General features: G+C 44.2%; 6 protein-coding genes across 20 annotated transcripts in view; 3 read left to right on the top strand and 3 right to left on the bottom strand.

Annotated features, from left to right (window-relative positions):
* Positions 1-6536, top strand: part of tfdp2 (transcription factor Dp-2) — a 30491-nt gene extending 23955 nt beyond the window's left edge. For all 10 annotated transcript variants that reach the window (XM_064302952.1, XM_064302956.1, XM_064302950.1 and 7 more), the window contains 5 exons: positions 18-86; positions 1949-2100; positions 2320-2486; positions 2821-2848; positions 4925-6536. In XM_064302952.1, coding sequence (XP_064159022.1) covers positions 18-86; positions 1949-2100; positions 2320-2486; positions 2821-2848; positions 4925-5105 — 597 coding nt within the window. In that variant the 3' untranslated portion in view covers positions 5106-6536. The remainder of the gene's footprint in view (positions 1-17; positions 87-1948; positions 2101-2319; positions 2487-2820; positions 2849-4924) is intronic.
* Positions 6537-10720: 4184 nt separating this feature from the next.
* Positions 10721-30421, top strand: atp1b3b (ATPase Na+/K+ transporting subunit beta 3b). 3 transcript variants are annotated; one of them, XM_064302969.1, is made up of 8 exons: positions 10721-10871; positions 10999-11109; positions 22709-22837; positions 24325-24423; positions 24732-24919; positions 26317-26367; positions 28824-28910; positions 29522-30421. In XM_064302969.1, the coding sequence occupies exons 2-8, from the start codon at positions 11001-11003 to the stop codon at positions 29687-29689; spliced, it is 831 nt and encodes a 276-aa protein (XP_064159039.1). In that variant the 5' UTR covers positions 10721-10871; positions 10999-11000; the 3' UTR covers positions 29690-30421. The 3 variants fall into 3 exon arrangements, with proteins under 3 accessions (XP_064159039.1, XP_064159038.1, XP_064159037.1); XM_064302968.1 differs by having other exon boundaries at positions 10756-11109; XM_064302967.1 differs by lacking the exons at positions 10721-10871; positions 10999-11109 and adding an exon at positions 11979-12123.
* Positions 30422-32673: 2252 nt separating this feature from the next.
* On the bottom strand, positions 32674-34553 carry rnf7 (ring finger protein 7). Of its 2 annotated transcripts, none has more exons than XM_064302972.1 (3): positions 34192-34553; positions 33487-33534; positions 32674-33132 (listed from the first exon to the last, which is right to left on the bottom strand). In XM_064302972.1, the coding sequence occupies exons 1-3, from the start codon at positions 34375-34377 to the stop codon at positions 33076-33078; spliced, it is 291 nt and encodes a 96-aa protein (XP_064159042.1). In that variant the 5' UTR covers positions 34378-34553; the 3' UTR covers positions 32674-33075. The 2 variants fall into 2 exon arrangements, with proteins under 2 accessions (XP_064159042.1, XP_064159041.1); XM_064302971.1 differs by having other exon boundaries at positions 34185-34460.
* A 1155-nt stretch (positions 34554-35708) lies between these two features.
* Positions 35709-49591, bottom strand: LOC135236522 (uncharacterized). 2 transcript variants are annotated; one of them, XM_064302964.1, is made up of 11 exons: positions 49534-49591; positions 47348-47572; positions 46549-46701; positions 43767-43915; positions 42784-42924; positions 41884-42035; positions 40467-40535; positions 39668-39806; positions 37499-37605; positions 37061-37176; positions 35709-35843 (listed from the first exon to the last, which is right to left on the bottom strand). In XM_064302964.1, exons 2-11 carry the CDS (start codon positions 47543-47545, stop codon positions 35832-35834), a joined length of 1236 nt encoding a protein of 411 aa, XP_064159034.1. In that variant the 5' UTR covers positions 47546-47572; positions 49534-49591; the 3' UTR covers positions 35709-35831. The 2 variants fall into 2 exon arrangements, with proteins under 2 accessions (XP_064159034.1, XP_064159035.1); XM_064302965.1 differs by having other exon boundaries at positions 41884-42008.
* LOC135236523 (transmembrane protein 255B) lies at positions 46588-63511 on the top strand. Its single transcript, XM_064302966.1, has 10 exons — positions 46588-46690; positions 51047-51249; positions 51948-52090; positions 54172-54234; positions 57071-57160; positions 57964-58044; positions 58468-58553; positions 58917-59076; positions 60245-60367; positions 61510-63511. Exons 2-10 carry the CDS (start codon positions 51183-51185, stop codon positions 61654-61656), a joined length of 960 nt encoding a protein of 319 aa, XP_064159036.1. The 5' UTR covers positions 46588-46690; positions 51047-51182; the 3' UTR covers positions 61657-63511.
* On the bottom strand, positions 63503-67885 carry LOC135236521 (vitamin K-dependent protein S-like). Of its 2 annotated transcripts, none has more exons than XM_064302962.1 (8): positions 67645-67885; positions 67211-67326; positions 66673-66862; positions 65848-66006; positions 65192-65348; positions 64955-65109; positions 64436-64661; positions 63503-64077 (listed from the first exon to the last, which is right to left on the bottom strand). In XM_064302962.1, the coding sequence occupies exons 1-8, from the start codon at positions 67741-67743 to the stop codon at positions 63929-63931; spliced, it is 1251 nt and encodes a 416-aa protein (XP_064159032.1). In that variant the 5' UTR covers positions 67744-67885; the 3' UTR covers positions 63503-63928. The 2 variants fall into 2 exon arrangements, with proteins under 2 accessions (XP_064159032.1, XP_064159033.1); XM_064302963.1 differs by having other exon boundaries at positions 63503-64065; positions 67645-67880.
* Positions 67886-69646: the final 1761 nt, after the last annotated feature.

Here is a 69646-nt window from a genome sequence, read left to right as displayed (position 1 = left end):
TCTGAACCCTGGGGCAGCTGGAGAAACAGAAGCGCATGGAGAGGATCAGACAGAAGAGAGCCCAGCTACAGGAGCTCATACTACAGGTAGTGTGTGTGTGTGCATGTGCACCGTGTGTGTGTGTGTGCGTATGTGTGTGTGCATCTGCGTACATGCAGACACATTTGTTTGTCTGTGTGTTTGTCCGTGCCTGCTCTGAGCTGGGCTGTGGTCTGCAGTGGCAGGTTAGCTCAGTGCAGTGGATAGACCTGATTAGCACGTGACATGAGATGCTTCATCCCACCAACCCCTTTACCCCAGCAATCCGGCTAATGGATTAAATTAGCTCTCTAACGTACAGCCCCAGATAGTAAAACCTGAATTTATGCTCCACAGATTTACGCCAAATGCCTTTCATGCAAATGCAATTTAACTTTGTGTGTTTGCATTAATTCTGATTGGGGGGATAAAATGATAATTTACCAGTTCGCTGTTCTCTGTGCCTGGCCCTGCCACGGCCTGCTGGGAATTCCAAAGACCGTGAAATGGGGCTCTTCTGTAAGACAGTTGAGTATTGCAGTTTGCTCACCTAATAAATGAAAAGGCTGGCTCTCTGGGCTGCTGGGTGGCGCATCCTGTTAAGGGGCTGTTCCGGTGGGTGGGTGGACCCCAGCGCTTGGTGTGGAATCTGGAAAGTGGCGGTGGCAGCTGTGGCCGGCAGCCCCCACAGGGCGACGCGGTGCCCGCTGTAGCGTGTTCCAGGGAGGGAGGGTTTCAGTTGGCCGGGGTGCCGATAACGATGGTCGCATGGACCACCAGCGACCCCCTCTGGCCGATCAGGGGGTTCCCGGTCCGCCTGTTCATCTGCAAGCGAAAGCCTGCGCGACCCCCCGACCGCGAACGGGCAAAAAAAAGAAGTGGCGTGACATCACGAGCTTCGACGAGCAGAGCACGCGCTTGCTGTTGATGTCACAAATGCGGGATTGAGTATTCCAAATAGGGAGGAAAATGGGAAGACTAGAATTGAAACACCTCTACCTCCCCCCCCTCAAAGAAAACAGTTAAATTACAAGCAGCATTCCGCAGTTTGGCAGAAAGATGGACTCCATGGCTTAGCGCCCAGTCTGGAGGTGATTGCTTTTGTTTTTGCACTGTTGCAGTTTCAGTGATTTAGGCAGTGCTCAGAAGTCCGTTTCAGTAATGGGCCATGCTGGTCAGCACTGCCTGTATTTCACTGCTATAAGTGACATTCACCCTTCATCCATCCTCCTATCTTCTCCAGGCCAGAGTTATATAGGGCTGTTGATTTTGCTAAGTTCAGTTTTAATATTAAACTGTCATCCAGATAGCAGTAGCACAATTTCATGTTGCTTGATTACCTGGCGAGGGGGAAGAGTATAGATCATAAAACGATTGGTCCGAGTGAAGAGCTTCGTGGGACTTTACAGGTTACAGCACTTGGCTCTGATCTGGACTCTAAAGATGACATACTGCTTCTGATGGTGCCCTATTAGAACTGTGCCACTGAGAGCTGTGAAGTCTCCTAGCTGATGTATGAGTCTGATCTCCAAGAGAAGCAACGCTAAAGGTCTAGAAGACTTAGGGCACCCGGAGTAATTGGCCATCAGTGTCATTTACAGCCATTAACCGAGCAGCCTCAATTCTGTGATTGGCTCTCAAACCTGACCATTAACTGAGGAGTTTCAGTTCTGCTCTCAAACCTGACCATTAACTGAGGAGTTTCAGTTCTGCTCTCAAACCTGACCATTAACTGAGGAGTTTCAGTTCTGCTCTCAAACCTGACCATAAAACCCAGTCCAGCCAGTTGGGACTGAAGCTGATGGTGCTTGTTCAGATTTAAACCCAGTTAGCATATCGTAAGCATTTTTATGGTTTCATATGTGTGCATGTGTGTTTGTGCACAAACTGCATTCCTAATTTCTGTTCCTTTTCTTACGGCGCTGCTCAGCAAATCGCCTTCAAGAGCCTGGTCCAGCGGAATCAGGCCAGCGAGGCGTCCTCCCAGGCCCCGCCCCCTCCCGGCTCCGTAATCCAGCTGCCCTTCATCATTCTCAACACCAGCGTTCGCACCGTCATCGACTGCTCCATCTCCAACGACAAGTGGGTGCCCCCCCCCCGCCCGCACGTCAGCCACACCACTGCAGAGCAGCAGTGGTACACACTGTACATGATGGAACTCTGGGCTGGTTCTTGATGAATAGGCAGCTGTGCTCTAAGCGCGGGGTCTGTGATGTCTTTGGTGAACAGCAGTGTTGGTGTGGGTGCTCAGCTGCCCCCCTGCCCTTGCCCTGTGTTTGAGTGTCGCGTGATTCCTGGCAGGTGCGAGTACCTCTTCAACTTCGACAACACCTTTGAGATCCACGACGACATCGAGATCCTGAAGCGCATGGGCATGTCCCTGGGCCTGGAGAACGGGAAGTGCTCCCCAGAGAACCTCCGTGTGGCCAAGTCCCTCGTCCCCAAGTCCCTGGAGAGCTATGTCACAGGTGAGACCTCCTCCAGCACACACCACACACCACACACACACACACACACACACACAAACACACACACACACACACACACTCTGGGCATTATGCAGCCAGACTGTTCAGCTCACCTATTAGGGAATAGCTGGTAGTTGCTTTGGTTTTGAGGGCATTACGTCATTGGCATGAATGTGGTTGTAGTTTTCAGTACTCCCCAGCATATGAAGCAGAGAAATCCCTTTGAAAACTCTGTGTTAATAGTTGTGAAAAGCAAAGGGTTGTCTAGGTAATATGGAAAACCCAGTTGAGACACTGGGTTTGAACTGCTGTCCTCCTCTTCTTCTCCATTCAGGTATGGCCTCTGGCTCCACCCACACCAGGTACGTGCTTTCATCTCACTGTTACAGTAACACCAAGCGCTAACGTAACTGGTAGCTCCATAGCAACACTACAGTCATGACTTTGTACCATGACCACAGTAATAGAGTGACTAGTAGCTACTCACCTGATTCCCACAGTCACAGAGGAGCGATGAGATTTAGCATGGCTCGTGTGAGAGCAGGAGTGCACTTGCTTCAGCTGCAGTGCCCCCTGCAGGTGGGGGTGGTATAGCTGTGACATAGAAGGGTAGTAAGATTGCTGCTTTGATTGCTGGATGAAAAGGGAGTAGAAAATGCTTAAGCATTCTGTCAGAATTTTAGACACTGTGCAGCAGGACTATATATAGTTTCAAATATACTTTACGAAAAGTAATAACTTGAAATGAATAATTACCTCTCTCTGGAAGCAACTCATCAAAACAAATTGAAAGATTGCACAAATATTTAAATATTTATGAAGCAGTTGTAATACAGTGAACTCCTATAAACTGTGTTTTTGCATATAGCTGCTTAATTATATCCTCACTTGGAATCCTCAGCCATCCCCATCCGCCATGTTCTAAATGTGCCTATGGACCGTTTAAAAAACACAGTATATATTTGCATTTTAAATATGTTTTTGTGTTTTAACCCATCAATATGTAAATACTGAAATTGTTTTTAATGGATCAGTATTTACTACCCTGTAGGTGAGTACTTTATTTGAATACTTTTGAGGAGTTCCACCCAAAGCCTGGAGGATAAACCACATATTTGCCTTATGCACTGGCTCCCTGCTGTGGTTCTGTGAAAAGAGGGAGAGTTGCCACTGTGTCTGAGGTGCCTGACTGGTGCCCTTTGCTTTCGGTTTGATGGAGGTAGACTCCCTGTGTCTTTAGTGGGAAACCTCTCAGAGGGGGGGGGAGAGTGGTGAGATGTGTGTGTGGAGATGAGAGAGAGAGAGAAGAGAGAGAGAGAGAGAGAGAGAGAGAGAGAGAGAGAGAGAGAGAGAGAGAGAGAGAGAGAGAGAGAGAGAGAGAGAGAGAGAGAGAGAGAGAGAGAGAGAGAGAGGAAGCTGCATTACTTTAGTGTGTGTGGATTAGGTGGTGGAGCTGTGCTATGCCTGTGTAACCTTTTGGCTGAGCAATTATGTGAGTGTTTATAAGAGATTATCCTTATCAATACAGTGCTCCTATGTCTATATATATATATATATATATATATGTATATGTATATGTATATAACACACACACATACATATATCTATATATATAAAATATAGGTATGTGTTATAATTATGGAAGGCACTGCGTATATATATAGTGTGTGTGTGTTTGTGTGAGTTTGTATGTGTGTCTGTGTATGTATATATATATATACATTTCCAAAAGTATGTGGACACCTGAACATCACAGCCATATGTGCTTGTTGAACATCTCATTCCAAAACCACAGGCAGTAATATGGATTTAGACCCCCCTTTGCTGCTGTAACAGCCTCCACTCTTCTGGGAAGGCTTTCCACTAGATTTTGGAATGTGGGGATTCGCTTCCATTCAACCCCAACAGCATTAGTGAGGTCTGGCACTGATGTTTGGCGATAAGGCCTGGTTTGCAGTCAGCAATACAAATTCATCCCAAAGGTTTTTGATGGGATAGAGGTCAGGGCACTGTGCAGTCAAGTTCTTCCTCACCAAACTCAGCAAACCATTTCTTTATCGCTTTCTGCTGCCACAAAGTTGGATGCACACAATTCCCTTCACTGGAACTAAACCATGAAAAACAGCCCCAGACCATTATTCCTCCTCCACCAAACTTTACTGTTGGCGCTTTTCAGCCCAGTATAGTTGGCACTATGCATTCCGCTCAACGCAGTTTCATCTGTCAGACCGCCAGATAGTGAAGCATGATTCGTCGCTCCAGAGAACGCGTTTGCACTGCTCCAATGAGTCCATTTCAGGGTGGCTATGTATAAATATATACATACATAAATGTATACACACGTGCACACACACACTCCTATCAACGGGCAAAAGGGCATTAAAATCTGCGGGTCAGAATTGTCCTCGTTACTGGGGCTGTTTTTGGGGCTGTTGCAGTTCCCTGTCCGGCCTCTGTGGGGATCAGGACTGCTCGTCTCTAAGCGGGGCCCAGAGCCGCAGCCACAGCAGCACCGCCGCCTCCCACGCCTCCGAGTCGCGCGGACAGACGCCCAGCTCCTTCAACGAGGACGAGGAGGAGGAGGAGGACGAGGACGACGAGCCTTCCTCCCCCGAGTGACTGGCGGGTTAATCATCCAGCCAGCCGACTCCCGCCCCAGGGGCAGGACTCCTCTTCCCGTCCAATCAGAGAGAAGAACACGACCGCAGGAGGAAGAAGACGGGAAACAAGCTGCCTCAGTAGTTTATATTAAGAGTTTTTTAATGATAAATCTCTCTCTCAGTCTGTAGGCATAGGGAGCTGTGAGTTCAGTGCAGGGGTTTTCTGTGTGTGTGTGTGTGTGTGCTGGGGAGGTGCAGCTGGGTGTGAGTGATATACGCTTCTTAATGCTTGTTTTCACAGCAGGTGCCCATATTTATCCCACTGTCTCTGAACTCTTCATGTTTTTCTTTCTCTGTTTAACTGGATATTTTTAAAGACAATTATACATATCTCCATATTTATATTTCCCCAGCTAATGTCAAACCTGAAAACATGTTTAGTAATGTGTTGTTTATGCTGATTTTGTTTTTATTTTGTTCCCTTTTTGGGGACGAGGGAGGCATTCCCCCAGTTTAGTTAATCTAACCCTGAGGTGTAAGAGCTGAAGTTTAGGCCAGAGGCCACCAGCCCCAGTCCTGGAGAGCAGGAGAGCAGCAGGGTGGCCTGATTTGTTTTCACCTTCAAAGCAGCTACACGTTTAAGGCCAGTAAGCCATCTGAGGTGAGCTAAGTGTGTATTGAGCAGCTTTGATTGGTCACTGAAGAGCTGAGTAACAGTAGGACTCTGCAGACTCTGACTCTACAGGCCCGGAGCTGGGGACTCCAGCTTTAGGCTGATAGAAGGGAATTTGTTGTTTTTTTTTTTTTTACACAGTGGCAACCAATGCCATTCCTGGAGATCTACCGTCCTGTAAGTTTTCTCTCCAGCCCTACAAAGCACACCTCATTCAACAGCTAGAGATCTTGTTGAGCTGCTAATTAGTAGTGTCCGGTGTGCCAAATTAGATTTGAAATGAAAACCTACAGGATGGTAGATCTCCAGGAGCAGGGTTGGTTACCGCTGCTTTAACAGAACAAAAATCACCCATTTTGTACACATTTGCTTTCCATCTGCATTTCTTTTTGCTAATTCTCATCAAAATAACCCAGTGTTTTTCCTTGACAAATAACTGCCCATGACTGCATTTGAATGGGAACCTAAAGACGAGTCCCTCCACTGTCACCTGACTTTGGGCCCTCTGTAAAAGGAGTGTGCGTTCGGATAGACCCCGACCGCACTGCCTGGCCTGCCACACCCCCATGTGACCCTACAGACATCCACCTTTCTCTCGAGGCACAGAGGTTACAAACAGCGAATCCTTTCGAACTCTCACCTCAGCATCTGCAGACGTTTCTTCCACGGGAAAAAATATGCTTGTACTCCTTAAGGTCTCCCCAGAGTGTGTGTATATGCCATTTGCAAGTATAACGTTGTATGTATATATACGTATATAAACATAATTTTTGTTTATTTGTGTTTCTGTATTTTTTTATAATTGATTGTGTGCCTTGTTACATCCCGTACATGCATGTATAAATGAGCATGTACACCAGGCGTTCCTGTGCGTTGCCTGCAGTACCGTGCAGTGTGCAGAAAGGCTTGAGCATGGAACGTGTGTAGTGTATTTGTTTCCAACTCGGGTGGCGATTAGCGGAACATAAAGCGTACGCTATTTTTTTATTTTACGATTTGCTTGAGATTAAGAAATTTGGAACTACGGCCGTGCTGTGGTGGGTAGTCCCCCCCCCCCCCCAATTTCTTTAAAGAATTTTTTTTTAACGTATTGTTCATTTTGAGGAAGGTTAACACTTTTTACAGAATCACAAATGATACCATATTTCAAAACTTTAAACGTAATCATTTTCTAATAACTGAAAAAACGTTCAACGGAAGAATTTGGTAAATATGAACATACATATGACTACAGATCTGGCTTAGCAAAATTGAAAGTTCCTGTACTGTATATTACTGTCTCATATCAAAAGTATGCATTTTAATCAGTGATCAGTTGTCAGGCCACAAAGTTTCATCTACATGACAAAGAAATTCCCCGAACTGGCAGAGGGAACTCCCGTCCTGTGTGCTGGATCTGTGGCAGGCCTGGGCTCTGAAGCAATAGCAGGTGGCTGTCATGGCCTGAGGGGTGCCATGTGCCAGCGTGCATGCAGGGACAGTGCGAGCCCGTAGAGCCAGGCAGGGAAGAGGTGCTCAGTGGCGTTCAGAGAAGGTCAATATGATGATTCTGCAGCGCTGAAAAGGGAGTCATGTGCGTAACCTTGTATGCTCAAAATTATAATGTTGCCTCTGTGCCCTGCCCAGTCATTCTAGAATGACTGGGAGGGGGGGGGCAAAATCCAGGATCTAAATTAGTAATTTAATCCAGTGCATCAGTTCTGTAGCCAGTTACAAAGCCCAATACACTAGTCTATCTGTCCTGTCTCATACAGCTGGCTGACTAGCTAGCTACACTAGTCAAGTGGCATCACTGGTCATGGTGGTAGAATTCATTTTTTGATACCTGCATGCAATTTTTCCCATTCATAGGATCACAGTCATTTTCCTATATAGTGTCAGACTTTATATGGCTTTGGTGCTGATTTAACCCCCTGAGGTAGGATTAAAAACATGGGCTCTCCTTTAAAAATAATAATAAAGACATCTCATATGGGAACTGTTCTATGAGAACATAGTGAACTGTATTGGAATCACTTTAGCACCACTTAAATTATTATGGATGAAGGCCAAAGATTAAATTAATTACATTACTGGCATTTGGCAGACGCACTTATCCAGAGTGACGTACGCACGTTTTACATTAGCATCTACTGTACACAGCATCCGTTTAAATTCAGCTGGATATGTATTGACGCAATGCAGGTTACGTACTTTGCTCAAGGGTGCAACGGCAGTGTCCTTCCCTGGAATTGAACCTGAAATGTTACAAGACCAGTTCCTTACCCATTATACTTCACTGCCGCCCAAATTCGAAATGGTGTCCTCATGCTTCATGGCTACGTGTTCTAGAAGTGAAGGCGGCACTGATTTCTCTTGGCAGTTCAGAGGGAACGCTGATTAAAGGAAGCAGATACTGCAGACTTTATACTTCAGTTTATATTTGCAGCTGGAAGCTTGCATGTAACATTGGCTTCATAATTCTTTGACTGGTGCTGGGAAAAGCGTTAGCATTAAACCCTAACATCACCCCTGTGCCCTTGTTACAATGTGCTCTCAGATCTGGAATGTTTTAGTCTGCCCATGTATATCCTCTGATGGAGCTTTTTGCCCATTTGTTCCCAGTGCAGTTTCATAAATCAATATGTTGATGAAATAGTTGAGGTAAGAACCAGACCACTATGCACCACATCTTAGTGGACATAATATGGACCAGTCATAATGGTGTACGTCATGCACATGCTGTGAGTTCGCCTGCTTGCCACGATTATCAAAGTGGCATATATTTAGTTCAGATGAGGCGAAAATCGAATGTTTTGCCGTATTATCCTCATCAGTGAAATGGTACTGTATGCTAGTGGCAGTATTGTATACCTAACTATGAGATCACCACAGGTATACAACCTAATTGGAGAGAAAGTACCAAGAAAGCAGAAAATGATAATGATGTGAATATGAGAGTCTGGGATATTAGAGCACTAGTGTTTTAGACTGCAGTGTGTTTTTCTTACAGAGTTTGTTCTGTAGTTAAGCTGGTCACATGGTACATGTTCAGCTCATGCTCAACTCTTGATCGTGTTCAACTAAAAGGCATCGTGTTTTCGTATCGACGGAGTGTAGCACAGCGGGTAAAGAACTGGACTTGTAACCGAAAGGTCGCAGGTTTGATTCCCGGGTAGGACACTGCCGTTGTACCCTTGAGCAAGGTACTTAACCGAAATTGCTTCAGTATATATCCAGCTGTATAAATGGATACAATGTGAAATGCTATGTAAAAAAAGTTGTGTAAGTCGCTCTGGATAAGAGCGTCTGCTAAATGCCTGTAATGTAATGTAATGTAATGTATAAGCCTCTGTTTTCAGACAGAGAGCATAATTCAGGAAACAAAATCCTGCATGTTCATGAAACTTCTTGATCCTTCCCAGAGCAATATGACTTGTGCACATTTAAGGAAAAACAGCTTTTGAAAGTTCAAAGTAGGTTTAGTGCTCAACAAATCACTGACCTCCTAATCACTACTTCTGTAATGAACCGGCAAACTAAAAGGTGTCTTCATTGATAAGAAAAAAAGGTAGGTTTGATTCCCATGTGGGCCTCTGTTGTTGTCCTTTAACCTGAATATTTTCTGTAAATATCCAGCTGTATAAATGGATTGCACATAAGAGGAACGTACGCTGGGTAAGTCCCTGAGTAAGAGCGTCTGCTAAGTGCCTAAAAAAACGAATGGCTCGCAGCGGCCCTTGCGTTTGCGCAGGATGCAGCAGAGTGGAATGCCCTCTTTGCGTGCTGCCCTGCAAGTCTCAGAAGGCTGGTGTCATCATGCTTAGGCTGACGCAGCAGAGCAGCACAGGTCAAGCTGCACCAACGCATCGCTGCTGAAGCAAGTCTCGTCCTAGTCCTCGCACTAACGTAAATGAAATTAAACGGGCATGAGTATATCAAACATGTATGCCCGGGGTCTTCAGAGAGACTACCCAGAGTAGACACTGGAGCACTAATACAAGATAAAGCTCTTTTATTGAAATAAACGTGCTTTATTTTGTATGTGTGCTCCAATCACTGCGCCCTCACCCACAGGGTAAAAAAATCTGTGATACCCAACAATAGTGCTGTGTTGTACAAACTGTACAATACTGTTCTAAATTACCCTCACCCAAAACAGACAGGTATAATCCTCCATGTAATGTAACTAACAGTTGGCACTACATGGGAACAGGTGACCTGACACATTAAAAAGTTCAGATAAAATTTTTAAAAATCCTAATAGCATTAGGCTACCTTCTGTCAGTTCAAGTGTGAAGCTCGGCCATTACAGAAGACCAAGTTAAATACAATGGCTTGAAGGGTGTCGTGTATGATAACTTCTGTATTTTCCTCTGCCATTATTTCAAAAAGTAGAATTGCTTTTAAAATAGACACATATCCTTTCCCCTTTAATGTTTCTGCCCCTGAGAAAACAGTAATAGTGTCGTTGTAGATTTTACTTCTACAAACACTGTTGCTGGAAGCCTACCAGACTACAATTCTAAATACTTTTTTACTTTTTAGGGTCCCCACTTCTGTTTTCATTTCTTCAACGGATAGGCTACATTGTAGAAAGACAGATTAAACATCAAATGGAAGACAGCTGATCAGTTTGCCAGACCCAGAGACAAGATTATAGGCTATTTTCTATAGGCAAAAAATAAACTTGAGCAAATAAAAACAAATTGTATTCCCAAAAAATGAAAGCGTTTTACACCTCAGCCATGTTCAGTTAGAACGAAGAATACATTTAATAGAAATAGCTAAACATTTGAACTTAACATCGCATATACCACACACTCTGGGGAAAACGTAGACTAATTTAGCTGCAAGTTGTAGGTGACATACCGACAAACACGTCCAGAGCAAAATGACGGCAATCCATGTTGAAAAACGAAAGATGTAAGAATTTTTCAGATGCAGGCTGCGGATCTGTGCATCCCCACAAACCGTAAAAACAACAGGCTCGGAATTTTGGACGTAGAATATTGCGCCTGCGCCACTTTGCCTCACTAACTCCGAAAGCGATCGCTGTCGGAGTTGGTTCGTTGTTGCTGTGTCGCTGTGTGGAGAGGGGAAACTGGAGCGGAGCCGCATCGCTTCGGAAACGTCAGTGAATCTTATTATAAAACATTACAGCTACATAGGCGCCCCACCATTGCTATCACTTATACAGACCTTATTTCTTGACCCTTTATCGCAAGTGACCCCCTGTTTTTGCTAAACTCGGACCCAGCTATGTCGAACAAAGAGGAAAAACCAGAAGATCAAAACCAGTCCAGTTGGAAAGAATTTTTCTACAATCCAAGGACTGGAGAGTTCATTGGTCGTACCGCCAGCAGTTGGGGTAAGGGGCCAGTTCAGAGCAAAAAAGCCGGGACTGAGTGGTGCAAATGGGGTTGACGATTCCAGTAGATACCTGTGATTGCCTACATGAAATGGTTGATTTAGATATTTGAAAATGACGATGCGTCTTCGTTGTGTGTTCACTTTCATTCATCCGTGCAGGCATTTCTACACATTTTGTTATTAAAATGTCAATATAGAACATCCTTGAATTATATTGTGATTGCAGTTATTTAGATGCATGTTCGTTTTCTATGGTTCCCTGGATATGCTACATTCAGAAAGAACCATGCCTTATTTTCCGTAAGCTATTGCTTACTAACGACTAACGTAGCCTACATCGCAAAGCACAGATGGTTTCTGTTATAGATTATATAATAGGCTATGATATTTGTTTGTTTTTTATCATTGGGTACTGACCAGCTGAATGGGGGCAACCATTTCGGCTCCTTTTCTGTGGCTACTTGTGGGATACAATCTAAATCTGTGTTTTCTGTATTGCTCGCTTCCTTGTCAATTTGCTCATGTTCTGCAGTTATTTTTGAATGTTTTGATAGCCGGTATCCTACTGCACATTTTCAGTACACGGTTACAACCACGTATTTAGCTGTTTATCTAAAGAGATTTATCCGATTTCATTGGTTATTAGGAACAGAGCCGGGGATTAACGTTCTAAACCAATTTATGATCTAATTAATCTTTCAACGGAGAATAGCAGATCACAGAAATTCTGTCAATAGTAGTAGGCTACAGCTACTCTGTGCGACCGACTGAAATAGCAATTTCCTCAGTCAAATGCTAACGGCATATTGACGGATACATAGGCCTAGTAATAACTCCACTTTATTATTTTTCATTTGGCTATTTTGTGTATTTAAAATGACCTAAATGAACCTTTACTTGAGAAAATTTATCCCAAAAAATATCGCTTATCTTGAGAAGGGCTCTGTGCACGAGGCTGGGAGCCTGGGACTGAAGGAGGTGGCATGGTCTAAGTATAGCCCTACGTCGGCATGTAATTGTAGCATCGAATGTTGTTGGTTGATGTTGATGTATAATGTGAAAATATAAGATAATTTTTTCCTCAAAAATGATGCATATTAATTTGGGGATATCCCGGTACACAGTTTCCTTTCGCTCTCCGTGTGTGCGCGAGTGTGTGTTTGCAAGGGTTGGGGCGGGGGGCTCTTGGAAATAGTCTAATTAAAAGATGGTGCAGTAGTTAACGACATTGTTTATGTCGGTTAGGCAAACCGCTATGTAATCGGAATCGTGACTATTAGTTAGCTATGTTGCTCATTGCTATGGTGTAGCAAACACATGATTGGAAATGATTACACATTAGAAAAAGAGGGAACGCTGCTCTGGGTGTGCGTGCAACGTACGGGTGTCTGTGACGAGTAGTCGTTTTTCATTTTCTTGACGTCTATTCTCGATTCATTTGAAATTTAAATGAATCTATCGTATTCCAATGCTCCGAGGGAAAATTCTGCTTCCCATGTTACAGTAATTCCCAAATGCTTATACTCGACGCCGGCGGAAACCGACGGCACGGTGAATGATGCGGTAAAACAGCCAGCCACACAGGTTAAAGGAGAAAATGGCTTGAGCGCCTCAATTGCTTGAGATCTAAATCCATACTCTAAACCCGATTAACGAAACTGAGATAGGCTACCGCTCATGCTTTATAATCGATGTTTTTTAAATCCACATTTTGGCTTTGTCATAGGCTGTCGTAGATGTAAACTATACAGTAGGATGCTGTTAATATCTTTCCCTTATGTTAATTAAAAATCTAAATCACATTAGCGTAGCAGCCATTGGGAGGATATATACCGGTGCCTGCAATGCACTTACACATAGGTGATGCTGTGATTGACAGACAGTTTCATGCACGAGAGCTCTGCAGTCATCAGGATGGGCCTGGTTGGGCGCAGGCTGTTTGCAGCTGGCGTCATCTCAAGGTCAGGCCTGTTTCCTCACTTGAATGACTGGAAATCGTAATGTACAACTTAGCAGCCAGGAGAGAAGGCTTTTGGCAAATAATCACCCTATTTTTTCTAGTTTTTAATGGAAGGGGAAATTGCGCCCCTTTTGCAGTTAGAGGTAATTCCTACAGGCCTTCAATGCTTTGCTGATCTGACATAGAGCAGGGGGTGGTCTCCATATTGTGCATATTGATTTGTATTTGTGTTTGAGTGAAAAAATTCATTTAAAAAATAAATGCTGACTATTTGCCTCGCTTCCACTGTGCCTTCCTGTAAAATGTGAGGCCTGACTGTTTGTGCTTCGGTGCGTCATACAATGGGAATGATACCCATACTTTTCCTGTAAAACCACTGCCAGTGGTAGAAATATAAAATTAACCAGGAGTGGCTGGCAGCGTGGGCAGTGTGGTTAATGATCTGAGCCTCTAACCCAAATAACACATTCATTTTTTTTGTTGGGGGGGGTTGGGCAAATAAATAGTGCAAATAAATAATTCATACAGACGAGAGCTTTAGTGGTTTAATGGTGGTGGCAGCAGTGAGATGGATGGAGTGGTAGTGGAAAATCAGGGAGTTGCTGGGGTGACAGAGAGGATGGACGTGATAACTAGGACCTCAGGCACGGTGGGTGCTACGGAGGCGTCGGTGGACCCTCCAGCAAATGGGTGAGGGGCGGGGTGTGACACGTGTGAAGTGTCCTGTTAAAGTGTCTGGTGGAGTGGCTTAGATCTGACGGGTATGTCACAACAAGGCTGGCAATTTTACATTAGCAGCGCATCTGAAATGAATGTTAGCCAGAGGTCCACACACACTTTTAGCTCCGGTTGCAGGCTTTTCCACTAAGTGGAAGCAGAATGGAGAGACGGAGGGAGACGGGCAGGGGAGTCGATGAAAGAGAGAGAAGGAGAGAGGGAGTATTGGGGAAATAAGTGGATTGGGTCAGAGATAATGCACAGCTCCTGCTCTTCAGCCGGGCCGTGTGTCCCCCTGGATTAGAGAGGCTTAGTGGCATTAAAGCACACGGTGCAGGCGCTAAGAGAGTCACACAGTCTCCAGGCTAATCACAGCTTGTACAAACTCAAATAAATGCACAGCCATAGCCCCGAAAATTGGGTTCAGAGCGGAGCTGCTGGTGCTTATCTCAGAAGCAGTGGTTTCACAGGCGTTTATTTGCATTCCTTGAAGATTGTGGGGGCGGGGTTCGGGGTGACAGGCAGGGTTACCCCTGAGCTGGTGTTTACCCCCGGGGATTCTGGGATTGAAAAGAGCGCTCTTCTCCAATGAGAGCCGCCGTGTGGCATTGAAGCGGGTCTTCTACATCAGCACAATGACCCAGTTATGCCTCTTTATCGGAGAAAAACGCAGCTCCTTTTGTGCCATTGACGACAGTAAGTGGAGACGCAAAATGTCCTGCAGGCCTTGATGATATGCTGTGCGGAGGCAGAAAAGTAGATGTAATCATGAAGAATCAAGCGGAGCGGAGGTACTGTGTGCGTGTGTCTGTGTGCGTGTGTGTGTGTGTGTGTGTGTGTGTGTGTGTCTGTGTGCATGTGTATGTGTGTGTGTGTATGTGTGCGTGTGTATGTGTGTGCGTGCGTCTGCCTGTTTGTGTGCATGTCTGTGTGTGCATTTATGTGTGCATGTGTATGTGCGTGTGTGTGCGCCTATGTGTGCGTGTGTGTAAATATGGCTGAGTTCCACAAAGCAAAGTGAAAGTCTGAGTGGGCATCCTATATGTGCTGAGGTATCTCCTCACACTGAGGTAGGGAAGGCAGAGGAGTCCCAGTGCCCCCGCAGGTCTGCTCCTAGCCCCCAGCAGGGCCCTGTTAGCGGCGAAGAAGAGTAACTGAGCCCTTCCATTTTGTGGCCTGTGTTCTCATGGCACAGCAGACACAGTGTCTCAGGGAGGCCGTACATCACATTGTGAGTTTCCTACGCACACCCCCTTTCCCCCTCCCCAGCCTGACTCCCACACAGCGTTTATTTTTAACCCTGACTGCTGCTCAGCACCATGTCTGAGCCCAACCAGGCATTCATTTTTAAGGATTCGGTTACAATCAACGCACAAAAACCTTGTGTCTCGGGTCACGGGTCGCGACTGCACCGGTGAGGTTTTCTATCTACCGTTCTGTCGCACCCGATGAGGTGGATTGCGTTCTTTTGCTCTTTTTAGCATTTAAGGGCTTTATTGCGAGCAAATTGAAAGAGCCGTGGCCAAGGCTGCCCCGGGCTGCAGTGCAGGCGGAGGCGGAGGTGGAGGTGGAGGGGGCCAGGGACGTGGGGCTGAGCTGGGTGGAGGTGTGTTTGGAGTCACAGGGATGTGCAGTATTCCAGAGCGGTCTCTGCTGGAGCCCCAGCTGTACTGGAGCTGGAGGCGGTGAGCACCCCTGTGAGGTGTATGGAGCTGGAGGCGGTGAGCGCCCCTGTGAGGTGTATGGAGCTGGAGGCGGTGAGCGCCCCTGTGAGGTGTATGGAGCTGGAGGCGGTGAGCACCCCTGTGAGGTGTATGGAGAGGAGGCGGTGAGCGCCCCTGTGAGGTGTATGGAGCTGGAGGCGGTGAGCACCCCTGTGAGGTGTATGGAGCTGGAGGCGGTGAGCGCCCCTGTGAGGTGTATGGAGCTGGAGGCGGTGAGCGCCCCTGTGAGGTGTATGGAGAGGAGGCGGTGAGCGCCCCTGTGAGGTGTATGGAGCTGGAGGCGGTGAGCGCCCCTGTGAGGTGTATGGAGAGGAGGCGTGAGCGCCCCTGTGAGGTGTATGGAGCTGGAGGCGGTGAGCACCCCTGTGAGGTGTATGGAGCTGGAGGCGGTGAGCGCCCCTGTGAGGTGTATGGAGCTGGAGGCGGTGAGCGCCCCTGTGAGGTGTATGGAGCTGGAGGCGGTGAGCGCCCCTGTGAGGTGTAGGAGCTGGAGGCGGTGAGCGCCCTGTGAGGTGTTGGAGCTGGAGGCGGTGAGCACCCCTGTGAGGTGTATGGAGCTGGAGGCGGTGAGCGCCCCTGTGAGGTGTAAGGAGCTGGAGGCGGTGAGCGCCCCTGTGAGGTGTGTGGAGCTGGAGGCGGTGAGCACCCCTGTGAGGTGTATGGAGAGGAGGCGGTGAGCACCCCTGTGAGGTGTATGGAGCTGGAGGCGGTGAGCGCCCCTGTGAGGTGTATGGAGAGGAGGCGGTGAGCGCCCTGTGAGGTGTGTGGAGCTGGAGGCGGTGAGCGCCCCTGTGAGGTGTATGGAGCTGGAGGCGGTGAGCGCCCCTGTGAGGTGTATGGAGAGGAGGCGTGAGCCCCAGCGTCATGCGGATAGGGTCGGCTGTGTCTGCGGGTGGGCGGAGCCTGAGCCCGGGGCTCTACGGCCCTCCCCCATCCTCCACCCCACCCCCCATCGACCAGAGCCTTGGATCAATAAGCCCCCAGCCGCAGGCACAGACGTGACAGGCTCCGTCGGGGGTCCCCTTACGATGATGCGGCTGTTGGTGGTCAGCGACCACTAAACCGATTCCGTCTGACCTCGGTCTTAATGACCATGAAATGGTTTGCCTGTGGTCACGTAATGAAGTTAACTGCGATATGTCCCTGAAGCCGGTGTCTATTGGAACAGCTGGCTGTGAGTCTAAATTGATCACAAAAAATTCTGTGGTCTAGAGCTAGACATCATGTATTTGAAAGATCAGTTAAACTGAAAACTGAATTTCAAACTATTGGTAGGAGACATCAAATTAGCAATCCTTGTCCTCTTACATGAATAGATTGTAAATTAAATGCGGTTTAGCTGAATGTTTTGATTGTATTGGTTGGCTCAGCTTATCAAGCCTAATTGATTTTTATCGTCGTGCTCTCAGCAAAGGAATGAAGTGCATCGCAGCCAGACAGGCAATGCAGAAAAAAAAACATTTCTGTGGGCCAGATCATTTTTACAAATGGTGCATGAGCATTTTCTATATTTTTTGAAAACCTATGTATGGAAGAAGATATAGAGGTGTATAAGTTGTACAAGTAGATATGAAAATGTACATATTGTAGTTTTCACTTACCATTTTGTCACTAGCGGGAGGTGCTGACACTTTGCTGATACTCTGTGTCATTTTTGATGCATCTGAATACTTTGTTCCACCTCAATGATCAAAAGACTGAGGGTATGTCAATGGGGGGGCTGTATTTTGCCCCAAAGGCACCAGCTGGATAGCCTTGGCTTAAAGGATAAGCACTGGAAAGCAGCGAGTGCCTCACCTGGCAGTGTGTAGCGGGCATTTCCCATTAACATCCCGGGTTCCGGGGACCTCTGGTGACTGGTGCCCTCGCTTTCAGTGTAGCGATCAGCCCCGTGCTCTGCTATCTAATCATGGCCATATCAGTGCTGGCAGTGGCTGTCAGCTCCACAGGACAGGACATAATTTACTGTGGTGTCATCAGTGGAGGGAAGGACCGGGTGGAGGGTTATCCCCATCTCATCATGCAAGGGCAGCTCCTCTGATTGATCGGGTACCTGCGGTGCGCCTGTGCCGACTGCGCATTAAGGGTGCTCCTCAGCCACTGTTCCTGCTCAGATCATTTGGCGGACAAATGAGAGACTGGCTGAATGAAGTGGTTGGTTGGGAAAATGAGTGGCGAGTGGATGACAGCAGATGCAGGAGCTGGCTGGCTGGACATGCTTGCGTTACATACAGTGCACAGTGTGATTTATTATTCACAGAAAATGAATTGGCTCTCCTCCTCAGCCCAAAAAAAGCATGCTCATAATCAATAAAACACGGTGAAATACATTATGTGAAAATGATAGACAAATTAGGGTGGTTATTGTCAAATATGAAATACCCGTTATTTTTACTTAATTTTCAGCAAGTTCATTTTCAGGAAAGAGCATTCACGGTTTGTCCCTCAGCAGATTCCCTGATTTAGCACTGAACTCTCCAATAACAGAGAATGGCCTTGCTGCAGCTTAACTTAAACAATGCCGTTGGTTTCTTTGTGTTATGCCACACATGGAATACAAGCATTTGCAACTTCTAATTATAGTAAAAATCTCAGTTTTCTATACTTTTTTTGGGGGAAATAGGAAGCCATTTTTCAGGCAAGATCCTGCTTTTAAAACATAACTGGGAAGCAAGGCTTTTGTTTCTGTTTTTTTCATCTCTGTGCCATTCCTAGAGCAGTGGGAGATGACTTCCTCTCTGCTTGTGTGTGTGTGTCTCCTGCTGCTTCACAGAGCAATTACACTCTCCTGGCTCACTATGCTATAACACTCCCTGTTATAACACTCCTTATTGCATTACAACACTCCGTTATAACACTCCTTACTGCATTATAACACTCCCCCCCTATGCTATAATACTCCTACCTCCTACTGCATTATAACCTCATCTATAATACTCCCGTATAACACTCCTTACTGCATTATAACACTTCCCTTATGCTTAATTACTCCGATTATACCACTCTATGCATTATAAACATTGTTCTCCCCTATGCTATAATACTCCCGTGTATAAACACTCTTACTGCATTATAACACTCCCTATGCTATCATACTCCCCGTTATAACCTCCTTTGCTTATAACACTCCCTATGCTATAATACTCCCGTTATAACACTCCTTACTGCATTATAACACTCCCCCTATGCTATAATACTCCCGTTATAACACTCCTTACTGCATTATAACATCCTAACCCTTATGCTTATACATTATGCTCCCCGTTATAACACTCCTTACTGCATTATAACACTCCCCCCTATGCTATAATACTCCCCGTTATAACACTCCTTACTGCATTATAACACTCCCCTTGCCCTATGCTATAACTAGCTCCCCGTTATAACACTCCTTACTGCATTATAACACTCCCCCTATGCTATAATACTCCCCGTTATAACACTCCTTACTGCATTATAACACTCCCCCTATGCTATAATACTCCCCGTTATAACACTCCTTACTGCATTATAACACTCCCCCCCTATGCTATAATACTCCCCGTTATAACACTCCTTACTGCATTATAACACTCCCCCCCTATGCTATAATACTCCCCGTTATAACACTCCTTACTGCATTATAACACTCCCCCCCTATGCTATAATACTCCCGTTATAACACCCTTATAACACTCTTACTGCATTATAACACTCCCCCTATGCTATAATACTCCCGTTATAACACTCCCTACTGCATTATAACACTCCCTATGCTATAATACTCCCTTATAACACTTACTGCATTATAACACTCCCCTATGCTATAATACTCCCGTTATAACACTCTTACTGCATTATAACACTCCCTATGCTATAATACTCCCGTTATAACATCTTACTGCATTATAACACTCCCCCATGCTATAATACTCCGTTATAACACTCTTACTGCATTATAACACTCCCTATGCATAATACTCCGTTATAACACTCTACTGCATTATAACACTCCCTATGCTATAATACTCCCGTTATAACACTCCTTACTGCATTATAACACTCCCTATGCTATAATACTCCCGTTATAACCTCTACTGCATTATAACACTCCCCCTATGCTATAATACTCCCGTTATAACACTCCTTACTGCATTATAACACTCCCCTATGCTTACTTTTAGTATAACCTCCCCTGCTTAAACTCCCTTACCTGCATTATAACACTCCCCCTATGCTATAATACTCCCCGTTATAACACTCTTACTGCATTATAACACTCCCCCTATGCTATAATACTCCCGTTATAACACTCTTACTGCATTATAACACTCCCCCTATGCTATAATACTCCCCGTTATAACACTCCTTACTGCATTATAACACTCCCCCTATGCTATAATACTCCCCGTTATAACACTCTTACTGCATTATAACACTCCCCCTATGCTATAATACTCCCGTTATAACACTCCTTACTGCATTATAACACTCCCCCTATGCTATAATACTCCCGTTATAACACTCCTTACTGCATTATAACACTCCCCTATGCTATAATACTCCCGTTATAACACTCCTTACTGCATTATAACACTCCCCCTATGCTATAATACTCCCGTTATAACACTCCTTACTGCATTATAACACTCCCTATGCTATAATACTCCCGTTATAACACTCTTACTGCATTATAACACTCCCCCTATGCTATAATACTCCCGTTATAACACTCCTTACTGCATTATAACACTCCCCCTATGCTATAATACTCCCGTTATAACACTCCTTACTGCATTATAACACTCCCCCTATGCTATAATACTCCCGTTATAACACTCCTTACTGCATTATAACACTCCCCCTATGCTATAATACTCCCGTTATAACACTCCTTACTGCATTATAACACTCCCCCTATGCTATAATACTCCCCGTTATAACACTCCTTACTGCATTATAACACTCCCCTATGCTATAATACTCCCGTTATAACACTCCTTACTGCATTATAACACTCCCCCTATGCTATAATACTCCCGTTATAACACTCCTTACTGCATTATAACACTCCCCCTATGCTATAATACTCCCCGTTATAACACTCCTTACTGCATTATAACACTCCCCTATGCTATAATACTCCCGTTATAACACTCCTTACTGCATTATAACACTCCCCTATGCTATAATACTCCCGTTATAACACTCCTTACTGCATTATAACACTCCCCCTATGCTATAATACTCGTTATAACACTCCTTACTGCATTATAACACTCCTATGCTATAATACTCCCCGTTATAACACTCCTTACTGCATTATAACACTCCCCCCCTATGCTATAATACTCCCCTGCCTCGCTGTGTTAAAACATCCTGTCATACATACTCTGTCTATAACACCCTTCTGTTACACTCCCTATGCTTTATCCTTGCCTCCTATGTTGTAAACATTGTTCTTACTGTGCTTTAACACTCCCTGTGTTACAACACACCATCTTACTGTGCTATAACACTCCCCTACCTCACTCTGCTATAACTTTGTTAAAACACTCCCTGTGCTATAACACTCCCCTACCTCACTGTGCTACGACACTCCCTTTGCGTCACCGTGTTAAAAATATTCCCTGTGCTGTAACTCTCATCCTCCCCGGCTCAGTGTTCTCAAATGCTTCCTGTGTCCTCTATGTGTCGCCTCTCTGTGCTGCGTCCAACTGTCCTCCCCCTCATCCTAATTATAGAAGCAGTCTCCCTAAGAGACATCAAGAAAGGAAAAATGCATATATAATTAAACTCCTTTTAGCTGTGTCAATATTTCTATGTAAGAAGCTGACAACAGAAAGGAAAAATGCACCTATAATTAAACTCTTTTTGTATCAGTATGTCTGTTGGAGAAGCTGTTGGTGCATGAGGCTCGAAGCTTCCCTGTGTGCTTCCCTGTGCGCTTCCCTGTGCGCTTCCCTGTGCGCTTCCCTGTGTGACGGGGGTGTCAGACTCAGTCATACTGAGGGTCATGTACAGAGCTATGAATCACATAAAGGGCCAGGATTGGGGTACTATTTTGGAATCACTCCAGGATCGCACACAATCCGCCCCCTTTGTGCGATCCTGGAGTGAGGGGGGGGGCTGGGGGGGCAGTGGGGCTGGTTGTGAGTACGGTTGCGGTTACAATGGTGTTCTGTATCATGTGTGAATCAATACATCGGCGCTACTCAACTCCAGGTCCTGCTGGCCGCAATCTCTGCAGGGAGTGTATTTGCCCCAACCATGCTCTACAACAACTGGTTTCACCAATTTTACCTGCTCGGTTCAGGAAGTAAGGTCATTTGTGAAATTATTTGGTGTAACACATGGTTAGCTCAACTAGAAAATTAAAACAGTCATATCTCACTGCACTAAGCGTCCCCAGTATTTCACGGGCCAGATTTAATTGATTATCTGGATTGATATGCGGGTGGGATCAATGTTCGTGGATGTATGTATCTGGCCTGCAGGCCTTCAGCTTGGTGCATGTGCTGTATAACATATGTGTTGGTGATCTGGTTGCATTGCAATATCCATGAGAGGGGTTCCAGTGAGAGTCCAGTGAGAGTCTGATACAAGCTTTGCTTTCTGCCTTCTGCCTTCTGCTGGCTGGGAGTCACTAGAGAACTGCCACTGTGAACAGACTTCCTGCTCTGGAGGAAACTGCTCTAGAGCTCCAGATGGGCCATGTTTGGCTAAATGCGAGCTGAATGTGTGATTGATGTGTTGGGGGTTTTGTGAGGAAGAGAGAGTGTGTGATTGACACACGGGAGAGTCCTGTGGACCCACGTGTCCCTGGCTGTCCTTCTCAGGCAGAATCACTGGGGGTTCTACGTTACTGTCGATTCAGTCATCCACAAAAAAAGATGCAGGATTTTAAAAATGCCAGTTGGCAACAGAGGGTTCTGAAACCTTGCCTGCGGATCGCGTCCGTCACTGGGACCCCGTCCCCAGGGCTGCACCGGGGCTGTCCCCGGCCCTTTGTGTGCTCACGCTAGGGAAAATGAGGACCGGTAGAGCATGCCTTATCACAATGAATTAATGAGTGAGCTGAGCCAAATAGAGTATTGGGTCAAAGAGGTCATGTGATCTGCACTGCTGGGAAGAATGCTTTTGATGTTTTCAACACAGGCCGTTTGATTAACAGAGGATAATTACTCCCCCTTCTCTGTCCTTCTCTTTCTCCCCAGCCCTCATCATCCTCTTCTATTTGGTCTTCTATGGCTTCCTGGCGGGAATGTTCTCCCTCACGATGTGGGTCATGCTGCAGACCCTGGATGACTACACTCCGAAGTACCGGGACCGAGTCGCTAACCCAGGTGACCTACGCCGCTGCTTAATGTCACCACCGCACGAGCACACTGTAAAACCTCAGCATTAAACGCAGGACGCTGTTACATAATGGTGAGGGGGGGAGGGGGGGGTATTAAAAAAAGGACTTGAAGATTAAAATACTCCAGCATAGCAGCCTCATATTGCAGCCAGCAAGGAGTAGAGGTAAACATAAACCTTACAATAGTACGGTAGATAGTATAGGCGTTCTGCCCAAAAATGACCCGTAGTATGAAAAATGGCCATGGGTATTCCGCATGCCTCCTCCTGAGGGGTGAAGAGCGGACAGCAGTGTACAGCATTGGCAGCCTGTGGTGTAGTTGCCTACCACTGTAGGTTTGACCAAAAAAAAAAAACTTAATTCACTCCTTATACACCTTAGACGTTATGATTCAGCTTAATTGTCTTGTTTAACATGTTTATTAATGGTGTGAAGGATCTTCAGCAGCCTGCTCTCTGCTCTGTCAGTGTATGTACACAATCGTCTATTGGACTCATAGCAGGGGTCTCTGGCGTTGGACTAAGTTGTGCAAAAGCCCTGAGATTGAGCTGCAGACTACGAAACGTCTTCCAGTGTTACCAAACAGTTTTAGGATGCGGTGTGCCTTTTACATGAGTGGGAGCGTATAAATCAAACCACAGATCAGAACAGCGCGTCCTTTTTCCACAGACACACAAATCAGTGGTGCTGCTGTTGCCCTGCTGTGGGATACTGTTGTCAGATGCAGCCCCTTATCTGTCATCTGTCTCTACCCCTGCTCCCTTTTTCCTCTCCTCCTTTCTCTGCACTTCTTACCTTGTACATCTCGTCACGTAATCGAGGTCGGATTGTTGAGGTGGTGGGACGAGATGCTGAACTTGAATTCAGTCCAGATTTACAGCACTGGCACACATTCTGGAAACACCGTGCTTAAAGAAGAAGCTCAGCACTTTTAAAGCTTTTATCTGTGCCCTTTATTCTGTTGTTCTCTGGGCCATTTCTGTCAGTGGAAATGTATTCAACAGCTATCGTCTGGACCATGAATGGTAATGACATTGTGACCATTAGTAAAAAAAAGGACCAGTTTCTTTGAATGAATATTGTTATTTTGTGTAGAAACACAAAGAAATACATTCAAACTTCTTAGAAAGTTTCCAACAGTAATACATTAGACTGCTTAATTATGTAGGTATGAACCAATACATATAGGAAGGTGTTATGATCATTATTTGTTTAACGCAAATGCTGATAAAAGATTTGTTTTGGTGATATTACATTTATCGTGCCAAAAATAGAAATTGTTGAAAAATATTTGCATTATTCACCAAACTCTGTTTATAAATGCAGTGATTCAGTCATTTGTGTCAGTACTGTACAGGATTATCTAATTACATGTAGAAATATGCTCAAAGTTAAGGGAGCCTGTTAAGCTAATAACTTCAGAGGTGAATCCCTGAACTCTGGTAATGGTTGTCTATTCTCACTGCCTCTTAGGACTGGTAATTAGGCCTAAGTACATGGACATTGTCTTCAACCGGACAGATCCTTTAAATTATCGAAAGTACGTCCAGCACCTGGAGTCCTTCCTGCAACGTGAGTACCAAGCTGCCTCCCTGCACTGATGGAGTGGTGTACATTTCTGTTGACTGTACGTGCAGAGATTAGCAAGTGTGTGTGTGTGTGTGTGTGGGTGGGTGGGTCTATGAGTGTGCATATGTATGCGCATGTTTGTGTGTGTGCGTGTATGGGTGTGCGTGTGTGCGCGCGCATGTTTGTGTGTGTTTTTATATGTGTATATGTTTTTGTGTGTGTGTGTGTGTGCAAGTGTGTGTTTCTGTGCGTGTGCGCAAAAAGAGCAGGAGGCCTCATGCTGTCCTACCCCGGGTGGTTTCGTCCTGCAGAATACAATGACACAGAGCAGGAGAAGAACGAGCTGTGTGTGGCGGGGCAGTACTTTGAGCAGGACGAGGAGCCGGTGAAGAAGGCGTGTCAGTTCAAGCGCAATTTCCTCAGACAGTGCTCCGGCCTGTCAGACACCACGTTCGGCTACGCCGAGGGCAAGCCCTGCGTCCTGGTCAAGATGAACAGAGTAAGTGTTGTTTTTTGGGATTTGTAGTTCCTCCCTGTTACAAATGCCCATTTGTATTTGTAAGCCCGTTTCATTGCTCTGGTCCTCCATCAGGAGAGAGTAGACACGTATCTATTCCAAAGCGTGTTCTGCTGAGCCCTATCGTCATTGCGCTGGAGAAGATGGATGCAGACAGACTGTAAACGCCAGATTAACCTGAGGAGTCATTCCTGTGTGATTAGACGCAGACAGTTCCTCCAACTGGAACCCCCTTCTCTGGGCAGTGCTGGATAATTATGTACCACCCTGCAGGGTTGTTGGCCCCAGCCTCACAGGCATGGTTGCAATTAATCTGTTTTTATCCATCTTGCTTTCTTGGGTTTCCTAGCAACAGAAGTACCCTTCACCCCCCCTCCCCTAGGCTTCAAGGATTGTGTTTGGAATTAGGCAAGAAAATGACTAGAGCGGGAGTGTCAGACTCTAGTCCTGGAGGGTTGCAGTGCCTAGAGGGTCCACACGTCTTGTTTCCACGGCCTAAATTGGTTGCCGATTGAAAGAAAACCACAAAACCGTGGAGACACCTGGACTAGAGAGCCTGATCAGGTCTTGTTTTTCTGCTGGTCCAGTGCTAGCTAGGAATATACAAGGCCTCCATCTTGGCAGTTTGAGTAAAATTAGGAAAAGCAGTGCAACCTGGGAAAATGTGTTTTTTTTGTTGTTTTGTCTGTACTGTTTCTCCCACAGGAGTTTTCTGTTCCAGTGCCTTCGGTGTTTGTGTATTCGTCTTGAGAGTGCAGCTGAGCTTTATCTGGCCTTAACTGATACTGTGGCCGTATCATTTTATTAAGCACTGGCATGAAGATGTGTTCTGAGAAGAGACTTTTTCACACCCCTCCCCCCTCTTACTGAGACAGACAGGAGCAGGTGCAGAGCAGTCTTCCACACACACACACTCCCACACACACACACACACACACACACACACTCGCATAACCATGCACACACACACAGCACACTCACATAAGCATGCACACACATGCACAGCACACTCACACAAGCATGTACACATACACACATAATATACACATAGCAAGCAGACACAAACACACACACACACACACAATATACACACATAGCACAGATACACGCACGAGCACATGGTACACACAGAGCACACTTTCACAAGCATGTACACACGCACTCACAAACACAATACACACATAACACGCACACACACGCACACACACACACACACACACACACACACACATACACACTCACACACACACTGCAGCCAAACTGATTCCACATTCCTTCAGCACTTTCCATGGAGAACAGTCCTTTACCCTCTTCTTAAATGATATTCACCATGAAGGAAGTGAAGTGTTTTAATGTCCTTGTTTATGTTTTTTTCCTAGATTATTGGGTTGAAGCCAAAAGGCGGACCGTATATAAGCTGCAATCAAAAGGTGAATCATATCCGTTCAGCATCTGTCACACACTCACATACTAAATGCATGCACACACATAGAAACATGCAAATGTGTAAAATGTGCATAAACTTGTCTGTACGGACTGCCTGATTCTGTAGCGCTGTATTTTGCTTTGTATTAGATTTGTGCCATGTGTGGTCATGCATGCGTGTGTGTGTGTGTGTGTGTGTGTGTATGTGCGCTCGTGTGCGCGTGTGTGTCTGCTCATGCATGCACGAGCATCCTCTTGAGTTTCCAGTGAGACATGATGTGAGCCTGTGGCTGTTTGTGTGATACAAGGTGTGAGTCTGTGCATTCACCTTCTTCACCTGCTTTTTCCTGCCAGTTATAAACTGGGGAGTGATCAGTCCAGTCTGATTTTCATGTCTCTCCAGGGTCTTAGTGCTGGCCAGTGTTGAGCTCTTTTCTGCCCATCTGCACTATTGTCAGTCTCAGTGATGCAGGTTTCAGCTCTTTGGCCAGTACCCATACTGGATGCATTATAAGCAGCACTGTCAGTTCCCCAGCCATAGGGTACAGATGGCATGAATCGACGAGGCTTCAGAAGTGAATGCTTTCATACTGAATTAAAAGAAAATGGCGGACATGCAGCTCCCGGCAGTGTGTAGTGGTTGAGCTGAGCCAAGCATTTGGGCTTACCTGTCCTTTCTCTTTTTATCTTGTTTCACTCTGCAGCATTAGTATTTCCATCTTCGATGTTTCACTCAGATGCTCTCTGTGCTGAGTGCTCTTCACCCCATTCTCTGCTCAACTTTAACAGCGCTACATCTTATATTCATAACCTCCGCACGCAGCCTCGCTTCTTTGTACTGGTCGTATTTGTGTTAAATGGCTGTTTCCATTTCATCATGCTAGATGATGCTGCAGTCTCAGCTAACTGCCATTACAATGACAGTATTTTCTGCTAATTACTTTCTTCCCAGAGTCACACAGATCTGTTTGTTTGCTGATCACAACTTTTTTTTAAAGTCTGTGTGTGTGTGTGTGTGCATGCATGCATGCCTGCGGGTGCGTGTGTGTGTGTGTGTGTGTGTGTGTGTATGCGGGCCTGCGGGTGCGTGTGTGTGTGTGTGTGTATGCGGGCCTGTGGGTGTGTGTGTGTGTGTGTGTGTATGCGGGCCTGTGGGCGCGTGTGTGTGTGTGTGTGTGTGTGTGTGCTCTTTGTTCACATGGAATCTTTGTGACCAACATCGCTCTTCTCCCTTCTTAATTTAAGATAGCAGTTGTGGGGGTTGTTGAAGCAACTAATTAATGGGCTTTCCTTTTAAACCTTAGTTGATATTTTCATTTGAGTTTAAATAAAATGATAGATGATAAATTATAGTGTAGGTTATGAAAAATCATAATTTTTTTCTATGTTGCTTATATCCTGTGTGCAACATTAAACATTTATTTGAGTATTGCCATTTTTTCAATAGTTTTTAAGACAGGATTTTTTACTGTTGTGCATTGAAGAGGCCCAAAGGACTGTGTGGGCAGTGAAGGGAGGGCAAACAGGACTGAAAACATTCAGTCTGTGTTCCAGCAAACCGCAGCCTATCTGCTCCACTCACATGCAATGGCCCCAGGTTGTGTACCACCTACAGTAAGATTCAAGAGCTTGTACAGTATGTGTCTGTGAGTGTGAGTGCAGATAAACATTGGACATTCCCGTTAAAGGGGGGAAGTTTTCAGCTGTACTGACGTGTAATATAAGGTTAGATGTGTAAAGTAGACCAGGGTGTTTGCTGAGCTAATAAACCATGTAATCACAGCTGGTGGCATTCCGTTTTGCATATGACACCACTCTGGTGCTGCCGTCGACATATGAGCCGCCCAGTTTAGTGTTTGAACCTGTAACCTTCAGTTCAGTCCAGACCTGGTTTCCATCTGTTTTTTATACCAGGAACAGACCCTGGCTATAACTGTCTGCACAGAACAGTGACTCTATAACAACCCTTCACTTTCCCTCAGATCTGACACTAGTAGATCTGAAGCAGTTGGAGTCATGTGACCCAGCTTCTGATACCCATAATGCTGTTCTGTGAATAATTCACAGGCTCCAATCAGCATATGTAGCCCACGCTAATCACAACGGCTTGTGCGCATGAAGGCCAGGATCACCATGGCAACACTGGTCTCCCTTACAGGTTTTATTAAGACCAGATATCTGTGGTTGGTCGGGATAGATGGCAGAAACCATGTCCTTCAAAGTCTTTGCTGCTGTAGCTTATGTTGTGTTTGTTGTGCATTGCATACTCGGTATGTGCGAGCATGTGTGTGTGAGAGATAGATAGAGAGAGAGAGAGAGAGAGAGAGAGTGTGTAGCTGGTGATCCAGTGAAACAGTGTCATGCTGTTAACTTCCACAGGGCAGCATCTGGTGTGACTTCCCGATATCCTGGATGTGGTCTAGTGCTCCAACTCTGGCTCATTCTCTTCTCCCTCCCACAGACAGAAGGCACCTTGCAGATGCTGTATTTCCCCGGCGAGGGGAAGTTCGATAAGATGTACTTTCCTTATTATGGGAAAAAAGCCCACGTAAGTACAGTTACCCCAATGGTTTCCTGAAAAGGTTTATCACATATTTGCTGAGATCATAAGGAGCTGAACATCTCAAATCAAAAGAAGCTTGATTGGAATTAGACATGGAGTATCTGCATTGACACAGATTCAGGGTTTTCAGCTCTATAATGTGGGTCGTAAAAGTGCTTTGATATTGGGGAAGGCGATACACATTTATTGTGCATGAGTGCACTCACATTTAACCTACATAAGTATACACAACTGAAAGGGAGGCATTTCTACAGAGCTTTCCGTGGATTTCAGAGTTAGTGGAGCAACACGCCTGAGTGACAGACCACCTTGGTTGATGTGTGGTGAGCAGCACAGTCAACCGAAGTGAAGAAGAAGGAATTTATTAATTGAAATAATAATGGGCGGGTGAATGGATGGTCAGATTCAGAGAACCACATCTGGAATTTGGTCTGACGCTGGGGAATCCTACGCTCTTTGGCATAAGTACTTGGTGTTTTTATTGAGTCAGAACCAACCACATAATTAGGATCGCGTTTGTGAGGTTGTGCTCCTGATGTGGAATGATGTTGAGCGCTCTCTCTCTCTTTCTCTCTCACTCTCTTTCTCTCTCTCAGCCAAATTATGTTCAGCCTCTGGTCGCAGTTAAGCTGCTGCTGGGGAAGGAGAACTACGACGAGGAGATCAGCATCGAGTGCAAGATCGAGGGCACCGACCTGAAGAACAACGACGAGCGGGACAAGTTCCTGGGGCGCGTGGTGTTCAGAGTGAAAGTGACAGAGTAGGGCGGGGCTGGCAGAGCGGCACAATGCCCAATGTTGTGTGTATCCGCAACACCACCTCCACCACCCCTCCTCCTCCTCCTCCCCACCCACTCCGCTCCCCGACCCCTCCCTTTTACGCCTGGGACTGGCACTGCTCCATACTGAAGGGCGGGGCTGCGGGGAGGGGGGGCCGGCGCTGTCGGAAGCACGGCGGTGTGCTTCTGGATCTTCCAATTAAAACCCCTTGTGTGTCGCTACCTTCATTTCCCTGCCTGCCTCCCCTCCCCTACCCCACCCCCCAACCCCCCCAGTGGAAAAGAATGAAGGACACCGTGCCCCTGACCCCCAGCAGCCCGAACTAGACCATGAGCATGGAACACCCTGGTGCCACGCCCAGGGCCTGTAAATAGCTGTATTTGAAGCCTCGAGTCGCTGTGTTCCCTCTCTTGTGCGGTGTGTCATGCGGAATGTGCTGTGAAGTTTCTGTGTACATATTTAATGGATCCAAGCAAACATTGTTTCTCTGTCATAGCTCACTATGTCTGACCACTGTAAGAAATCAGAAGAAATTTTAAAAAAGAAATAGTTTTAAATATCGAAAGGAAAATTTTAAAAAAGCCCAAAAATATATAAGCGAAGCTGAACGTGGCCAACGTGTAAAGGGATTTTTTAACCCCTGCAGGAGTCTTGGCCTCTGCAGACGCCTTAAGACCTGTATGGAGAAAATCTGAAATAAAGGTGATTTTAAACTAACTGTGTTTTGAGATGGTCTGAGGAAGGACTGTGTGCATGCCTGCATGCGTTTAAGACATTACATTATGCAAATACCCACCTAACAAGGGATACATATGTGTGAACACACTCTTGTGCATATTCCTTTTTAGGTGGATATTTGTTTAATGTAATGTCTTACTGCTCACGCCATATCCAGTGGACTTAAGCATCTGAATTGTAATTACACCTTTCGCTGACATACCCCAAAATGAACCTTAGGAACAATAGCACAGCCTGGTGTTAGACCTTAATGGATCACTCCAGTTGTACAGTTAAGAAGGCACCACAGTACCAGTAACAAAGCTGGTTTGTAAATATGTGTTGTTAAATGCAGTTACCTTGCGAACAAATATACTACAGAAATTACTTGTATCTGGTGACAGTGCACTTGTCCTTCATTTTCCCAAATAGAATCAATAGAAATAGGCAAACGCTGATTTCTAATGGGAAATTCCTGCTGTCTCCTGATCGCAAGCGTTACCAGATGGGTAATTTGGCCTGAAAACTGGCTAGCAGAAAGCAGAAAGAAAAATGTACTGGAATTACGTTGTTTACAGAACAGTGCAAGGTGTGCACATTGGTCGGCCGGTTGGCTTGGCCCAGCTCATTTTAGCAGGTTTAAATTGGCCTGCGCTTCTGTTGTTTTGGAAAAATTCCCATCACCATCATCCCTCAGTCTGGCCATCAAGCCATACTCCTCTATAATTGTTTAATTATCTGGCCACCTCTTCCTCTGCTGATGTGTGGGAGGGTGCTCTGCCACAAAATGACGGCGCTAGAAATTGGTGGCAGTTGAGGTGCACCTTTCCACATCTCGCTGCGAAGCACTGAGATTGCGGTAGGTGGTGTATCAGCGGTTCAGCACCCCTGCAAAACATTTCCCCACCAGAACATGCTGTACGAGCCACGATGAAGAGAATTCAGTTTTAGATTACTTGCACTTACAGACGTATGCTTGCAGCAGGGGCATTTATTATGCTTGCTGGCATACCCTGGCAACAGAGTTTGCATTAAACAGATATTCATGTCAATGCGATACACCGGCGGGGTACACCAATGTTCAAAACAAGTAAGATTCGGTGACTGCAGATTGTGTATGAGTGTTTGTGTATACATGGTTCACCCGATATGAATGCAAATACCCACATATTAAAGCTGACAGTGCACTTTCACCTCATTGTTTCATCTCAAATCCAATGTGCTAGAGTACAGAGCTGAAACAGCTTAAAAACATTAAGTGCCTATTTAATAAAAATGAAAAGCTTGTTAAAATGATTATGAATGAAAACCAGCATACACTGGGATCCCTAGGAGCAGGTTTCAGAACCACTGGTCCACACTGTGATAAGGGCCACACCATTAAAAGCACACTGAGGTCCATCTTAGATTCAGCAGAAACAACGTGGCCGTACATCTATTACGTCATTGTGGCAAATTCAATGGGAGGAGAGAAAAAAGGAAAATTCAGCTCAAGGAAAAATAGTTTTGGCTATAGGTCAAATGGGTCAAGAAAGGGGGCCTTTTCCTTTATCTGCCACTTGGCCAAGTGACGTCATTGTTTAATATGTAATTGATATGGTCCTGTGAGCATCCCTACGGATTAACCAAGTGGTGAATAAAAAAAGATAACAGTAATAGTAATAAGAAGAAAACAACGACTACATATGTATAAAATAAATAGAACAAAATAGGAGGGGTTCCCCCCTACCCCCTGATAAGAAGACAGCACATCCCATTCTGTAAAAACCAACTGTTATTTGGCGACATCTGCTGTTGAAAGGTAGCTATTACATTAGAAGAGCTCATAATATGTCTGTCTGTGTTATTTTTCCCAAGCCTTCATCCCTGAGTCTCAACCTGACCTTGGCTGCTATTTAAACATCCTGTGGGCATTGCTTTTTATTCTGGAGAGACCAGAGTGTGGCACTTAAATCCAGTGCTGTGGTTTTCTATAGTGTGGCAGTTATATCTAGAAACTGCCATCTGATGGGTTGGCAAACATGCAACAGCAGGGTTTTTTTAGGTACCTGAGAGGGAACAGGCAGCAGTGATAAACCATATGTTAAAGAAAGCTGAGGTGGATTCTGCTCCACCAGTGTTTTGTGTTTAAATGATGAAATTAACTGCCCATAGACTTTCCCCCCTGGTTTAATATGGTTTGAGTTCTTCCACAATATATAAGGACAGACCTAATTCGTCCTTTCATTTCTCTGAAAAAAGAAAAACATAGAAATATTTAAATTATTTTATTACATCATACTTGACTAATATGTGGTTCTGTACACAAAGAATTAATTCAAAGAAACACAGAAAAAGAATGTTCATGCACCCAAAATAAAAAATGTAATAAGCCAGTGAATAAATTCAGCTCTGACACCCCACCCCACCCCCACAGAAGTGGGCAAGGGGAAGGATGGAGCCTAGTGACCTGAACTGAGCACATTCAATAAGGTTGTGTTCCAGAATTCTCCCTCACACCGGGAGGATTGGTTTAGGAGCCGAAAAGAAGTGCATACAGGAGAAATGAAGTGAGATGTTGCCTCCTCTTCCAGTCCAGGTGTATGTGTGGTTTCACTTCCCAATCCTTTGCACCACCCAGTCTTGTTGACATAAAGGACAGCGGTTGTTCTGCTTCACCCAAAGAGACATGCAGCAGTTGTGGAAGGAGTGATTACACTCTCCCCACACCACTGGTAAGGAAGAAGGGAGGGGTGGGGAAAGAGAGAATTTAAGTGTTACTTTGGAAAAAACAAATGTTGACATTTTTTAAGATAGTCGACTATGTCATTCTATGAAACCATTTCCACACTTCCATCAGTACACATTTTGAAAAATTATGACAGCATTGGAATTTCATACGTTTTCACGTTGTTCATACGTCGTTCTGATTGATGGGTCAGCTAGCCAATCAGAGTGCAAACAAAGGGTCAATTCAATTTCGACGGAATGTCCACCTGTCTGTCTCACCTGTGGTCTTAAGCCATTTAATGGTTGATTAGCCACTGACATAGCTAGAAACACTGCAACTAGGCAAAAGATCTTACCGACACAGTCCTCCTGTTTATTCTCGGCTTGACAACGTAGACAGGCATCTGAATGACAAACAGGGGAAACACAAGTCCGAATTTAATTGTTTTGACATCATCTACATCTCGCTTTACGATTTAAATACGTTAGCTCGTTTGTTTGTTAGTTTTTTTTGTTAGAAGAACTAGCTAGTCAGCCAGCATTACATTCCTAATAATTTCAAACAATATGACAAGCTCAGGTTATTAACGTTACTGGCTGGCAACGATTTGTTACACTAGGGGCACTAATGAAAAGCGAGTGATACAACACAACGTTAGCCAGCTAGACTGAATAGGACAAAATTAATTCGAATAACTATAGATAATTGCAGATGACCGCGTGACAACAAACCAAAGGCCCAAATTATCTATTGGTTGTTCAACTAAATCTAGGTAAGTAAATGTTAGCTAGTCTAACTTAGTTTTGTCGGCCAGTTGATCAACCTTGTTAGCTAGCTATAGCGAAATTTGATATTCCGCAAAATCGGTTGGCAAAAACAGTAAAGATGACCTAGCTAACATTTGCTGGTAGTGATATTCCTTTGCCTTAGCTAGGACCTGTAAGCTAACTATCTAGCTAACAGCCTAGAGACGATTGCATTCCCTTAGAATCTAGCTGGATATACATTTCGCTAGCTACGTTAGCTCCTTAGAAAGCGAAATACTTTATTTACCCATAACTTGCACTCTGCAAATGGCGCAGGTATCGCACTCGACGTCCCAGCTCCACATTGCTACAGCATTCCATTTCTTCAGGGAAAACATTTTGTCTCCTCCAGATTTCGACCCAGAAGTGCCAGTATGCGTATGAACCAAACTCGAGTCGTCTCCGTCATCCATCTCCGCCATATCAATGGAAGAGGGCATAACAAAATGGACGGGCCCGAATGGATAAACGTAATTCAACCAAACAGCCACACGGTGGAACTAAAGTCCACTATGTATTCGGCATGGAACCACAATCCGAATTGCTCGCTAGATTAAGACATAATTTGACTGATTTCCTTGTTTAATAGCATCTCCATCGTCACCATAGTATACACCTTATTCATTCAGCCATGAGTGTGCAGTCATAGTTTAGGGGACGGGCGGTGTCCAATTGTCCCACTTGCATCTGAATTGTTGTTCTATTGGGATGTCCAGGGCTACTCAGCATGGGCGCCAACTGGCCGCTTTGCATTGGTCTATTTATCTCACTATTTAACAGTCTGGGTCTGTATTTTCAGGAACTCTATGAGCACAGGGCACTTTAATTTTTTACTGGCCCAGAAATTTGGTGGCTGACCACAGAGTGATAAATCAGTCTCCTGCAGACATCATGAACATGTGCTTTAAGTCATGTGGACTTTAAGACTGATGGAGGAATGGTTCATGTAACCACTGGTAATCAATCCATTGCTGTCCAAGGGAAGGTATGTCCTTTACTTTGAGTGTCTGAACATAATAACATAATTATTGAAGCCATAGACAGCTGTTACCATAGCTAATAAACTATATTATGATACCTTGTGTCGTCCTCAGATCAAAGGTGAAAAATTATGTATTTTCTCGTACATTATTTTTAAAATGCCTTTGTTGAAAGAAAGCACACAGGAGACAGATTTCATGAATAAAACCTTTAACTAAAACACTATTTTCTGGCATTCACCTACACACCACTGCTAGCCGAGCGATCCAGAGGCCCTCTCACATCCTGGGGTTATCTGAATTTGTGAAATGGAGTTCTGGAGGGAAATTCTGAACATTATGCTGAGGAATGTGAGCAGTGTCTCAAAAGTGAAACAATGAGAATTTGAACTTTGCTGAATTCCTAATGTGCCCTGATTTATGGCCAGTGTCAGCAAGCCATGATTGCAGTTGCTACAGTGTTATGGCCAGAGAATGTTCCACTGCAAATTAATGGTTGTTACTGTAGAGTGTAGATGAAAGGATTTCGACCCAGGGCATCTATTCATATCATTTTTGTTTCCACTTTGCACAGCATGCTCAAAGATTTTGGGTTGGCAGATGTATAGTGTAGGACACTCAGGGGTGAGTGGGCGAGGTTGAAGGAGGAGGAGGAGACTTATTTGATTGTAAACAAAGGCTAAACAATCCTGCATAGTATACATTTAATATCCAGTTTCTTGTGTTTAATGTAAGGTGTTTGTCAAGAAATAGGATATGTCACACAAAAAGGCAAGTGTGAAAGGGCCTAAAATCCAGCTGTGTTCCAATATTTACATTATTCATGAATTCCACATACATGTGCAATTTATGTCCTGCATTAATGTCAACTCTTTTGTCAGTTCAGATTGACTTCCTTCCAGAGATGAAAATCCTCATTTTTGTGCCTGTAAGGAATCCAGAAGAACAGCATTGGTAAATTGAGATGGAGAGAAAACACTACACAAAGTGTCCTTAGCATGGCCAGGTGAGGCTGGCACTGAATGGGAAGCAGCTAGGTTACACTGAGATAAAGGAGGAATACAGCTACATGGACTCAGCACTGTGTACACTGCTGTGCCATGAAACAGTAATGGCCATTATACATAATACAAATTACTGTGTTTATACAATATATGAGGATCTACATACAAACCAGTCTTCTAGAGGCAACAGGCAAATAAATAATCACGTCTCGTGTTACTTCCTTTTTTCCATTTTCTGTCAGTATGTCTAGGGCTGTTATCACAGTTCAGGCTTGAGACCTATTTATGACTGAAGTTTCTTATGATTACCATTGATTATGCAACAAACACCACTGCAGACTACAACACCTAGGCTGGGTTTACACTGACGAGAGATGGAAAGTATTGTTGTATAACAAGGCAGCAGCCTGCCGATGAAAATGCGTCTACCTGCAGTGTAATCTTCCTGAACAACGCGTGCTTCTTGCTGCATAATACACTGCAGTCTTATTGCATGCTGTGCAAGGGGAGAGCGGTTGTGCATGTATGGGGGAGGTTAGTAACTCGCTTTCCCTGAGTGTATGGTGTGCTGTTGAATTTGGTTGCTGAGTGCAAACTCAGAGCTGGCGCAGTGAACGAGCGGGCTGTGCTGCTTAATCCCACGCACTGCGGCTTTTCTCGATCCAGTAGAACTGTCCTGCTCATTTTGCTGCAAATGGATGCTTTTTAATTATCCTCTCAAATATTCTTTTTCCATATCATTTGTTTCTGTGTAATTTAAGCTTTAATTAATTAGAGAGACTGTTAAAGTTGAATGTGAAGAAAGAGTAGGGACTTTTGGGAAATGTGGTGTTTTGGCACGGATCGTGCTGGCTCTGAGGCTCTTGGCATCGTAACTGGATGCCAGTCATTGTGCATTTGCTCCATGGAAAGGAATTGTGTAAGCGGGATCCACCCCTGCATACTGTTCTTTAGTTTTTTTTATTTCTTTCAGTACATAGATCCCACTCCTAGCATGTTTCTTATTTATCCTGGAAAAGCATTTGAATCAACACAAGTGCTAATCTTTCATGGAGAGTCATCTACGGTAAAGTGAACTGAAAAACAAAATACTTTTGTTGTGATGTGCTGAAAGAAAAGAGACAACGCCCCAGACACACCTTTTTTTTCTTTTTCTTTTTCACAGACTTCAGTTTCTTGGAATTCTTCAAGATGGCAGCAAATGTGTCTGCACTCATCTGGGTGGTAACTTTGACTTTTAACACTGTCTTTTCACCTGTGACAACACAGAAAATACATGGGTTTTAACATCCAAATGCACAACCTATAAATCTTTTAAGATCACATTACAAAGTTATGTTACAAAAACATTTATCTTGGTGGAATTTGTGTGAACGATTCTGTTCAAATTGAAACAGCTGGGCAATTTACAGATTAACACGAGAATGAATAAATGACAAATGGATAGCTCAGGAAAATGCTAGCTAGATACGTAACACACCTATGACACCAGATCACACCTCCAGCTACCCTAGCCGTGTCCCTGTCCCTTTATCACCCCCATTCCTCCTATGAAACACCCCCCCCCAAAGCGCTACCCGCTCTCCTGTCCTGCAGGGCCTCCAGAAGCAGTTTTCCGTTCTCATCCCCAATGTGGTTCTCACTGAGGTCCAGCTCCACCAGGTGAGTTGAGAGCTTGATCAACCTGCAGATGAAGAGAGAGGAACATAGAAGCCAGGGAGGAACAGGGAGGTAAGAGAGGAGATGAATATAGAGGAACAGTGGAGAACAGAAAGGAATGACAATGAGGAGTTAAGATAAGCAGTAAGAAAGAGAGAACTTTACTGCCAGAATATTGTGGCACAAGATGACTAGCTGATAGATATTTAGAGCAATGCTTCTCAGAGTTTGCCAAAGCGTCTGCCAAAGGACTCCTGAGTACTGCCAGCAGCCCCCTGTAAAAAAAAAAAAAAAAATCATATTGCTCTTTAATGGTTGTATTTGTGCCATTGACAGTTTTCAGTACTCTCCAAAAGTCCCCAGACACCTATTGGAAGGCACTACGATCTATGCCTAGAAATCCTAATCCTAAGGAGGAGGAGGAGGAATGTAGACTACTGAGTGCCATCCAGGTGAATGCAGAAATCACCCAGTGGGATCATGGGGGTACTGCTCTCTGGCAAGGAGCAGAAACAGATTTCTGACTCCTCAAGGAAGTCTCCTACAATATCTGGTGACCTGTAAATAGCAACTGTGTAATTTGGGTGGGTCAGCGTTCCTGTTAGTGAACAAAATAAGTGTGTGGGTTGTCTGAGTGGTCCAGGTTTCAGTGAGGATGAGGAACTGGAGGGAGAACAGGGAAGCATAGGCTATGATGAAGTCAGTCTTCTGCAGACTGACTGTTCCATAGGTCTGCTGCAATGGGTGGGACATCAGCGGAGAACACTAGAGAGGGTTAATCAGGGTTAAAATTGTGTGGCACCAAGGGGGACTGTGAAAATAAGTCTGTCTTCTGACAGTGATGCAAATAGGAATCGAAAGGGGACACGTGATGCTTCATGGGCACGTCCTCAACATTCTCTCTCAATGGACTCTGATAGACAGGCTCCCTTGTGTTAATCTGATACTGCCTTGTTTTAGTCTGACTGAGTCTCTGTCCAGATGAGGCTGCTGCTGTACTTCAAAGGACCTACTATAAATAGCACTACTAACCGCTAATTGAATAATGCAGCTGGGAAGGCACTCTTCTACTCAGCTACACGATCAGCTGATTAATAAAGGCTGCTGCAACTGAAACAACGTGCTCGGCTGATTAGCAAAACAGTAGCACCAAAACCACAATTACCAGAGCTGAAAATCAGAGTCAGTCCTCCTGCACACTAAGCATTAAGCGATAAACTTACAGAAAAACAAAGCATGAATACGAAATTTACTTCAGTTAAGATACAAACATAACGTTACAGAAGACTATCATGGCTATCATGAGGGTGTAAGAGGCATGCAGAGGTGTGTTGAAAGGAGGAGAGGAATTTAGAGGAATGTTGAAGAATGAGTGCTGCTAGATTTAAAGTGATCTCCAGCCCCTGTGGGCCTCAGTCCCCATCAAACTGATCGATTTAAACCTACGGATTTCACATTAGTGCCTGATTCCACTTTGGCTTGCCATGGTCGAACATATCTGTTCCACACAGGAGATGAGAACATGGCTGATTAATTCAGGAATGTGAGCCTGGCCCCACCATCGCTTAGACTAGGATAGCTCATCTGCCTGGGTGAAACAATGAGGACCCCAGCCAAACCAAACTCTTCTGCATTCAATACAAACATATAACGCTATTGCTGGGTGATCATAGGTGAGCTGTCTTTGGCTGAGCATGTTTAGTCTGAAAAAGCAAACAAGCACTCCAGAAAAGCTCACAAATGATAAAAGACAGTGGGAAAATGGGACCTTCTTCACTTATCATTGTGGTTCCTCCCTGACTTAGCTAAGACTATAAGTCATATGCTTTAGCTTTTTAGACCGGAATATCCATTCCTGCTAAGGACAAATGTCTTCTTCAGCATTTCTTCTATTTTGAAGTTTACAGTCCTATAATGACTCTGATTATGAAATGTTTGAAGTGAAAAAATAAAGTGGCCTAATCACAAAGACAAATACCAATGGTGCCAGACATTGACACTCAATGATATCAATGCCAGAGCTAACAGAGCTAAGACCTAGCATCTGAACATCGTTACTAACAGGTACCATCAGCCCTGATACTCACAAGCAGATTGTTTGTGTGAAACTCATCGCTGTAACAGTCCTTCCCAGGCCAAACGTGTCGATAGCATTGTCTGAGAGGTGAAGCTTCTCCAGCCAAGGCCCAATTTCTGCAGGCGTGGTTACAGACTTCTTCTTCTTCCCTTTAGACATGTCAAACTCAGGAATCTGTCTGGCTTTTTGACACGGCAGCGAAAATGCTACTGCTCAAACAGCAATGCCATTTCATGTCTCTTAAACAGACTGGATGTTGTTAAAAAAGGTCATTATTACAAGAGAGAAAATGCCACGGCTGCTTTAATCAATAGATAAGATTGAGGTTCATGTAAATAATGCCCATAAATGATATTACACTTCGACAAACATGAATTGAGACTGGGTGCCCAGTATAGGCTGAACCACATGCCCAACCTGCACCCGACCACACTGAGAAGTCTAGATAGAGAACTGAGGACTTATTGGTTATACAACCTTGCTATGGAGCATCATGAGATGGACAGCATGTTCCTTCCAGACATAGGAATGATTCCACAGCATACCGTTTTAGACGGAGCCATAGAACAGTAACATGCAAATGTTGACAGTGTAGAAGTAAAGGAAAGCACCCAGCCTGGACGAAATCCATCCTAATGCGTAAAGACGCTGATCATGGTCAAGACATGGGGGAAGTAGTTCCTATGACATGGGGGAAGTAGTTCCTCAACCATGGACAACTGAAAGTTACTGTCACTCTCTCAGTCACTTGTTCTGTCTCTTCCTACAGTATGCAGCTTTAAGACACGGAAGCACAGCAAATTCAATACCTTTTCTCTTTCTCTTTTTTCCCTTTGAAGATGCCGTACTGCTCCTCAGTGGCTTTGAGTTGGTAATGCCTGAGGGGAGAACACACCCATTAGATCAGTCACCTACTGCTTCTGTCTACACTGAACAGGACACTGCTTCGTAGAACCAGGATTGAACAGAACACTCACGCACGCAGGCACGCATGCACACGCACGCATACACCCGCACACACACGCGCACACACGCACACAGCTGTGAACACAAAAGGTCCATTTGAACTGAAATCAGAACTAATTACTGGCAGACTTATGAAAACAGAAAAACTATTCTTTAATGTGCATCATTACACTTGGCCTTATACTTTTGTACTTTTTTGAAGAGTGAGGTTCTAATTTGACATTTTAGGGTAATGTGGGCATTAGTTAACAAAATGTTGTGACTTGTTAGGTTTGGACTCAGCAATCCAGCCAGTGACTGTAACTGTGATTGTAATAGGCTACAGACCCTCTTTACTACTAAAACATCTCTGAGCATTCCACACAAATGCTACTCAATCCTCACGTGTGTTTCTGATTACAGGGAAGATTTAAGTGATTTAAGCTGAGCTCAATTATGCAAAAATCTGTGCAAATCTGCAGTCAGACTGTAAATTACGTGTGCGTGCACACACATATTCCGCACTGTAAGATGGGTACCTGGCACCACTACAGACCACTTATTCTTTTCAGGTATGCCTGCTGTGATGAAGACTGCCCCCATACTGTATATGCCAATAACTACCTGTCCTGAACCCTTAACTGCCCCAGATGAGCCAACCACTGCAACTACATTCCCCATAAGCACCCCTCTCAGGTAACGTCACTGCAAAATGTTAGAAGCCTTATTCCAGTCACTGTTGAGTTTTCTAGTTGGCTCTGGGGAAGGATGCATTTCAGGTTATCTGGAAATGACTGATATGAGGCCTGGAAATCAGACCCTAGACCAGCAGAGGTTTATTATGTTGATTCTGTAATGAAATCAAATTATGAAATTATTTGAAATGTAATGTAATGATTACACCAAACACTCCCTTGAATGTTTAAGTTTTTGGTTGGATATCATGACACTGTTATTTCTGCGACTGGGTGTGGTGGGAGCAGCAATATGACTGAGGGGCAGGTCCGGAGGCAGCCAAGGACATGGGAGGAAGGCAAGAAAGGAATGCAGGATCGTGTAGTCTTGTGATTTTGGGTCTGGCTCTATGTCCCAGTGACCTGTGACACAGTGGCCGGCCCATACAGATTGTGAACGTACAAGTGCAGTGTTTTTGTTGGACCTGCAGTTCATCGCTGTAATAATCCCATTTGTCACTGCATGTACAGCGGGTGGCAGTCAGGATTAAGTCCACATGGGCTTGGATGTGGAGCCGAACCTGCCTGATGGAGACCCTCTACGTGCCTGTTGGGTCAGCTGCAAGGGTGCTGGGCTCCTCCAGGGCGAGGCGCTCTGCGTGTTTCACCAGCACGTCCACCAGCTCAGTGGCGCCCCCACACTGCAGGTCATTGCCATTGACATACAGATCTCTGGGTAAAGAGGTGAGATTTCCAAGGCTGTGGCCTTGTGATTACAGCTGTGCAGACTGAGAGGGCACTGTCCATCAGCCTCAGTAACAATACTGATATCGTTCAGATATGACACTATACATGATACAACTAACAGTAAAAACACAATAACAATAATAATGATTATAATAATCATCATCATCATTTTGTGTTTATATTGTGTTTTTCTAAGTGCTCTAAGATGCTTTATAACAAAAACAGACAATTATAAATTAAGCACAAAATCCAAACAGAAAAAAGATGCGAAGAAAACAATAGTGCATAGCAAAAAAATAAAGCAAGTGTGAGAAAAGCACAAATGAGAACAACATAAGGACAATAGAACAAGGTAACTAGGAACATAAGTCATAAAAGTAGCAGGTTTTTTGTGGATGGGAGTGAGGTCAGCAAGTTTGGGGGGGGGGCGGGGGGGAGCACTGCCAGAGAAGAGTGAGGAGTTAATTACTGCTGTGATGAGTGGGCTGATTGTGGGGAGACAGGGGTGGTAGGGTCCATACCACAGGTGGGAGTCTTATTCCTCTCAGTACTTTGCTAAGGTTGACGGCAGTGATTAGGGAGAAATGAGAGAGGTTCTGGTTGGTGAGAGGTGGGCAGCTGAGTTCAGTTTGTGTTGGGAAGGGGGGAGGGGTGGAGAAAATGGACAGCACTACCACTAATATATAGCAAACGCCAATGAAAGTAGCACATATGAGATGCATAATCAAAACAGAACAACTGTGAACAACTGTATACCAACCTGACAGCACTCCTCGAGACCAGGGCACCCAACAGAGTTCCACTGCTTGGGCCCAGGGAACAGTAACACAAACTCAGGGAAAGGACATGGTTGTCCCCCTCTAGGCCACACAGTAGTGCTCTCACTCCTTCCTCTCCAACACTGGAAAGAGAGAGAGAGAGATCGAGTGAGAGAGAGCGAGACAGACAGACAGACATAAAACAATTCAGAAACTCAGTTGGCCATTGAGATTGGCCCACACATGCATGACTTTAAGAGGCTGAGATAGAACTGCAGTTTCTGACAATATTTGGTAACTATGTATCATAAAATGCATTCCTTCAAAATAGTTAATTGATTAAAATATTCCCAAACTTCCCAAACTTCAAATTTGGAAACTGGCCCGTTCCCCTGGGGAAAAAGAGAAGCTGCTCTATGCTGGCAGTAAAATATACAGCTAACCGCCATCGCTGCTTTTCTCCCTTATCTATATAGGGAAGCTGAGCGCTGCCACATGAACTACAGCAGTTTATTGCAAACAGATTGTGCATTCTTTGATGAACATTTAACAACGAGAACTTACAAGAGGATAACAGAATCCAGCCCTGAATTGATTTGTGTGTCTCGTGTCTTCATGTCTCTCTCTCTCTTGCTCTGAACAAACAAACACGCACACACGCACACAAACGCACACACACACACGCGCACACACACACTCACAGACACACACGCACACACACACACAAACGCACACACACACACAAGCACACGTACACGCACACAAACGCACACACACACGCATGCGCACACACACACTCACAGACACACACGCACACACACACACAGACACACGCACACACACACACGCACGCACACACACACACACGTACACGCACACTCACAGACACACATGCACGCACACACACACAGACACACACGCACACACACACACACACGCACGCACACAGACACACACTCACACACACACACACAGTGTTACTCACGGGGTATAGTCCAGACAGAGGGAGGTAAGGGAGCTGAGTGCCACAGCCCGACCCAGCCGCCCCAGGGACCAGACGTCCAGTCTGCAGTCCAGCAGCCCCAGCTGTCTGAAAGGGTACTCCGTCCTACCCCGCTTCTCCAGCAGGAGGCACTGTGAAGCCAAGAAAGACAATAAACTTGGGTTTCATTTGCCCTGAGGGAGCATCAATGCTCAAAAACTCTGTTTGTGAAAGAGGGAGGCCCAGTCAGACTGAGAGATTAGCACAGTAGTTGCATAAATAAACCCTAGCGTACGTATAGGTTTCTTGTCTTCTCCTCTGGGCAAAAATGATCCCGTGTATGCAGGAGCTTAGAATCATAAAAATGAAGCAAGACTGATTTACTGGTAATGAGTATCCCATTTACTCCTCCTTGACAAAACTGAGCTCCATTCTACACCAGTGTGAGATTTTGACTATTTTCTCATGCTTCCCCAAATTCTGCTCCTGAGAAACAACCCTCCACTTGTCTGACTAGGATAACAACAAAGCAATGTTCTAGGGTTCACTTAAATGCTTTTTTGTCTGAAATAAGATGACTGCAATAGCCAAGGAGAAACCCATGAGAGATCTATTAGCAGAGCAACAAATCAACGAGAACTTTCTTGAGCTTCTGTTCTTAAATTGATCCCTGATTTGTCTTGGATTGATCGATGCCCGCGCTCTTCGTTTCTCCCTTGGGGGAGGGTTAGGAGAGGCAGTTCACAGTCGGAGTTCAGTAATCTCAAAATAAGCATCTGATTTACTTCTCAGGAGATAAAGAAAAGGCTGTTGTAAGCAGTAGATTTTTTTTCTTTGGGCATGAACACAGGTCCATTATAGGCTTTGCCAAACAGAACCTTTTACTTGTTGAATATATTGACAAAGATTTACACCAATAAACCGAACAAGTGATCCGGCCTAGTCACATCCACTTAGCACAGGCACAGAGATGACCTTGAAGAAAGATAGCTGCCTGAGCACAAGTTCTGTATCACTTTCTACCCTCTTCAGGCTCCAAGCCTTCAGGGTACATACATGTTTCCCAAACCAAGTGTGTTTGATCAGTTTCATGTCATTCTGTAGCCTCACTATAGGGCTTCACTCGTGCTGCTGTTTTTAAGCCCACCTGACATGATTTACCAGGCACAGGTCAAATAAAAGCCTGTGCTTCCACTAATGCTTGCTTTAGAAAAAAGTCAAACTGTAAACTAGTTTTCAGTAAAGAAAATAAAAAATAAGTGAAGTCAATTATGAATAGAGGGCAGCACAGTGGTCCGGTGGGTAGCACTATTGCCCGGATCCTTGGTTTGAATCTCAGCTGGGGCCTTTCTCTGTGGAGTTTGCATGTTCTCCCCGTGTCCATGTGGGTTTCCTCCAGGTACTTTGGTTTCCTCCCACAGGACATGCAGGTAGGCTAATTGGAAGGTCTAAATTGCCCATAGGTATGAGTATGTGAGTGAATGAGTTTATGAATGGTGCGTGTGCCCTGTGATAGATTGGCAACTTGTCCAGGGTGTATTCCTGCCTCTCGCCCAATGCACTCTGGGATAGGCCCCAGCACCCCCCGCGACCCTGACCAGGAATAAGCAAGTTATATAATGGATAGATGGATGGAAATATGAATAGATCTACTTAAATGGGAAGGAGTCCAATCTTATTATTCAGATGCAAAAGTAGGGTTTTTGGTTGTTGTCATAATTGTGGAAAAAAAGCCAAAATTCCAGTCAAATCAAAACAATTTGACCAAATTGATTTCTGAAATCTGATTCCAGATCTGTTGTGTAAGTCCAAGATGGAGACGGAGAGGGAAGCCATGATGCAATATCAATTAGTCATGTCAATATTACTGCACTTCAGAAGTGTTTGTATTTTTAACCCAAATAGGAGCAATATCCATTTAAAATGCATGTCCTTCATGTGACCTGCTAAGTTAACCAGCCTACTGTAAAAATAAATGATTGATGAATGGCTGACAGCAAAAATATTTCTGTTGGGGGTTTTTCTCAAAAAATCAGCACTGCATACCTGACCCTGGGAATAAGTAACAGATGCTTCAAGCTCAGGGCCTGGAGACTGAGTATGTGCTTACAATGTATCCATGTGCCAAGGGGGTAGCTGCAGATTACTGAATGCCAGGCACACCCTTATGCAAAAGTTTGGGGGGAGACTGAGAGACATGTCACCCCCAATATTTTCATATCCAGCTAGTATGCTTATGAGTCTTGAAGTCTGACTATGTGAGACTAGGTGGTCCAGTCAGTCTCTCCGAACGAGAACATGATATGATACCTACAACGATGGGCATGCCACATAGCTAGGATAAGACATGAAGTACCCATGTGGACTTTTTAATAGGCCAGTTTATGTGTTGGGAAAGTGTCAATACTAAAACCAACACTGTGCTAGATGAAATAAAAATCTAGCACAAGAAGTATACTTTGACAACCCACATGTCTTCCAGCTTTACTTCCAGCTACCACCTGGTTACTATGGCAATGCTTGCTGAAGTTGTGATTGATGGTGTTTATTGTACATGATCAGAATGTGTAGTGGAGAACACGGAAGAAGCATGAGCGTGCGAGGGAAAATGAAAAGTTCAAAACCTGTCTGTACTGCAGCAGCTTGAGTGATTCAGAGGCCAGTTCTCATCCATTGACACTCAGTATGATTCAATATGATAATATGATTCAGTACTGCTTCCATTTCACAACTCCCTGCAGAGTGCTCCTTAGGCGCTGGGTGTGCATCAGCAGGGGTGACTTACTAGATCGGCGACATCCTGTTGTCTTGGTGACAGGTCCCAGACGGTCAGCTCGCGCCCGTGTGTGTAGCGTGTGTCCCGCACCGTTTGGAGGAGGGGCCAAAGGCTGGGGGACACGTGAGTCCCGGGTGTGTTCTCCGGGAAGGTGAGTGTGATCTACAGCAGAGACAAACCACTTACTGCTCCAAACCAGACCTCTCACACTCAGGCACAGCAAGTTGTAAGAAGAAGGTGTGTGTAAGCGCGGTTGTTTGATTTCTGAGTGTGTGTGTTTGTGTATATTTGAAAGTGTGTGTGAGCATTCATGATTGTGCGTGTATATACATGCATGCCTGTGTGTGAGAGGGACAGCCTACCTGTGTATGCATATGTTAGAAATTTTGGTCAAATGCATTGGTGTGTAGGTGTGTGAGGATGTGTGCATTTGTATATATGAGCATGTTTGTGTACGTGTGCATGAGTGTGTGCAAAAGAGAGAAAAAAGGAGAAAATTAATTGGGAAATTCATGACAAATTTGTTGTTTTTTCTCTTTACTAATCATTTGTGTTCCTTTGAGATGTTCCGCCAAGCTTTCACAGCTTCACCATTCCATCATCGGACTAATTTGACTTTGAGGAGCTTTCTTAGAAAGCCGGACATTACAGTTGCTATTCTGAGCTGTAGGTTTTTGTATTCACTTCTGAAGATGGTGAAAATAGCATTTTTAATTTTCATTTTTGGGTGAATTTTGGGCTGGCCTTTCACTTTGTTAGTGCTGCATGTCTTCAGAAACCGTAGCGATCAGTAGAACACAATGTCTACCTTAGTCATGTTTTTCTCCTTCTCGATGCATCGCAGGACATCTCGCCTCACAGAGGGACTGATGCAGCTCTCACTTTCCACACAATGTCTTTCGTATGACTTCAGAAACTGCCGGAGACTGGCAGAGACGTAAGACGTTTTCGAGCTGGGTCTTGCCGTTCCTTTTCCACCCCTCTTCGCCTGCTCATCTCTCGACATTTGCTCACCCAAGATTTCACAGCCTAGCTTTTAAACGAAGGAAAAGAAGAGAAAATAAGTTCCACATGTTTTTGCATTTCAGTGAGTAAAATAGGAATAGACACTGTCAGTGCATCATAAATCATTAGATTTCTGCAGATCACACATCAGAGACCAAACAGATCTTATGTCGAAAGGTTTCCCATTATTTCCATTCATTTGGGCTCGCCAATTCTGCTTTGAATTATTGCTGTGCTACCTTCCTCTACATTTGGCCACAAAGCTGCAAGCCACTATTACGTACACCTAATTAGCCCCACAGTGTCACAGGAGAGAGCTAGCACCAAATGAGATACATATCTCTCAATCACGGCCTACATGTTGTTCGAACTGCACTTGGGCCCCTGATGGTCAGATCTGGAGAGAACTCAGGAGACTCTTAACTTAGTATCTGGTAGCAAAACGTTTGCAAACAAAAATCGCCATTTTAACGAAGTGATAATAAACATTGGCCTGATTCTCTGAGAGCAGTTTAAAGACATGTGAGGTAGTGTGAGGTAGTGTGACACATAGACCTCTGCTTGCCATTCATTTCTTCCTTTTGTGTCACAATTTATGTCCTTTGAGCAACACTTCACTATAAAAAGTCAAAATGGAGATAGCAAAAGATATATATGAGCCTGTTTTTCATACACAAGCACCTTCTTGGCTTTATGATTTGAATAACTGCTGCCACTTGTAGACAGGCCTTCACTTACATGTGATTCATAATAAAAATATGGGTTTCATACCCAAAAAGTGGGCAGTTCATCACTCTTGGAAGAACCTTGGCTGACTGAGGCCACACTACTCCTGGTGGGATGAAAGCAATTATGCCCTGCTTCTATGGACTCCTGGTAACAGCATACTAATAACAGTCAAACCTACAACTATAGTACAGGGCCCAGCCTGTGATCATGTGTGGGCATGTACTGGCTGAGCTGCTTGCTAAATGATTAAAAACTATGCAGTAATAGTAGCCTGCCAGACCAGTCATAAACCCACAAATAATCCATATGATCATAAAACCACAAATAAGGTACAGTGCATAAACCAAACAATATAAGTTTAACTGCTCCTCAAAAGTGTGGAGGCCAATACTGATTATTTCTCATTTAAAAATTAAATCTATTCTAAAGGGCTATTGAATTGAATCTATTCTAAAGGGCCTGCTCTGCATTTTGCCCGCAATTCTTTTTAAAAATATTTAGTGATGGCAATATGTTTTAAAAATCAATTACATCCTGTTGTCCCAGTCACAGCTCCTTCAATCGAGTCAGTTACACCTGATTTGCTACGCATTCCATTGCATACACCTTTTTCAATTTGTTGAGGCTTTAGATAAATCTGCATGTATACTAATTCATTGTAATCATAAATAATAACCATTCCTGTTTTAACTGATATTGTCCATATCAAAACTCCAGTTACTGTCATTTCACAGAAAAATAAGCTATACACATGGATTATCACAATAGAAAAAAAACTGTTGATTCATTATTCTAACTGGTTTTAATGATTGTTTAATTAATCTCCCGCCAACAGACCTGTGGTTTTAAACTGGATAGATTCACTGTTATACCAGACAGGCCCTCATGCAGATACGATTTGAGAAACTAAGGCAACGTGCCATGCACATACATAGTCTATGCAGAAAATACTACATAACAAACTATTTCAACTAGCATGGTAATCATAGAAAAGCCTACCCATGGACATGAAAACAATATTATCATAAAAAAAGAAATCAAATGAGCCCCAGACATTTTCCAGATGTGATAATACTGTGTCTGAACATAGTAGAAGCACATGTTCAAATCGAGGAGAAAAGTTTGCTCATAAATCACAGACAGCAGAACTGATTACTTTCACTAAAAATTTCACTGAAGTTTCAGAAGTTATTTAAGACAAAACATACAAAATGCCAACAAATGTGAAGTCATTTTTAGACACAACTGCAATGCACTCACCTACTACCATGAGATTTTTCCCCCCTCTGTTGAGTGTCTGTTGCTGTAGCAACACGTTGCTATGCGACAGAAGGGGACACTCTGACTTAACAGGGGCAGTGCTCAAAAAAGGCCTTAGTAGTGGTGGTTTCATTTTTTTGACCGAGCCTTTAGCTAAAGACTGAGGCAGGTGCTACGTTTACACTGTGTTTTGTGCATTGTATAAATACGCTAAATTTAATGAAGTTGTAAATTATAGCCAACACAAATATATGCTATTTAGTATTACAGTGAAAAAAACGGGTATTTTCAATTTAATGGAGGAAGTTGCTTACTGAATGATCCAACAGTGGCAATGAAAACAAGAAGATTTTGACTACGAAAACCCCTCTGCCACACATACTCATATAGTTCTTATGGTTGATGATCAATAAATTCTCACCATAATGAAGAAAAACCTACTCTTCAGGAGGCAGGTGTGCATGCGTCAGTGACTACTGTCCACAGCCGACTTCACAGAGGGCAAAACACTATTTAGCTGCAAAAAATGAATTCTCTAAAATGGATTTATAATGTATGCGTGTTCCCTGAAATTCTCACACAGCAATAGACTGTCACTCACATTCTCACTTCTTCCCAGAGTCATGTTAAAAAACCTGCCAAACAAGCATTTTTAATGACTAAGTAAAACAAAACCCCATAATTTAACCATAAATAGATAGGTCTACAGTTTGTGTTAAACGTATCCCTTTCATTACATGTAAAATAATTTTACTCCATAGACAGAAATCCATCAAAGAAATCCGTCATGAAAAACAACCTGTACATTTGATGCGACTGTGTCAGGGAAACTGACACTGAAAGAATACATTGAAAACAGCAGCTGATTGGGAAATAAAACCATTTCCCACAGATATTTGGTGGCATATGTTTGGCAAGAAAACAGACCTTTCCGTTGAGTCTATTGCTGTGTGAGAATTTCAGGAAACACTGAACAGTATACATTATAAATCCATTTTAGAGCAATTATACATGTTATTTCTATACAAATTATGCATTCCAGTGTTATTGGTTACAATGCTGAACCTTGGCCCTCATAGTCAGAAGTGAATGAGTATGAGGGGCAGAGAGAGTTTCATAGTCGAAAAATCTTCATTGCCAATGTTTGATCATTCAGTGAGCAACTATCTTCTAAATCTATGAAGAGCCATGGTTTCTGTCTTCATAACGTCTCATGTTGCCCATGTAGCCTAACAGATGAAATCAAATATCTACAGCTGCATGCATTTCCTAACATTACAATCTTATCCTTTAATGCTTTGACAGTTTTATCCATCAACTTTCAGTTAAATTTCTAGAAAATATTGAAAATTGATTTTACCAACGAACTTTACATTGTTGAAAGAAATAACGCGGTGTTTCGGATAATCTAAAATATACCATGAATAAACGAACTGCTGCGAAAAGATGTTGTTACTAGCCTAGGAACAGACCAAATTTGGATGATGCAGAATTTGAATCACTGCTTCCACAGACGCCGAAACCACGAGTGCTGCCGGCTGCTGGTCGCCGATATAAAACCTGTCAGCGCGCGCGGAGTCCGTGCAGAACATACTGTAGGGAGAAACGCTTGGATATTGTTGCGCAGCGTCGTGACATCGTCAGAAACAATGACACCTGGGAGCACGCGGGAGACTACGGAAGAGGACAAACCCAAACAAACACCCAGCCCGGCAGGTATTTGTCGCTTTAAATCTTTGCGCTGACTGCCAAAAAAGTTGGTCTTGTTTTTGTTTGAAAACATAAGTAAAACATATAATTTTACCTAAGTCATTCCAATGAACGAAAAATCCTTTAAAAAATTGAATAAAAATGAAATAATAATAATAATAATAATAATAATAATAATAAATACTATTGTTATGATTATAATAATAGTGGCACCCCCATCACTGACGTTCTGATGGAAAAATTTTGTTTTTGGATACTTCTGCCTAGATCACAATTTTTTGGGAGTCTAGAAAAACATTTTCCTCAAGTTAAAATAACAATCCTGAATAATGATTAACTATGACAATAATATTAACATGAATTAATTATTTTTGAAAATGCGGTAGTGACCTGGAACTAGGCAATTGCATTACCACCTGACCTTTTATCCAGAGCTTATCAGTGGTACTCTCATTAATACTGAAGTGTAATATCACTAAGAAGACACGCCTGTCTCTAACACATTTCCAAAATGGATTTCTTTGATGCTTTATTTATTTCTGTCTTGAAAATGCACTGAGCAAATAACTGTTTTCAGTGTTATAGCCTCTATTTTGTTCTAGTCTGTGTGTCTGGACACAGATGAACATAACAGTGAAGCTCTGGGTTACACAGACAAAACAGAAACCTGCTTTTTGACGCTTCTGTGCCTCTGCCCTATTCAGATTTGATGAAGAGGAGGAGGAGGAAGAGCCTGTGGCTGGTGGTGGGCATGCTCTGCCTGGCCCTGCTGGTCGTGGCCCTGGGAATCTACACCACCACCCGAACAGAGAGCCTGCACGTCACTGGCTACGCCTCCGGAATCATTGTGAGGAACGTCTCATGTTCAACTTCATGCTCACATTCATCAGTAAAATACACTCATTCATCAGCTTCCGCTTACAAAATTATAATCTATAATTCTGCTGCTGCTGCAACAAGCAAATTCATTTATGGGCTTTGAAGCGAAAGCCCCCATGTTCCATTTGACCTTCTCCGCATGAATAATCGGATTGTCCTTCTTTTTGAATTATTCATTTGGAAAAAACACACAAGAAAATCTAATCTACCGTAACAATTGACATGAAATTTGGTACATACCATCTTTGTACTAGGCTAGGTATGTCACTGAATTGTAAATAAAAAGTCTATAATATAAGATCATTAGAAAGTATATATAAAAACAAAATTGCTTTTAGGCTATCTAAAAGCAATAGTTAATAGCTTTTTACAAAATCTAAGAGCTATTAAAAAAGCTATTTCAAAAAGTGGCCAAATAATTCAGTAATTTGCATACAATGCAATAAAGGCACCACAAGTCTCATTTTACCAGCATGAAATAGCTTATATTATTAAATAACAGCAATAATCTTGCACTCAATTTATTGTCATGAAAGCATTTTGTTGATAAATATATTTCCTTTGCAGTGAATGCTTTAGCACGTATCCCTCATTCAATACTTAGCTCTGAATTCTTGTGCTGAAGAACCTTTCCTGTGGTTTACAATATTAAAGCAAAACTGTGAGCAGGATCACAAAGGAGAATTCATTCATGTGTGTGGCATCGCATGGTCATGCCTTACATGGACATTGTTGACTTGCTGTGGAACGTTGCATTGCCTGCTTGGACCCTGGAACTGCTGCTTATAGCTCTATGGTTTTTTTTTTTTGGTTATTGTTGTTCATATACCTTGGGACGAGGATGTGTATGCTACAAGGAGGCAGGTATGGTGCTGGAGGGAGATAGTGTTAGGAAATGCAATGCTGTTAAGCAGTTGGACACCCTTGGAGGATGGGATCATAGCTACAAGCTATGGGTGTGTTAAGAGGCAGGGCACTCTCAGTGTGTGTGTGGTGGCATCTCTCTGTACATGTGCCTGTACTGTGCCTCTCCATTTTTCTGCTTTTCTTGCTGAATTGCGTTTTTTGAATAGATTGTTTATATATTCACTAGATTGTGATTGTAAATTTAACAGGAGACTGATTATATTAAAGCTTAAGCTTATTTTAAAGACCACAAGCCCCTTTGCCAGGAATGTGCATAAGAAATACAAGCACGCACACACACACACATACATGAACACAAACACGCACACACACGCGCGCACACACACACACACACACACACACACATACAGTTTAATGATTCCTGCTGGACTTCTGCCAGGTCTTCAGGAGCCCCAGTCAAAGATGGCCCCCAAACCTAACGCAGTGCAGTCTATTGTAGAAATGTAGAAATTGTACAACTGGAGAAATGACATGCATATCTGCAGTTATCCACAGTAGCACTGGTCAAGAAGAGCTGCACAAAACAGATATTGGAGAGGCAGATGCCAGGCAAGACAATAATATTTGAAGTTAATTGAAATAAATAATTCAATTAATAAATTGTGGTAGAGGAACTGCCAATAGAACTATGCAATTTTCATATTTATAATATTATGAATCATATAAGGTAGCATGAAATTAAATCTGCATAGCACTGATAGCACTGGCTATCACTGGCTATCACTCCAAATCTGCAAAATTTCATAACCAATTTGACTAGGTAATATAATTTTTTTAATTCTCACAGTAGATATAAGACTGCAAAATAAGAGTAGTATAAGAATAGTGAATAATATACTTGGTATCTTCCAGGACAAGTATTTAACCTTTTATCATCATAACCCCTCCAAATCCAAATATTGTCTGAAAATAAGGTATATAAGGCTTGAATTATAACTATAAGTCACATGGATGCATAAATTGAGTCTTTCTTCAGTTCCAAGTAATTAATCAGGTCTTGAACTCATTGCTCTTAGTGAAACTGAATCTAAATTGAATGCATCTGTATTTGCATTACAGAAGTTGTCCCATGTCTTGAGAATCCTATATTTTCTCAGACTTTACCCTGAATTTCCTCCATAGTTGGCGTTTGGATCTTTCCTGGGTATTCTGGGACTCTGTCTTGAAGAAAACCGCAAGCAGCTGGTAAGTATATCTTCCTTATATGTCTCTTATATCTTTGAGTCCAGCCGAGGCTGTGGGCTTCAGGGCAGGTCCAGCCAATGCGGGCCTGAGCCTGTGAGGAGCTCTAAGCAGGATTTCATTTTGGGGCCTCCAAACCAACATTATGAATTACATACGCAGTGGTGGCGCCAGGATTTTTTTCCAGGACGTGCTAATGGGGAGCTAGGCCTATACACAGAGGTGCTGATAATTAATTTTTTTTATTGTAAAATTGTAAGAAAATGCTTGAGGGTGCTGTGCCAATTCGTGATTGGGGCTGTAGCCCAGGCTTGCCCCCCTCAGCACCACCACTGAATGTATATTTTAGAATAGTTAGGGGGCCCCCTAGTGGTCACGGGGCCCTAAGCAGCTCCTCATGTTGCTTATTGGGTCGAGCTGGCTCTGGGTACAGGGTCTGAAGGAGCTTGGGCTGAGATTGGTATATGGGGGGCTATGGCTTGGTTTGCCTGTTTGGGTTGTAATTTAATTTAGTTATATGGCTGTGGTGTACATGATGGGCTTGATAATAACCAGCTTAACCAATCGAAATAACTGCACTTCACAAATCTTTTGATTCCAGTTAGTGGTAGATGTAATATACTTGAAGCTTGGAGACTTGAAGACTGTACATACATACTGTTTCTGTATCAACTCTGGACTTGTGAAGTCTCTCCCGTTGGGAATTAGACTGTGTGTTAAAAGCCATGAATTTCATGCTGTACAAGCTGCATGTTACTGTGCATTAAGGGTTGTGTTGTGCTGTAAGAAGTAAGCATTCAGAGCTGTAGACAACAAGCTGTGTTACAAACTGGGCACTCTTAGCTTCACACTGCAAACTCTGCATTCCCAGCTGTGAATTACCATCTGAATGTTACGGGCTGGAATCTGCTCCTGCCGACACAAACAGCAGCATGTTTTCATGTGTTCCTTCTGTTACCGTTTAGCCTTCATATCTGTGTCAGCATGGGCTGGAGATTCTTGGTTCAAGTGTGCGTCTTTGGGATCTGCAATGCAGAAAGCAGAGAGATAAAATTACTGATAGCGTGTGATAGCCTCTTTTCTTGTAGTTGTTCACATTCACATGGAAGATTATCTTCTTTCGGCATTTCGGATGCACATTAAGTCCTGGCCATATCTGGTGCTTTTTGTTTTTTTCCCAGTAATCAGACATTGTGCCGAATAGCTACTGCTAACAGTAGCAGCCATGAACATCAATAAGATGTTATAACCACTTTTGGCCACTGTATGACTCTCCCACTAAAAACACTGCATTGTCCTTTTGGATGTGAATCATACTTACCAGGAGAAGGTCAGATGTAGTTATAGCTTGATCTCCTATAGCTTGCTGAGAAAATGTTTCTTAAGCTGTACTGTAAATCAGCTGGGCTTTTGGGAGTAGGCTCAGTGCTGGTGTGATGGAATTTTACTGCTACAGGGCATTTCCTGTCTCCCATTATAAGTTCCAGATTCAGTTCTAATCCAACACAGATAGCCTGGTTCCCTAGACCTGCTGACCAGTGGCCTCATTCCCAAGCATTTCTCTTTTGAAATCCTATTCACCTTTAGGGATGCTGTAGAAGCATTTTCCCACAGATCAAATTACAGTACAGGCATTTAGCAGATGCTCTTATCCAGAGCGACTTACACAAGTTTGCATCCATTTATACAGCTGGACATATACTGAAGGAACACAGGTTGAGTACCTTGCTCAAGGGTACAACAACAGCAGTGTCCTACTTGGGAATTGAACCTCTGACCTTTAGGTTACAAAACCAGCTCCTTGCCCATTATACTATACTGCTGGCCCTCCATGAGCTGCTGGGGGTACCAAAGGCATCCAACTGGTGATGGCATGCCAGTCTTGTCTGTGTCCTGCGTGAAAGCAAAACACAGTATGGTCACAGAACGCTTAATCACAATGAACTGTACCCTTCCAAAATGTGATCGTCTGAAGATGAACATATTTAAGTGGAAACGTCTAGTTGTCAACATGAATAAGGACAATTAGGTGAACGTACGTCATACTTAATTGTGACTCTCAAATTAAATAACTTCTTACAAGGGAAAATTAAATTTGCAGGGTCTCTGTATTCAGAACTATTTTTAGAAAACATTTGGACAGCAGGGTACACCATGTTTTTGGCAGTGACTGGTGTAAACAGAATTAGAAATATCAATCACTGAATGACTTACTGAGTGAACAGTGCCTTTATAATGTGCTTCCCCTAAAATGTTGGTAAAAGGCACCAACAGAATGGACAAATACCATTTTGGTTCTACTTTAAACTCCAGTAACAATGGTGTTGCAGTTCTTGCCATCTGATCTTGATGTGGTGGTATGCTCTCAAATTTACTTTGCTTTGCATGATCTTCACACATTGAACTAATGTAAATAATTATGATGGATGATCATATTTACTATTATTTGTAGCTGTATCAGAAATAGTATCACAGTACTTTATATTGATATTTTGTGGACTTCAATTTTATTTTTACTGTTTTCTGTTTCAGCTGGAGTGCTATTTAGTCTACATATTAGTGGCCACCAAATTAAATGATTTCCAAGATGAAAATTTTCTCTCATTATCTCATTCCTCAATGCCGTGTGTTCAATGTCAACTCAACAAATTATGAAGGGGATTATATTTGATTAAGATAGCATATTATCCAAATAATACAGTGATTCTGAAGAAAGGATAAAGCTGGAGCAATAGATGTGCTGTACATTGTGTTGCTGGGGACTCATATGCCTCTACTTTCCTCTTTGGGATTTCACTGGAGGTTTTTTTCAAAATATATGACTCCTGCTTTTTTCCAGCTGGTCGCTGCCATAGTCTTCCTCAGCTTCGGCATACTGACCTCTTTCTTCTGTGTGGTGGTGGATGGAGTTTTCATCCTCCTCAGCATTGTGAGTATCTCCAGAAGTGAACACTCTTTACTTAATAATATAGCCATGAAGAGGATATAGTTCTTTCTTTCATATGGTTCTTGGAAAGATCTGTCGTAAAGCATTTACTATGTCTCATTTCTATGATAATGATCAGTATTCATGTGTGTGCGTGCATGAGAATGCACCATGCATGTCCGCCCTGTGTTTTTGTGCCTGCTCTCCCTTATGCACATGTGGAATGAAGCAAGCGCTTCTCACTGTCAGGGGTGAGTTTTGTGTGTCTTCACTTGTGGGCGGGGTCTGGAAGCTGCTGACTGTTGATTTGACGGAATCCAGTAGCAGCTCCTGGAGAGTGCAGAAGAGATATTGCAGTACCATTTGGGCCTTTGGGACTGCTGCTCAGACACTAGACGCAAACAGCGAAGTCAAGCCTTCCACTACAACAGTAGTTTCACCAATAAATATGAACATCAACACACTTCCAAAGTGAAATTCACTTGAGGAACTTAAAATCGATCATTTATTTTAATGGAGTGATCAATGGTGTCAAGGTCAGGGCAGAAAAAAATGAAATTATAATCCAAGCTTAACTATACTCTGTCTCTGGTGAAGACCACTGCCTCAGTATTGCTCTAGTAGCGTGACAAATCCAGCCTCCATATGTGACCTCCTTTCTTTCCCAAATCCTCTCTGAGTCCTCCTCTCAGGCATGGGAGCCAGGTGCTCGGCCTGACCTTGTGTAAGAAAGGGACTAGGGCAGTATCTCTCTGTCTTTAGCATCCTGTCTCATCCCCTTCTTCCTCTCTCTTCTCCCCCCTAAGGACACAAGGCCCCTCAGGGCTGGGAGATGCCAGTTTTACTCCAGTGGAAAGGGCTACATCTATGAGAACTACTACGCCTCAGTAAGCAGAACCAGGCCTGGATCCATTACTGCTGTAGCTTGTGACGTATCACTTTGAGAGAACAAAGGATCATTTATATCAATCATCCATATTTATATATTACGAAAGTTGAAATGGATAAAATATGTTTTTTATCCAGTTAAATGTGTTTGTGTAAACGTTACAACGCAGGATTGATTTTTTGAAGGAGACTTTTCTCCTTCAAAAAAGGAGGAAATTTTATTCTTGCCAATTGTCAGATCGGGCTGCAGTGCACACTTGTAGATGTGGGTTATGTCACTCAGGGCTTCCTGTGTTGGGATTGGCTGTGAGCTGTGTTGTCACTCTGGGCTTCCTGTGCTGGGATTGGCTGTGAGCTGTGTTGTCACTCAGGGCTTCCTGTGCTGGGATTGGCTGTGAGCTGTGTTGGTGCTCCGCTTGCAGGTGCCATGTCAGGGCCTGGTGGAGTCGTGTAGCATGAAGGTGAGGAGTGGGACCTGCTACTGCTGTGACCTGTATGACTGTGCCAAGTGAGTCAACACCTATGAGCCCTGCTGGCTGTGAGCCTACTATGACCAAACATACACACATACAAACATACATACATGCATACATGCATATATACATACATACATGCATACGTACATGCGCCCGTACGCTCATACCTTTTTTCCTGGTTGACACCAGCAGTGTGAAGCATGTGCAGAATATACATGAGGATGCCTGAGCACACACAAATTCACACGGCATTCTGTGACTGAAGGCTGTGACTGCACATTATGAATCAGGGGTCAGGGCAATTGTCTGGAGCTAGTTCACCGAACAGCGATCAGTTTGATGACCTGCAGAATACTGTTGATATGATGATGTCAGGCTGTTTCTCTCTGCCCCAGCGGAGGATACCTGAGCAGCCATTTTGAGTTTGTGGGGGTGCGGAGCTGCCAGGAGGTGCTGTCCCTGTACGTGCTGATCTGGGTCCTCACGCTGCTCAATCTGGCAGCCTTCATCCTGGGCATCCTCAGCACAGCTGTGCTGGGCAGCATCAAAGACATGGTGAGAGGGCCCCATTGCATGATGGGCCATCGGTCAGCTGCCCAGCAGCAGACCTGTTCCCACTCTGTGAGCTGATTACCACTACTAACCAGCTTCAAGGGCAAGAAGTAGAACATGCACTGTTCAGGAATATACAATTGTCTGTTCTATTAAACATTACAAATGTACTGAAATACCTTGTAAGTTAAAGAGAATATCTCACTTCAATAGTTACATATGCTTGGGAGCAGTTTATTTGTTAAAGGAGTTCAGTTGAACATTTCCATAGTCTGTATTGACTGCTCATTATCTCAGAGGGGGAGTGGGGCATGTGTTGGCTTCAGTTGAAAATGTAGAAAAACAGTGCAATAAGATTGAGATGAATGTTAAGCCCTTAAATTCTTCCCTGAATTATTTTCCCCATGTATCCATCAAGTTGTGCATTTGCATAGTGCTTTGCAAGAAAATTGTGTTGATACGATTTGTATGGTTTTTAAAAAACTAAACTAGCCTATATAGAGCTGTCAGTTGGCTTGTCCTGATAAAACACTAGTTTTCAGCAGAGGTCATTTGAAACTCATTGAAGCTAACTGCAACATTACGTCTGTTGTAGATGTGCTTTGGGTTAATGTAAGTGAAATTACCACACATTTGTGTTGTGCCTTTAGGAGAGAATGTGCTATAAGTTCTCCTTAACAGGATGTGCATCCTTTTGAATGGATGATCTGTAGTCAGTTGACCTTCATCGTTGATTAAATAAATAAATCAAATTAGTGTTTGGGTTTAGTTTGAGACTGTTCATCCTGCTTTGCCCTGAAGCATCCTGTCTCCTTCCACCATCGCAAGCCTTTCCCCACAATCAGAACTTCACTATTTAAATTAGCTCCTCTCTTCCCAGCTTTTCTGAACAGAGTCTGTCTCTCTGCTCTGTCTGTGTGATGTCACCGTCTGTGGGCCGTCCTCTGCGTTCGATGGCAGTGCATTTTCTCTCTGCTCCGTCTGTGGGCCGTCCTGTGCGTTTGATGGCAGTGCATTTTCTCTCTGCTCCGTCTGTGGGCCGTCCTGTGCATTCGATGGCAGTGCATTTTCTCTCTGCGCTGCGAGTCTCTGTCCTTTGTCCTCTCTGCGGGTCTGAAAGCGACGTCTGTCTGTGGCCCTGCGAGTGTGACAGCAGTGTCTGTGTCTGCAGAAGAGCCATACGGTCAGTCCAGACGGGAGCAGCCAGCTCTCCATCCTGCGCCACAGAGACAGCGTGGTGCTCTCCCCCACCGCCCCGCTGGTGACAGACGCCGCCGGACACTCGCTCTGCCCGGTCAGTCCCTTTCGCGTCTCGTCCGTAACACTGACATTCATAATAAAGAGAAAACATCTTTTTTATTGGTGTGTATCATGAAGGGCAATATGACACGAAAAGAGGAGGGATTATACATTCTCGACTGGCAGTGACTTAAAATGAACAAATGGGCATTTAAACTCCACCAGGATGTGAAGAGAGATGTACGAACATCCATTGAATATAGCAAGGTATTATATGTACACTTTGTATGTGCAAAACGTATCAGAAAGTGTTTCCATGGCAATCAGTCTGACCACACTAATTATGTGCACCACTTCCACCACTTCTCTGATACCTGCCTGTGCTAGACAAATATTATTGTGCTGGGTTGTGTTATTCTTGGAGCAGGGCATTCAATATTCTCCTGGCTCTTCATCAAATACAACACATCTCAAATATATCGGGGATAAAAAAAAAAAAACTGAACGATAAATATGAGGTTCACACATTTCTTGGTCTGTTTCCAATGATACCGAGAGGAAGATTAGATGTGTAGTTATTTGGAAAATAAAAAGCAAACAACCAAATGCTTCTGTAAATGTATAACGCTTACCAAGATACAGAGAGAGACGCATTTGTTTCAGGTTTGGCCATGTGTGGAGTTGGGCAGCATTTCTGAAGGCTCTCTCTGTCAACCAGAATAGCTCTCCTGCTCAGCAACAGCACCCACTAACCCTGCCATCAGAAGTTTTGGCGCTAATGAAAACCTGGTGCTGTTCTGGGTCCGTTTCGTCTCCCCAGATCTCATCAGATCTGCTTTCTGTTATAAGGCAGCTGTGTGCTTACCGCCCTGGCACACAGCTCCTGAGGTGTGCAGGAATACCAGCCCCAGCATGCATCTGAACACAGGCTTTATCCACACAAGCTAAAAAAAACATTACAAGGCAGCACATACCCTGAAACCTTTACAGTCTTTTTCTTTTCTCGGTGATGGGTAAGTTCTTCGGGAAGTTTGATGCCACAGAGCATTTGTTTTGTTGTTATGGAGAGAACTTGTTCCTGGGGAGGTGATGTGGTAGGATACTATGTGCTGTTGGCTGCAGTTGCCAAAGAGGAATTCCTGGAAATGTGCTGCTGAACAGCCTCCAGCTGACTGTACCGTTTCCTTTGTGTTCCAGAGTACTTCACTGTATTTCACACCTGCGGCAGGGATGGAAACCCCCCAAGGTGGACCGTCGGACACCCCCCGGTTGGACCCCCACCCCCCTCCCTTTGCCCCGCTGTACAGCCTGCTGCCCTATAAAAAGCAGGGCTTCTCTGTCTGAGGAGGACACAGCCTTTTCCCTGCTAGGGTGCAATTAATACCTCTCAAAACTGTCCATCAAGCAGATTATGGGCAGAGAAAGAAAAGACCTCCCACCCACTCTGGGAAAATCCAGTCTCAATCTAAGAACAACACACATCGTTTAAGTCTGAGACCACGCTAGAGTTTAAATAAACCGTGACCCACACATTAATGACCATAACAATAACAATCTGAGCTTCCCAACTGATTATTATCTGTCCAGAGCACTGAGCCAGTACCAAACCAGCTTGGGTATCAGTACCTGCCTCACAGTTTGAGACCCATTCTGTTCACCCTGGGCTGCAGTTTTCTGTGGAAAATGTGGGAAGAGGCAACTTCATAAGCCTTGTGACAGGTGCAGCTACCACACGCTCTCATGAACCAGTCCTACAATGAGTTAAAATCAATGTGTTACTTAAACACATGATAGCTCCACCCACTTTATAGCTTCACTCTTCCACATCTGGTTCACACATCCAAAGTATTTGGTTTGAGTGAAATCACAGATATCATGTAAATATCTGTACATGCTGTGCAAACATTTTTTTTGTGTATTGATGCTTTTGTCATTAATTTTTATATGGCTTTCTAACACATGACAGTAAGAATGCTGTTTCATTCTTCAAATGGAGAAAACATCATTTAAGCACTGTGAATGTCTTTTTATACCAAAGATGGAACTACTTGCCAGTAAACTATAAATATAGTGGACCTTGTGAATGACTAAAAACCATTCTTTTTGTAACTTGAGTTTTTTTATTTATTGGACTTTGCAAGACAGGATGTGAAATAGAACAATTGCGGTAAAGCAGGGTGATCAGTTGTTTACAGCATGTTCGTGTATTCAGCTTCCTCGAGGTTAGAACACCTGCCCTGATCCCGTGAGTTTGTGGGTTCAGTCCCCAGAGATGTACGTGCTGAACGAAACAACTTCATGCCCCAGAATCTGGAATCAGTTCTCACCTTCAGGACAGCAGCCATGTAGACAGCACTCCGCCCTCGCAGGTTTGGGTCTGTGGTTAACCAATGAATGAGTTTGAAAAGAGGAACAGGATGTATCGTGTGTGTAGGAATATACACCAGTGAAAGATTCATCAGTTGAGTAAGAAACGCTCTAGAGTAGAGTCTAGTAGAGTCTGCAGAGATTCTACTCTATGAATGGAGAGAGACCATCAGAAGTACATCAAATACATGCTAACAGTGAGGCAAGGGTCAAGAGAGGGGTTGTGCTGTTGGATACTTGGCGAGGAACTATAAATGAGCATTTTAAAAATAAAAAAGCTGATTATCATAAATGAAATCATGCTGACAAATGTGACCAAATGGGATCATTTTTTTCTGCCACCTACTCTCTTGCGTCTTGCATCATTCTCTTTGATGCGGGATTCTTAGTCCCCGAATAATTTCATTTAAGAACATTTCAAAACAAAGTTAATTTAAAAAATGCCATTTTTGCGCTGTGTGTGGACACAGAGGGCACGTGCTCCAGAGAGCATTTCTCTCTGAAACATCCGCAGCTTTGCTCAGTCCTCATGCCTGAGCGATGAGAGCATCCATCTCAGTCCGTTGTGAAATGTCTGGCTAAGAGACGGGGGCTGTGAGCTGCACCGCACCTTTTAGAGCTGAAGTTCAGTCCCCTTTCCTGCACACCGACCGCACACCGTGACAGTGCACATTCATTATGCATTTACATAAAAGGTTTGGGGACGAGCAGGAAGTAACCTTCAGATTTTGGATTTCAGAATGATTGTTCCAGGCTGAAGCAGCTCAATCACTTTTACATTCCCTCTGTGTTCTGATACCAGTCAAAGGAAGGATACGTGTGGTTGTAAAAACATATTTTCTGCGTTTATGGGTTATAAAAAATGGAAAAATCCACACACACTCTCTATGCCTGTGGTGCACTAATGTGCTCGCTGCTGTGTCTGAGACCTAATTTATTCACTTTGTAATATTTAAAGGTTATAACAAACCACAAGATATAGTGCTGTGTTGAAAGTGTGTGTGGGTGTGTGTAACAGAGTACTGTGTGGACTGGGCTGTGGGTACATTGTATGTGTGTGTGTGTGTGTGTGTATATTGTGTACACATTATGTGGTGCACATTATGTGTGAGTCTGTTTGTGCATGGGTGAGTGTTATGTGTATATTGCGTGTGCTAATGTTAAGCATCCGTGTTTGTGTGTGTGTATGTGCAATGTGTGTATGAGTGTGCACATGCACCGTGTATCAGAAGCTTGGACTGACTGTCCCTCATTTCCCCTGGATGTCCAGGGCAGAGGGGCAGCTGTAAGAGCGAATGTCCCCACTCTTGACTTGCGCCAGGTCCAGATCCACATCCACACCCTGGATCTTCGCCTGCAGGCAGCCGTGGAAGGAGGAGCTTCCCTCTGTGGAAATAACTGCTCTCACTGACTCAGACCACCTTTATCAGGCTGAAATGCATCCTCCTCTGCACCATCAACACGCACAATCCATCATTACATAAACTTTTCAATACATGAGTTATACAGCTGTTTTTCCTTTGATCATGCAGTTTGCAGTCGTATGATTGTAGTCCAGGGATCAGGACCCAGATACAGAGTGAGAGGGTGAGGATATGGCTAGACGAATGCAGACAAAAGATGGAGAAGAGAGAGCAAGAGACAGAGGGCAAGAAGGAAGAAGGAGAGAATGAGGGAGGAAGTGAGAGGCAGGTGTTAGAAGAGAGGGAAAAGAGGGAAGTGAGGATAAGCCCCAGAGGGTGTTGCGGTGGCTCACCAGGCAGACCTCCCAGGTACACCATGGTCCCAGGCTGCCTCCACACAGCCCTCAGGAAGTGGAAGTCCTGCTCCTCCAGCTTCCGTGTGACCTTGTCCCCCCCCAACTCCGTCATCACCTGGCCCGCCCTCACCTGCAGCTGCAGGAACTGGCTCTCGCCCGAGCACAGAGAGGGCGGGGCGCTGCTCGAGCCAAACACCTGGTCCTTCAGATGGAGCACCAGGTCCTGAGACCAGAACAGTGGTGTTAAACCTTACCTCTCTAACTGCCGTCTATGGAAAATCACACCTGAATGCAGATTTTATATAACTGTACCCTCTCTGGCAGCCGCTGGTACAGGTGTGTAATGTGTATGTGCTGGAACAGGTGTGTAATCTGAGTGTGCAGGTACAGGTTTGTAATGTGTGTGCTGGTACATGTGTGTAATCTGTGTATGGCAGTACAGGTGTGTAATCTGTGTGTACCGGTACAGGTATGTAATCTGTGTGTAAAACATGTGTGCTGGTTCAGGTATGCCACCTTTGTGTGCTGGTACAGGGACAGGGAGAAGGAGACATTTCTGTGAGGGTCCACAACGGCAAAAAGCACTCCAGTGTCCTCCACAGGGCGGAAGGCCAGCTCCATCGAGAGCACCCAGGTGCTACCCTCTCCCTCTGCCGTCACATTCCCAAACGCTGCAGACACAGGGCAGCTCATTACAGCAGGCCTCACCCTCACACACACAGTGCGTCACTCAAGAGAAAGAATGCCACCTACTCTCTGGCAGGAAGCCCACATGCCCGTTTCCTGGGAAGAAGGAGCCGGGGACGATGTTCTCCCAGCACCCCTGGGTGTGGGAGTGCTGGAGCAGCGCACTGGAGTCCTGCTTCACCCAGTCCCAGCTCCGCATGCAGGCGTCCAGAGCCCCTCTGATCTGAGCACAGGGACAGGCACACACAGTGCTTATTACACTGCATTGTCGGACAACCCTTAGAAAGATATGGTTTGCAAGGAAGCTGTCGGTTGCGCAGAGCTACTGTAGCTGTAAAGGTGCTTAAAATGCACTAGATATTGCTGTGTGCGACTGAAAATCCGCGCAAATGGCTTTCGTAAAACGAGCCCCAGATCGCCCATCTGAAAACAGAAAGTAATACTGTACTTAATTTGAGAGCTTCTATTGGTAGCAGTCAAATTGACAGATATTGCCAGTCATTTTCAGTTCTCCCCCATCTAACTCAAAAATCATTTGGTTAGATCCGGACCATCTGTTTTCTCTCTTGATCCAAGCGAGACCTTTGACATGCTGAACAGTTCGCCTCACGCCTACGGCCTTTGCACATTCCACTAATGCCCACTCTGCCCTGTGCTCTTTAATTCTCATATGTCCCACTGCTCTCGCCGCTCCTCCCCCCCCCAACTGCCCTGGAACTCACCCCAATTGGAATGCTGTTTGGCAAGGAGGCCCCGATGGCGATCCGGAGGAGTCCGTCTCCGAGCTCAGCATCGCGGCTCTCCGGGGACTGCTGCACAGACACGACCTGGTCCCCGTTCACACTCACAGACACGTCCGTCTCCCGCTTCGCCACCACGATCTGCGGTCACAACGTCACTTCAAGGTCTGACCCAAGCGGCAGTTACGCACCCCTGAGGCCGTAAAAATGATGGAATATCTACATCTGGCTCTAATGCAGTTTGCCTATCGTGCTGCCGGTTCTCGACAGAACCTTTTATGAGCTATTTACTGTGTGTGTAGTACTGTTTACTAGTGCTGTCACCCTCGGACATGGAAAATCGCTTTCACTTTTCCCCAGAGAGACTGAAAATTGTAAAACAGCCAAGCCCTTGTGGTGTATCGACCCACTGTTATGATGGCTTTCACTTTCAAGTCATTGTGCTGGCTACCACAAGTCAAACTGCTCCAAACTATAAACTAATGGCACCATGCTTCACTTGACAAAGAGGGTGGTGCTGAACTAAAGTAATAAATATGATTAGGTACACAAACACAGCAATGTCATGTGATGGCCTGCGATGTAACATATTTATGCTCATGAAATATTTCTGTCTTCGTGCCAGATACTGCTGTACTTATGTTCTGTTAAAGATGACTCATGGTAGGTGTGATTAGAGACTGCTTATTGTATGGTGGGTGTGGCCACAGGTGTCTCAGTGTGCGGTTGCTGTGGTTACAAGACGGCTGGGTTCACAGTGAGTGTGATAACTGCTTCAGTGGCAGTGCATGCTGGGAAGGAGATCACCTTCTTCCACTGGCCATCGCTGATGAGGGGGCCGGCGTTCACCACGACCCTGCCGTTGCCGCGGCTGGTCTGCACGCTCAGGTGCCCCTTCTGCACCGCCAGGAGGAACCAGTTGGTGACGGCGCCAATGTCCCCTAGGAAGATGATGCCCTCAGGGTCCAGCGTACGCAGCTCAAACTCAGAGTCAAAGCTGGGAAAGAAAACCCAATAAAGGGAAACTCACGCCAGCCACCTTAATACGAGCGCTTGCCCCCTGACCCCGGGCTAATCTCCTGCAGCATCAGCACATCCCGGCACAGTCCTGTCAGCTCATAAAACCCACCTGAGGGCCTTGCCAAGGCAAGTCAATCACATCAGGGAAGAGAGATGATGAACACCACTACACCAGGACCCCTGCCTTTGAATGGTGCTTTCACCTGTCAGTCAGAGCAAACCCCACCCCTCAAAGCAGAATCTCCAGACCTTTAGCTCTCGGGCACACACCCAACCCTTCTGAAAACCAGTGAAGAAAGTGATCATAGTGGTTTCAAGACAGTACCTGGTTAACTCTGAGATCTTGTACTCCAGGACGGGAACACTTCCCATGGAGCTGTTCCCGGTATAGAGTGTATGGGGAACCTTTTTCTCATCAAATGGATAGCACAGAGGTGTGTCCTTAAGACAGAAATGTGATTAAGCTACAAATGAACTACGAAAAAAGCAAGCATATACCCATATATAAATATATAAAAATATACAACACCATGAAAACATTCTGAAATTCATGTAGACTATGTGTTCATGCTTATACCTTACTTGCCAAGTCCTCAGTTGAGTGATGCAAAGGAAGCGGAAATTCAATTATTCATTCACTATTAATGAATGAATGTGTGTCCTTCTAGTACATAAGGTTTTCACCATTAACCACAAGGAAAAGAGGAAGAAGCAGTGCTGTTCAGTTTGGGTGTGTGTGTGCTCAGGGTAGCTGCTCACCTTGCTGATCTTCAGCATATCCAAGGTCATTCCCAGAGTTCCCAGAACACAGAATTCCACAGCCAGCTGTGCCAAGCATACTGTAAATGCAAGCCTCATTTTCCTTTCCTTGTGAGAAAATGATGGCCGGTTGTCGGATACCTGTCTGTCTTCAAACCTGGGATCTGTTCACCGTTCTGTCTTGGGCACTTGCCGTCTCTCCAAAAAAGCACTGATGATCATACCGGGTCCGGGGTTATAAGGAGTCTTGAGAAATCTGTCTGATTATAAGTTTTGCAACAACAGTAAATGACCAAACATTCACGAAGATAAGCCAAAACACTGGGCAGGGTTCCGTACTGGCGACATCACCCAGAAGCAACTGGAAGGGTCATACTGACCTCAAGGAAACAAAAACTCTGTGTCCTTGGACAATGCACAACAAATTCTGTCAGACTTTAATGTTATATAAACATAGCATACTTATTAACGTCAAACTTAATTTTATTGACAGCCAAAGGGATCTAAGTAAAACAATGATTATAAGTTGATGCAAAAGTGTTAATGTTTCTACTTTCTCTCCTTGAATGCATGAACAATACATACTGTAGGATTTGATAATTATGATGATAAACCCATCCCAGCTGCCTTTGCTTAGTGTATGATTCAAATTATGAGAATATTCATCACATTTATGACAGATCATAAAATCAAAAGGTGCCCGATTTGGTTTTATGGAAAACTACAACTACAGTACTCCTGGTGATCCTGAGCCGAATGTAATATCCAATTGCGTACATGATGGAGGGCCCAAACGCAGGAAATGCAGGCACCTCCTTAGCAGGGGAAACAAGATTATTGCTAAAAAAGGAGATGTTTTCCATGAACAACAGAAATGAATAATCTAGCATGGAAGTGAGATACATTAATGTCAGGAGCAAATAACCAATGTTAACCAATGAGGTAATGTTGAAAGAGTTGCCATTTGGGACTACTTCTGCGAGATGTTATCCTGTAGTCTACTAAGTCTTAATTTAGAAAATGGTCATTGCCATGATGAAACAGGAAAGGGCCTTCCCCAAACTGTTGGGGAAGCACAGAATCATCTAGAATGCAATTGTATGATGTAGTGTTAAGATTTGCCTTCAATTAGTCTGGATGAACGCATGTACTGTCTGGGGCAAAAGGGAGGATCCTCTGCGCCAGCTTCCCTATTGGTTCCCTATTGGTTCCGTATCGAACTGTCTGTCTCAGTTCCCCCCCCCCCCCCCCGACACTCCCTCTGTTCCGTGTGTGCTGCAATCTAAGTCCCGACTGAAACACACCAGCAAAACGGACAAAGCTATCGAGCTAACCCAAATTATCTGCTAAAAACAGAATTATGGACAAATTAGAAGATTTTAATACTGTTATATCACAGACTTGCCAAATACATGGCGTGACTTCGTTGAAGGACCTTCAGCGCGTATGTTTGGATTTGCTGTTATCGAACTGAGATGTACTCGCTTGCTTGCCTACAGGATTTGGCAAAAGTTTAATTTTTCAAACGTGGCCTACGGTATGCAGTCTGCTATCAAAAAATACCCAGAAAAATGACCAGAAGAAGCAATGGTTTTGATTGTTTGCCCGTTAAAATCAATACAATCATTTCCCCCAAATAGTGGCGAACTGATGCGGGTCTGTGGAAAAGTTTGCCTCCGGTAATGTTTTCCGGCACACGTTTCAGATCATGCCTGTTCAAAACCATAGATGTATATATGTCTATGGCCAAAACACTCTGATTGGTTGGGGAAATACAACTATCCCTGGAAGGTTGCCTCCTTCGTTTATGCCTAGAACATCAAGGCATCGGCCAGGCTCTGTTGAACGAAGTGAAAAAAGAGACTGGCTCGTGAGGCTAGCCTTCTATGGAACTAAGAGGCCTGGCACAAACCATGAAAAACAGCCCCAAACTAAGGGGTGACTTTTGGTCATATAGTGTATGTCTAATCACACCTTTCAAGACAAATGCCCACATGATCCA

The sequence above is a fragment of the Anguilla rostrata genome, chromosome 12, assembly GCF_018555375.3.
Source record: "Anguilla rostrata isolate EN2019 chromosome 12, ASM1855537v3, whole genome shotgun sequence".
NCBI lineage: Eukaryota > Metazoa > Chordata > Actinopteri > Anguilliformes > Anguillidae > Anguilla > Anguilla rostrata.
The sequence above is the reverse complement of the archived record's forward strand: the minus strand, read 5'-3'. Positions and strand labels throughout refer to the sequence as shown.

Coding starts and splice junctions, on each gene's coding strand:
- atp1b3b (XM_064302967.1), top strand. CDS start 11,997: ATGAACCTTTACTTGAGAAAATTTATCCCAAAAAATATCGCTTATCTT. Junction 22,838..24,324: donor GGACCGAGTCGCTAACCCAG/GTGACCTACGCC, acceptor ACTGCCTCTTAG/GACTGGTAATTAGGCCTAAG. Junction 28,911..29,521: donor ATTATGGGAAAAAAGCCCAC/GTAAGTACAGTT, acceptor TCTCTCTCTCAG/CCAAATTATGTTCAGCCTCT.
- rnf7 (XM_064302971.1), bottom strand. CDS start 34,377: ATGCCCTCTTCCATTGATATGGCGGAGATGGATGACGGAGACGACTCG. Junction 33,535..34,184: donor TTGCAGAGTGCAAGTTATGG/GTAAATAAAGTA, acceptor TTTGTCATTCAG/ATGCCTGTCTACGTTGTCAA. Junction 33,133..33,486: donor TAAACAGGAGGACTGTGTCG/GTAAGATCTTTT, acceptor CTTCCTTACCAG/TGGTGTGGGGAGAGTGTAAT.
- LOC135236522 (XM_064302964.1), bottom strand. CDS start 47,545: ATGTCGAGAGATGAGCAGGCGAAGAGGGGTGGAAAAGGAACGGCAAGA. Junction 42,036..42,783: donor GTCTCGAGGAGTGCTGTCAG/GTTGGTATACAG, acceptor ACAAGGCCACAG/CCTTGGAAATCTCACCTCTT. Junction 39,807..40,466: donor AAAAAAGAGAAAGAGAAAAG/GTATTGAATTTG, acceptor ACATGTCTAAAG/GGAAGAAGAAGAAGTCTGTA.
- LOC135236523 (XM_064302966.1), top strand. CDS start 51,183: ATGACACCTGGGAGCACGCGGGAGACTACGGAAGAGGACAAACCCAAA. Junction 54,235..57,070: donor AAGAAAACCGCAAGCAGCTG/GTAAGTATATCT, acceptor GCTTTTTTCCAG/CTGGTCGCTGCCATAGTCTT. Junction 58,045..58,467: donor ATGAGAACTACTACGCCTCA/GTAAGCAGAACC, acceptor CTCCGCTTGCAG/GTGCCATGTCAGGGCCTGGT.
- LOC135236521 (XM_064302962.1), bottom strand. CDS start 67,743: ATGAGGCTTGCATTTACAGTATGCTTGGCACAGCTGGCTGTGGAATTC. Junction 66,863..67,210: donor AAGATCTCAGAGTTAACCAG/GTACTGTCTTGA, acceptor TTTCTTTCCCAG/CTTTGACTCTGAGTTTGAGC. Junction 64,662..64,954: donor CCCTGTACCAGCACACAAAG/GTGGCATACCTG, acceptor TTCTGGTCTCAG/GACCTGGTGCTCCATCTGAA.